This window comes from Dama dama, chromosome 7, assembly GCF_033118175.1.
Source record: "Dama dama isolate Ldn47 chromosome 7, ASM3311817v1, whole genome shotgun sequence".
NCBI lineage: Eukaryota > Metazoa > Chordata > Mammalia > Artiodactyla > Cervidae > Dama > Dama dama.
The window spans coordinates 17508789-17579273 of NC_083687.1; the positions used below are offsets into that span (position 1 = coordinate 17508789).

The 70485-nt window shown below is 46.8% G+C and overlaps 2 protein-coding genes and 3 long non-coding RNA genes across 14 annotated transcripts in view; 1 reads left to right on the plus strand and 4 right to left on the minus strand.

Annotated features, from left to right (window-relative positions):
• Nucleotides 1-365: 365 nt before the first annotated feature.
• Nucleotides 366-11900, minus strand: TREML2 (triggering receptor expressed on myeloid cells like 2). 6 transcript variants are annotated; one of them, XM_061146669.1, is made up of 6 exons: nucleotides 11886-11900; nucleotides 9210-9375; nucleotides 6781-7101; nucleotides 3683-4103; nucleotides 2525-2625; nucleotides 366-2232 (listed from the first exon to the last, which is right to left on the minus strand). In XM_061146669.1, the coding sequence occupies exons 2-6, from the start codon at nucleotides 9262-9264 to the stop codon at nucleotides 1784-1786; spliced, it is 1347 nt and encodes a 448-aa protein (XP_061002652.1). In that variant the 5' UTR covers nucleotides 9265-9375; nucleotides 11886-11900; the 3' UTR covers nucleotides 366-1783. The 6 variants fall into 6 exon arrangements, with proteins under 6 accessions (XP_061002652.1, XP_061002651.1, XP_061002654.1 ...); XM_061146668.1 differs by lacking the exon at nucleotides 11886-11900 and adding an exon at nucleotides 11827-11880; XM_061146671.1 differs by lacking the exon at nucleotides 11886-11900 and adding an exon at nucleotides 8043-8083 and having other exon boundaries at nucleotides 9210-9580.
• A 3619-nt stretch (nucleotides 11901-15519) lies between these two features.
• On the minus strand, nucleotides 15520-22786 carry LOC133059487 (uncharacterized). 2 transcript variants are annotated; one of them, XR_009693573.1, is made up of 2 exons: nucleotides 22538-22786; nucleotides 15520-16208 (listed from the first exon to the last, which is right to left on the minus strand). It is a non-coding gene; the product is annotated as an uncharacterized LOC133059487 (long non-coding RNA). The 2 variants fall into 2 exon arrangements; XR_009693572.1 differs by having other exon boundaries at nucleotides 22420-22786.
• Nucleotides 22787-24685: 1899 nt separating this feature from the next.
• Nucleotides 24686-39074, minus strand: TREM1 (triggering receptor expressed on myeloid cells 1). Of its 4 annotated transcripts, none has more exons than XM_061146675.1 (5): nucleotides 38927-39074; nucleotides 33985-34326; nucleotides 32550-32739; nucleotides 25612-25697; nucleotides 25145-25258 (listed from the first exon to the last, which is right to left on the minus strand). In XM_061146675.1, exons 1-4 carry the CDS (start codon nucleotides 38973-38975, stop codon nucleotides 25622-25624), a joined length of 657 nt encoding a protein of 218 aa, XP_061002658.1. In that variant the 5' UTR covers nucleotides 38976-39074; the 3' UTR covers nucleotides 25145-25258; nucleotides 25612-25621. The 4 variants fall into 4 exon arrangements, with proteins under 4 accessions (XP_061002660.1, XP_061002656.1, XP_061002658.1 ...); XM_061146674.1 differs by having other exon boundaries at nucleotides 25612-25709; XM_061146677.1 differs by lacking the exon at nucleotides 25612-25697 and having other exon boundaries at nucleotides 24686-25258; nucleotides 33985-34223.
• A 12110-nt stretch (nucleotides 39075-51184) lies between these two features.
• Nucleotides 51185-54470, minus strand: LOC133059041 (uncharacterized). Its single transcript, XR_009693476.1, has 4 exons — nucleotides 54365-54470; nucleotides 51983-52070; nucleotides 51818-51870; nucleotides 51185-51517 (listed from the first exon to the last, which is right to left on the minus strand). It is a non-coding gene; the product is annotated as an uncharacterized LOC133059041 (long non-coding RNA).
• Nucleotides 54471-65610: 11140 nt separating this feature from the next.
• Nucleotides 65611-70485, plus strand: part of LOC133059042 (uncharacterized) — a 6779-nt gene continuing 1904 nt past the window's right edge. The window contains exon 1 of the long non-coding RNA XR_009693477.1: nucleotides 65611-65701. This is a non-coding gene — a long non-coding RNA (uncharacterized LOC133059042). The remainder of the gene's footprint in view (nucleotides 65702-70485) is intronic.

Here is a 70485-nt window from a genome sequence, read left to right on the forward strand (position 1 = left end):
GCTGGGGAGCTGGGGACATGGTCTGCACCTCCCCACCGCTGTGTGTCTGTCCTTAGCGCGAGTTCACGTGGCAGCTGGCTCCAGGGGTGGGCAGGTCCACCTGGTTCCAGGCGCCCCTCATCCTGGGCAAACAGGGATGGTTGGTCCCCCTAACAACTCCCCTGTACAACATCAGGGCACAGAGGCCTCTGCCTGCTCCCAGCCTCACCTCCTGGGGCCAGACCATGTGGCCGTCTTCCCTCCCTAACCCCTTACAGTCAAGGACAAAACAGAGACATAGGGTCCAACGGTCTTAAAGGTAGAATGTGGCGAGAATCAGACCTGGAAAAGAACTGGAGGACCAAGCAGTCTTTTAGTCAGTTGGGTAAGGTTCGTGTGTTATTCCGTTTTATCCTGAATACAGTTTTGAGAGCTAGGAATTAATGTCCCCTTTCACAAGAGAGGAAACGCGAGGCCCCATAGGGTTAGTGACCCGCACAGGGCCCCACGTGACAGGTGGCACCCCTGGGTCCATGTCCCAAGCCCCTGAAGTACTCTCCTGGACATCCCGCTCTCAGCCGGGGCAGGGCAAGAGGTGTGTGCTTTTCAGGCGGAAAATTAACCCCCTCTTGGTTATACACCGGGTGTTGGCCACACCCTCCTGGTAAGGAGGCTGGTTATCAGTGCGTGCGTGTGTGTCCTGGCACCTGGCCTGTCAGTTCCTCAGTCTGAGTCTCCTCTCTAGTGTCTTCTCCTGGACACAGGGGAGAGAGGCTGCCTCCCTGCTGTCCCCCCGGGATTGTGCCCTGCCCCTTCCTCTCTCCCCGTCTCCACCCTGGAGTGGCGATCCTGGGCTGGCTGCCCACCGAGGCCCCTCTGCGTCACTCCCCTGACTTTGATGTTTGCTGTCCTACCGATGAGGGCAGTGACCCAGGGCTGAGAGCAGAGAGGCCACATCTATCCCCAGACTCTCATTGCAGTGGCCCCAGACTGGTGGACACCCCTCCCCAGGGGAGGATTCCAGCCCCTATTCTTCAGCCTTTGCTGCCAAAGAGGCCAAATCTGAGCCGAGAGCTGGAGAGCAGTGGCGGGGGCAGGGCAGGAGAGACCCCTCTGGCCATTGCGCCCTGACCCAGGCTCCTTGGCTCCATCCCCCCTCCCCGCCCCGGGGAGTTCCTCCAGGCTGTGGGCAGCTCTGAGTTGTCTTTGCTGTGTTACCATTGCATCCTCTTTTCCCCACTTTCTCTGAGCTATGACTTCCCTTCCAGTGGACCCCAGGACTCCCCCCCATCCCCTCCAGGAGTACAGACCCAGAGCTGGGGTGTGGGAACTGGGGGGAAGAGCCTTGGGCAGCCTCTGCATACAGGTCTAGGGACAGGCTGGCCCTGCAGGCGAGGGCTGTCAGCTGCCTGGTCACAGCCATCCCAGGAGGGCCCGGCCAGCAGGCCGCAGTGGGGGTGTGGGCTCCGCTGGTGCCCGGGACCTGAGGGACAAGCAGCTGTGGTCAGCTCAGGGCACACGCGGAGGCCCTGTAGAGGATGCGCGGCCCAGGGGGTGGGAAGCTTAGATAGCTCTGCGGTCCCCAAGGCTTCTACTGACCCCCACCTCTTAGTCACTGTTTCTCCTCCAGGGTGGGACCCTTGTGACATGAGCTGCTTCTGGGACTCTTTCTTCCCCCAAGAGCATAGGGACGCTTGTGGGGAGCAGAGGGACACTGAGAGGGCCCCGGGTCGGGAGAGGGTGGCCCCAGCTGTCCACCCCTCCCCACTCTGCTCTGTAGTAAGAGGTTCCGAGGCTGATGAGATCAGAGGTTCTCTGTCTGCAAACAGCACCCTCGGGGCTTGTCTGCCATCCAGCTGGGGCCCCGGGGGTCTGTGGCTCTCAGGAGAACCGTCTCGGTGGTGCCCCATACCCGCAGAGACCTCCTGCCTGGCACCACGTGCTCAGACTCCCACCCCCGCCAGGATCCCAGCAGCCCAGGGGAGCCGAGTAGGCGCGGCACAGCCTCCAGTTCCAGGAAGGCCTGAGTCCAGGTGGCACAGTCCTCACCCCCAGCCCGGCTCCAACCCAGACAGGGCCCCGTCTTCGCTTCTCCTCTGAGGACTCTCCTGGGAGTCTCCCGGGGCCCCTCTGGAAGAAACTCCTCCCCACTCCACGGTGAAGTGGCTTCAGACCAAGCGGGCCTCCACGGAGGTTCCGGTCTTGCTGGCAAGTCCTTGCAGGATCTGGCAGGGTCACGGCACATGCTGTAGCCTGCGAGGATGGGTAGAGATGCAGAGGGCAGTCCTGCTCAGCACCCGAAGCTCCCGGGCCAGCCCCTCTGCCTCTGCTCTCCGTTTCCAAGTGGCCAGGCCCCAGAAGGTTCCACTGAGCGGTCACTGCCTGCCCACCCTCCCCCCTCTCCTGGGTGCTGAATGGTCCTCCTGACCGCACGTGGGCGAGGACCGACCGCCTGGAGACCAGGGGCAGTCGGGCGCTTTGGAAAGGGTGTCAGACTCCCCAGCGCTCTGTCCTTGGGGGGCTGCGAGGGTTGGGTTCTACTCACTTCCCACATGTCTCTTCTTCCAGAAGCCATAGACCACGATCACGAGCATGGGGAGCAGCGCCAGCACCCCCACGAGCACCACAGGGTAAAAGTCCAGGTATCTGGGGAGACGGGACAGGGCCAGGAGGAGATGAGCACTGGGCACCCCCTCCCAGCCCACGTCTCGCCACACCCCATGCAAGAGGAGTGGGACCCACTAGTCCCGACAGGGAGCGACGGCCTCTCTTCCTTGGGGGCCAAGCTGCGGGAGAAGGAAGTGAGGTGCTCACAGGTCAGGGGGATGAAGCCCCCAGCCCCCAGCAAAGGCATGAGTCTCTCCAGTATTTGGGGGAATACTCTCTGCTGAGGACAGGGGCTCTAAGAGGCACCCATTTTTGACAGAAGAGGCCAAGGTTCTTACTCTCCCCAGCATGACCGAGGATGGCACTTCACACCTTGGTCCTCCAGAATGCACGCTGTGGACACCCTGCCTGTATCCCCCTTTGCTATGTCACTTCCATCCACATGGGTCATCAGCACCTCCGTTAAAAAAACCTGGCAGCTTTCTCTTGTCACTGGCGCCCTCCATGCCACGCATGGCAGGCAGCCCCCCATCGACAGCCAACAGTGGGATATAAAGGCCCCGGCCTCCTCGCCCTCCACATGGCTGCCTGGCACTGGACCCTGGACTCTCCCCAATGGGGCTGAGCCCTTGCTGCCCACGGTGATGACCAGCCTGTGCAAGTGCTCCATCTGCTGCCTTCCCTCCCCTGCCTCACTTCCCCTCGCTCTGTCCCGTGTTCCCAGTACAACATGAATCCTGATCTCCGAGTCCACTCCTGGGGGAACCCAAATTAAAGCGTCCCCACTTCCTACTCTCCGAGATGCTCCCCTTGTGCGGCCCTGACCCTCTGCTCTTCATCCTCAGACTCTGTGCTGACCCAGTCCCACCCTCATTTCCTCCCGCCATCCTTTCTGTCTCTTGTCCACCCCTGCTTCCCATCGCCCATTCAGCAACACGCCAGACTGGATTCCGGGTAGGGTGGGGGGCGAGACAGGGGCTGCTCTGCTGTGACGTTTGCACCGTGCGTTCTGCTCAGGCACCGAGGACTGTTCCCATGTCTGGGAAAACAGTATTCATGTAAGCCCCACCCACCCCGCCGCTCCCCGGCCAGGTACCTGCTGGGGATTAAGTGGTCGAGGAGCGTTCTTCTGGTGGGGTACATTCCCATGGTGGGGGCTCCCGCCGTGCAGAGGCGCGCGGCCTTCGTGGAGGCGGAGGCTGGGCCCGCAGCGGAGGCTCGGGTGTTGCTGGGAGACGCAGTCGCTGTCTGGGACCCGGTGGCCTTCCCAGGCCCCATGGTGGACAGGCCGGTGCTGGAGAAACTGGAGCCCACCACAGAGGTCTGTCTGGTGTTCCCTGAGGTGGGGGAAGGCAATGGTCTGGCCAAGGTGAGGAGTCCAGCTGTGAACACTGTCGCCTGGCTGATGAAAGGGCCACCGGGGCCTGAGGTGGGCGCTGGGCCTGTGGCGATGACCGTTGCACTCTGGAGGATGTTGGGCAGCTTTGTGAGAGGAGTGTCTCCCTTGGTTATGGAGGCTGAGGGACCAGAGAGGGAGGAAGGTGAGGCTGAGTCGGGGTCTTGGTTCTGGAAGCAGCTGATGGCAGCCCACATGCTTGTCTAGGGACTGGGGTGATGGGGGGAGCCGTCCTCATTTCACCCCTTGGACCTAGAATCCAGCTTTGCTGAGGGATCAGGTGTGTGTGTGTTCAGGGGGTGAGGTCAAGGAGGAGGAAGTAGGCACAGCAAAGAAGGAAGAGTCTTTCACAAGTTTTTCAGTGTCCCCTGTCCGGCCACGGGGACGAGAGGATACTTCCCTCCCTACCCCCATCTCTCTTGTCACTTTCTGGACCTTCCTCATTCCTGTAAGTCAGAGATTTCTCTGCTCTGACGTTGAGTGTGACCTTTCCCAGTTGCTCCACGATTGGCGACTGGGATCCGGAGATGAGGACAAGGAAGCATCAAAGACTCCGATTCCTAGGAACACCATGAGCAGGGAGGTCAAATGCCTTCCTTGGGGGCTTAGTAAGAGACACCCGAACTGGTTCTGCCACCGTCATGCATCAGGGCAGGCCTTCAGCATCCCCTTTTCTAGAAGAAGGCTGGAGTTTGGTTGGCGGAGGGGGAGCAGGCAGGAGCTGTGAGGGCTCAGTCTAGGGAGCAGTGTTGAGCCAATCTCATCAGGAAACAGGAGAACGGAGAGAGAGGGATGCTGTGGTGGCGAGAGGGCTGCGGCTGCATCCCGCTGAGAGCATGCATGGACGCTCTCCTGAGGGCCTCACTGAGGGAGGTGCCCATGTTTCTGGGTGAAGGAACCAGAACAAGCAGAATTGGTGAGGTGGGGATAGGAGAAAGGGCCAACCTGGAGCCAGATCTCCCAAATTGTCCTAGTGAGCAATGTGAAGACCCCCAAAGGACCCTTCAAAGAACACACACAGTTCCCCTGGGAGAGCCAGCACTTGGCCACAGAGGATCTAAGAGTAGGGCAGAAAAGAAGTGATGTCCATAGAGCGAGAGACGTCCTGCAGGGTCAGTGAGGTCACATAACCGTTTCCCTCTCCTTCATCCCTACCTCAGTACACCAGGGGGTCGGGAGGTGCAGGACCAGGAGAAGATGATGGAGAGGAACCCTCCTCCCCTACCTCCTGTGATGAAGAAGGGGGGTTGGACAGCAGCTGTCCCCCTTTCCCACTTCAGGTGCCTGGGGCCAGAAAGCTCAGTTTTCAAGAGGTGGTGGAAGGGCATATGTCATTAGAAGTTTTGCAGATTTTTCATTTGCTAGTAAGGTCTGCAAAGTTGGAATCTCCCCAAATTGCAGTTAAGAAATGGAAAGTGAGATCCAGCATAGTACAACAGGAAGATACACTAAGGGGAAAATCATTTCATGTTTAGTTTCAGTTTAGTTGCTCAGTCATGTCTGACTGTTTGCAACCCCGTGAACTGTAGCACGCCAGGCTTCCCTGTCCATCACCAACTCCCGGAGTTTACTCAAACTCATGTCCATTGAGTCGGTGATGCCATCCAGCCATCTCATCCTCTGTTGTCCCCTTCTCCTCCCGCCCTCAATTTCATGTTTGTGTCCCTACAAATGAAGGCTTCAGTAAACTGGTTTTGACTACTTCCCTGGGGCTAAAGCAGAACTGGAGAAGGGAGGAGTGAGATTTGCTCCATGTCTTAGAGATGGCAGTTGCCCAAGTTCAGACCCAATGGGAGATGGGGATGCAGTTGGGTTAGAGGAACCGGGAAGGGTGGAGAGTAATTTTCACAGTCACTGGCAGCTTTTTGCAGGCTCTCTGTCTGGCTCCTTACCCTTTCCTATCTTGTAAATGTAGAAACAGCATAGGGCTTCTTTCTTGGCCCTTCTCTCTTTTTCTATACTAAAGAGAGATCTTTGATCATCTTAAAGTCAAGGCACAATATCACCCCTCTAAAACTCTCCAGTAGCTTCTTCTTGTACCTAGAATAAAACTCTGACCCCCATTTCATGGGCATCAGGACGGCTGTTTGCTTCTCGAACCTCATCTTCTGTTTCTCTGCCCAATACTCAATATACACCAGCTTCTTCTCACCTCAGGGCCTTTGCATGTACAGTTCTCCCCACCTGGAAGTCCTTTGAACCACTCACTTTCAACAGGACTGGAAAACTCTCATCCCACACCTGTTCTGCATGACATCATCTGCTCAGGGAAGTCTTCTTTGACTCCCCACTAACTCAGTCACTCCCCCCACCACAGAACTTTCTAGTTCATCCCATTGTTTCATTTGCTTAAGAACATTCACTGTTATCTGCAACTGTTTGTCTGACAATGTGTTATTGCCTATCTCCTCCCATAGGATAGGAATGTGTCTGGTTTTGCTCACCACTGTGTCCTCAGAGCCTAGAATCGTGCCTGGCAGAGAATCAGGGCACAGCAAATAAATACTGAACAAATGATTGAATAAAACAAAGTACGAAGAGTCCTGAGTTCGAGTCTCATCTTATCCACTTGCTAGCTCTGTGATTCTGAACAAGGTCAGAGCTGCAAAGGACTTTTTCCATCTCATTTTCTTCATCTGTAAAATGCCCATGAAGGCGTCTGTGAGATAACTGTGAAAACCCCACTGTCCATCATGCCCACCAATGGATTATTATCATCCTTGTCATATTTGATGTCAGTGGACTGCAGGGCGGGAAGACACCCCCCAGCATCCCAGCGCCCCAGCAGGCCAGCTCACCTGGAGACACTTCCAGCAGGAAGCCCATCAGAGGGTAGAGGATGCCGGAGCTGTTGCGCATGCACCAGTACCGGCCCGAGTCCTGGCGCCTGAGGGCCACCATGGTGACGTTGACCACCTTGGCCTGGGTATCGTCCTGCAGCAAGTAGCGTGGCCCCTGCACCCCCACACGGGTGAACCCAGGCTCGCACTGCCTCCTCCTGATTTTGCACCAAACCTTACCCTCCACGTGGTTTTTGCGGCTCTTGTAGGAGCACTGCACAGACAGAGTCTCCCCTTCAAAGTGCTGCAATTTTGAGTACACGCGCTCCATGGGGGCACCTGGGGAGACACGACTGGTTGAGCAAGGAGGAAGGAAGCATCTTGAAACTCGAAACTTGTGGTGAAGAGGCAGGTGGCTATTGCTCTGCTCTCATGGAACTCAAAGGAGAAATACAGCCCAACTCTGATGGAGGGGGACATAGGCCCCCTCCCCCAGGGAGCTCTCGGTCTGTTGGAGGAGACACTAGCCCTGCCCTCTAGGAGTTCCCAGACTGATGGGGAAGACAGTTGTCCAGTGCCCTTGGAGAAATCCTAAAATGATGAGGAAGATACAGGGCTAGCTAGATACATACAGAGGAACTCCCAGTATAATGGTGGGGAACTCCCAGTATAATGGTGGAGACACAGGCATAGCCCACAGGGAGCCCCTAGTTTATCAAAGGAAGCTTAGCCTTTACATTTAGGGAACTTCAGCAGACACAGCCCTTTTCTTTGTGGCATCTTCTAGTCCGATGGGAGAGTGATAAGCCCCGTGTTCAGGGTCTTGTCCTGCCCTCAATGAGACACAGACGCAAATGCAAGTCATCATTCTGAAATTCCAGAGCCCAGTGAACTTAGGTAGGTGAGAAAATTCAGGCTTGGAAAATATTAACAGTAGTTATTTGTTTCACAAACAGTTTCATTCTAGTCATCTTTTAAATAACAAGTTGTCTGAATTCACTCTAATTGATGTTTAATTGTAAAATATTCTAGTTACCTAAAACCCATAGATTCAGCATGTCCAAATATGTGTATCAACTCCCGGTTGTGTTTAAACCAAAGATCTCTACAGTTCTTCACTGTTCATAAGTTGCCCTCTATCCCTAGGAAGCAGATGTGGTCCGGGAGCTTCATAACCCTTAGTCTGATGAGGAGAGGATAGAACTAGGGCTGAGGGTGGTAAGCCAGGGGACAGGAAGAAGGAGAAGGCTGCAGTGGGGGCCCTCCACCCCTCTACCCACCTTCCGCTCAGCAGTTACTCCTCTATCTCCCTCAGAGTCTTCTGCAAACACATACACAGAGTACAGAACATACATTTTGGAGAATGTATACAGAACATACCTACATAAACATAGGTTAAAACTCGATTCTATCACTGACTGTGTGAGCAGACCGTGTAAGGCCTCTGTTTCTTATCCGTCTCTGCTTGGCTGTGAGAACTGACCCTGGACAGCGCCCTAAACGTGGTACGTGCGCAGTGCATGCCTCCTTTTCCCCAATGCAGGTTGCTCCAGGCTTTCCCAACGGAACCCAGAGCTGCGATGGCCAAGAAAGAGCCCAGCATCCAAGACGTCCACCTTAGTTTCCAACCCAGCTGCCGCTAGAGTTGAGGCTTGGAGTAAGGTAATGCCCCCTCTTGTATCACTTTGTCCCATGCAAATTAAACAGAATAATCCCACTCAATTATTTGGCAGGTGACAGGTTTGGGGGACCCCAGGAGACACTCTTCTGCCCTGGCAGATGGGGGCCTTTCTAGGAGAGGTGTACGGATGGGACGACCTTGAAAAGGGTCTCCAGGGCACTATGTTCATATGTGCCCACCTTTCAGCCCTTTCACAGGCGGTGCCCAGAACTGAACGGGAAGTGGTAACTTGGTTGCCATGGCAGCAAGGGAGGCAGAATTGGGTGAGGTCCCCTTAAGGAGCATTTAGTAGCTGTTGGGTGAGAGAGAGGGCTTCAGGGATTGCTTCCCTCCCCACCAAGGACAGCAGATAGGGACGGGGGTTGTGACCCCAGTGTTCCAAGAAAAAGCAAGTTCAGCAGCCACACCCGTAAGGTAATGCTTCTCATAAAGAACCAACAGGGCCTTCCTGACAGAGGCCCAAGGGAGGAGGGCTTGTTGTGTGAGGAAAGGGAGTGGCCCTGGTCAGAAGTCCTGAGGAAGCTGGGCAGATAAAGGGGCCCATGCAGAGAGGGTCCAGAGCTTTATCTTAGTTGGTGAGGCCTAGGTTAGCTTTCCTCAGGGCCACATATGCGGCTGGAAACTTCTCACTGTAAGGGGTGACTAGGTCTGCCAGACCTCCTCCTCCTCCTCCTCCAACCCCACAAGATCACTGGGCAAGAAAAGCAGGAAGGGGGTCCAGGGACAGACCGTTTCCTCCCCCCTAGCCGCCCACCCACCCTCTCACCTGAGACAGGGCCCTGGACCCACAGCAGCAGCAGCAGCAGGAAGGCGGGAGGCATGGCTCCATGCAGTGGGGATGGGCACAGCCAGTGGGGGGCAGGGATCCAAGGTTAGGGGCCCAGGCCTATCCTGGCCGGGCCATTTGGGTCTGCCAGGGAAGACCTGGGGTTCTAAATGTGAAGTTGCCCATTTAGGGAAGTGAGGAAGTTGTGGGACCCACTGTGATCAGCAGACCGCGGGAGCCCACAGAGCCTACAAGAGGGCGGCGCCGGGGCAGTTTCCGCCCCTCTTCCTCGAAACTTCAGGCAGGTGTGGCTGCTCCACCCAGTCTGGGGCCTCCCCGCCCAGGAAGGACTCTCAGGGTCAGAAGAGTCCTGACCCTCTTCAGGTTCCCTCCCAGAATCTGGTGCAATAAGAGTGCTGTCCTCTGAAGCCCGTTATTCACCTAGAGGGGTAGTGTGAGGTTTCTAGAACCTCAGGTACAGACTTCTCTGGAATCCTCTGGCTCAGAGACCATGAATATAGGCTCCGGGGCTGCAGCAGGGCATCTCAGACCTGTTTTTCACACACCCACATTCACACGGAGCTTCCTGTAAACTCCCATTCATTTTTTCATTCATTCATTCCTAAATGCATGCGTTCATTCTGGCACTGCCTTTCTCTCTCCCAGGCTCCTGGCTAGTCTGAGCAGTCACTCATGTTCACACTTGCAGATAACCCTTTACATGCCCAGATGCAACCTTATTTTTTGTCACTATTAGAGTGTGGCAACCCACTCCAGTATTCTTGCTTGGAGACTCTCCATGGACAGAGAGGCCTGGCAGGCTACAGTCCGTGGGGTTGCAAAGAGTCGGACACGACTGAGTGACTAAGCACACAGCACAGAGTGTGTGAAAAAAGAAGCAGCAAATTGTAAGACTTGGAGAATAAAGTTTGGGTTCAGGGAGGAGCACCTGTGCTCTCACATGTGGGCACACATACACACACACTCTCATACACACTCACACATACACATGCACTCACACACTCATACACACACACTCACACTCACACATACACATGCACTCACACACTCTCATACACACACACACTCATACACATGCACTCACACACTCTCATACACACACACTCACACTCTCATACACACACATTCACACTCACTCTCATACACACACTCTCATACACACACACACACTCATACACACTCACATACACATGCACTCACACACTCATACACACACACTCACACATACACATGCACTCACACACTCTCATACACACACTCACACATACACATGCACTCACACATACACATGCACTCACACACTCTCATACACACACACACTCATACACATGCACTCACACACTCTCATACACACACACTCACACTCTCATACACACACATTCACACTCACTCTCATACACACACTCTCATACACATACACTCTCATACACACTCACACACTCACATACACATGCACTCACACACTCATACACACACACTCACACATACACACACTCTCATACACACTCACACACTCACACATACACATGCACTCACACATACACACGCACTCACACACTCTCATACACACACACTCACACACTTATACACACACTCACACTCATACACACACATTCACACACTCATACACACATTCACACTCACTCTCATACACACACACACTCATACACACACACTCACACACTCTCATACACACACATTCACACTCACACTCTCATACACACACACACACACTCATACACACACACTCACACTAACCCATTCTCATATACACACACACTCAAACACACTCACAGACTCACATACACGAGCACACTCTCATACATACACACATATATGAACACACTCTCATACATACACATTCACATACACTAACACATTCTCATACATACACACACTCAAACACACTCACAGACTCACATACACTAACACACTCTCATATATACACACTCACAGACTCACATACACTAACACACTCTCATATATACACACTCACAGACTCACATACACTAACACACTCTCATATATACACACTCACAGACTCACATACACTAACACACTCTCATATATACACACTCACAGACTCACATACACTAACACACTCTCATATATACACACACTCATACACACTCACAGACTCACATACACAAGCACACTCTCATACATACACACACATATATGAACACACTCTCATACACACACATTCACATACACTAACACATTCTCATACACACACTCAAACACACTCACAGACTCACACTAACATACTCCCATACATACACACTCACTCACACTTACACACATCATGGTGCCTATTGGGTATGTGATATAACTGCAGTATCCCTTTGGGGAAGGGGAAAGCTCACATACGCTAACATACTCTCATACATACCTATACACACACTCAAACACTCATACATTCACATACACTCACACACACACATACACTAGCACACTCTCATACATACACACACACTGTCATACTCACATATACACTCACTCTTACACTACGTGCACACACATTAACACTCTCACACTCACATACACACTCACATAGACACACGCACAGAAGCTGCCTCTCCTTTTCCATACTCACATGTCTCCTTATCTTTATCCCTCTCTCTGCCTCTCCTACCATCATCTCTAATCACCCACCAGCTCCATCCGGACTCCTGCTCCCCGCTGCAGCCTTCCTAAAGCAGCCCGCGTTTCCCTTCCGCCACCCCCACCTCCACTCCAGAAACCACACCCCCAGTCCCCTGCTCTGGCCCCCGGCCAGCACCCAGGCATGCTCCCTCAGCTTCCTCTCAGCCCACATTATCTCTGCTATACAGCTGTCTGGCTCCAGCTAAAATGACCCAGCATCTGGCCCAAGACTCCACCCTTCACTTAGTCCTCAGGGCTGAGAATGAGAAGGGACTTCTGACACCCAGGACCTGCATCATAGGCTCCTGGGCGTGTGGGGACCCAGGTGGACCCCCCTGACTATGCGTCCTCCCCCTCCTCACCTATGCCAACTTTCTCCTTAGATGGGACTCAGAGTAAAACATCCTCAAGTCTGCATGGCCACAGCCTTAAAATGAGCTTGAAGCCCCAAATCCCAAAGCAAGGAAGTTGTATTTTTGCTGATCCCAAATTTTAGTCTCAACATCCACTCATTCATTTATTGCTTCTTTCAGTCTTATGTGCTACATGTGGCACTAGGCACTTGGGATAGGAAGAGATATGGTTGTCACTTTAGACCTCTCAATATGTTTTTCTCAATCACCCTTTTTTATTTTCTCCCCCAGTTTAGCACTGCTCCCCAGAGACTGTCTGGGGACAGTCTCTCCAGTCAGAGACTGTCTCTCCTCCCAACACAAAAGGTATCTTCCTTTCTTTCCTCCATCCAAACAGTAAATGGCTTCAGGACTCAGGGCATCTCATTTATCTCTTGTGGGGACCACATGTGCTTAGACTCTATGCTTCTATTAACCCCCTACTGTGTCCCTAGCACTGAGTGAGGCCGTGTGAAAAATGCATTCACTGTGATAGCTGCGTTGACAAGAAAATAAAAACCCACATGCTCTCATTCCACTCAACAGAGGAAGCATAAATTGGATTCAATGTTTCTGAGGAAAATTTGGAAAGATTTATTAAAATATCTAAAAATTTGTACACATTACTTAGACTTTTATATACAAAATAATTTAACACAACAGGATATTTTTGTGTCTTTCTATTTTGGATTAAAAAATTAAGGTCTAATTTACATAAATAAAATTCACCCTTTTCAGTAGAAAGTTCTGGGAGTCTGATAAACCCATGGGGACTTGTAACCACCACCATAATCAAGATATAGAAGTGTTTCGTTACCCGCAAAAGGTTCCTAGTGTCTTTTTGTAGTCTTCCTCTCACCCCACCCTCAGTTCCTAACAAACTGATCTGGTGTTTTTCCCTCTATAGTTCTGCCCTTTCTGGAATGTTATAAAAATGGAATGGTTCAGTATCTAGCATGTTTTTTTATTGACGTATATTGACTTAACAATGTTGTATTAATTTCTGCTATACAGTGAAGTGATTCGATTATACATATATACATTCTTTTTTATATTCTTTTCCATTATGGTTTATCACAGGATACGGAATATAGTTTCCTGCGCTATACACTAAGGCCTTGTTGTTCATCCACTCAGTATATATTAGTTTGCATCATGCTCCATTTTGTCCAACTCTCCGTGACCCCATGGACTGTAGCCCACTAGGCTCCTCTGTCCATGGAATTTTCCAGGCAAGAATACTGGAGTGGGTTGCCATTTCCTACTCTAAGGGATCTTCCCAACTCAGAGAGCAAATCCGTGTCCTCTGTGTCTCCTGCATTGGCAGATGGATTCTTTATCACTGCGCCACCTGGGAAGCCAACAGTTTGCATCAGCTAATCCCAAACTCCAAATCACTTCCCTCTCGCAGCCCCTCTCCCTTGGCAATCACAAGTCTATTCTCTATGTCTGTGGGTCTGTTTCTATTTTGTTGATAAGTTAATTTCTGTCATATTGTAGATTCCACATACGAATGATATCGCATGGTATTCATCTTTCTCCTTCTGATTTACTTCACTTAGCATAATAATATCTAGTTCCTTTCATGTTCCTGCAAATGGCATTATTTCATTCTTTGTAAATTGCGTAGTGTTCTATTTATATATGTACCTCATCTTCCTTATCCATTTATCTTTTAATTGACATTTAGGTTGTTTCCATGTCTTGGCTATTGTGAATAAGGATGCTCATGAACATAGGGGTGCGTGTATCTTTTTGAATTATAGCTGTGTCCACATATATGCCTAGGAGTGGGATTGCTGGATCATATGACAACTCTATATTTAGTTTTCTGAGGAACTTCCATACCATTTTCCATTGTGGCTGCACCAACTTACATTCCCACCAACAGAGTTGGAGGGTGTCTTTTTCTCCAGTGTGTAGCATATTAGGCATTTGAGATGTTGTGTGTTGAGTATATCAATACTTTGTTTCTTTTTATTGCAAAGCAGGATCCTACTGTATGGATGTATCCTAACTGTTTATGCATATCTCTCCCAGTTCAGGGATAATAAGATTTGGTTTCCAGTTTGGGATTATTCCAAATAAAACTACTACAAATATTTACACACAGGGTTTTGTGAAATGGGCTTACGTTTCACTTGGGTAAATACCTAGAGCAGGATTTCTGGGTTCTATTGTAAGATTGTATTTAATTTTTTAAAAACAGACTAATTGTTTTCCAATGTGGCTACACCATTCTGCATTTCTACCAGTGATGTTCCAGTTGCTCCCCTATCCTTCATAGCATTTTGATATTGTCAAGTGTTGTTCTTCCCGCCCGCTCCCCCCATTCTAATAGTATGTAGTAGTATTTGTTGTGGTTTTATTTTGCATTTCTCTAATAACTAATGATATTGAGTATCTTTTGTTATACCTATTTGCCATCAATATATCTGCTTTGAGATAGGGTCTGTTCAAATCTTAATTTTTTATTTGTTTGTTTTCTTCTTATTGAATTTGAGGACTCTTTATATAGTCTAATAGGTCTTGAATCAAATATGTGTTTTGCAAATATTTTTCCCAATCTGTGTTTTTTATTTTCTTAATAGTATCTTTCAAGAGCAAGGGTTGTAAATTTTTATGGAGTCTCCAATATATCACTTTTTATTTATCATACCTTGGTGTTATATCTAAGAAATCTTTGCTTAACCCAAGGTCACAAAGATTTTTTAACAGTCTTCTTGAGATTTAGTTCACACATTATAAAATTGACACACTTAGAGTGTACACTCCAGTGGTTTGGGGGATATTCACTGAGTTGTGCAACCATCACCACAATCCAGTTTCAGAACATTTCATCACCCATGTCCATGAGCAGTCACACCCTGAATAAGTTTCCTATTACTCCTATTACTGCAAATGTGATGACTTAAAACAGTAGAAATGTATTCTCTCGCAGTCCTGGAGGCCAGGAGTCTGAAGTCAATATCACTGAACCAAGATCAAGGTATTAGTAGGGCTGCAGCGTCTTCAGCGACTATAGGAAAGAAGCTGGTCCTTGCCTCCTCCAGCTTCTGGTAGTGCCAACATTCTGCAGCTAGTGACTGTATCACTCAAGTCTTCAAAGTCAGTATCTTTAATAAAAAGGAATTAAATTGTCATTTGTAGAGACGTGGATGAATCTAGAGGCTGTCATACAGAGGCAAAGTAAATCAGAAAGAGAAAAACAAATATCATATATTAACACATATATGTGAAATCTGAGGAAATTGGTATAGACGATTTTATTTACAAAGCAGAAATAAAGACATAGACACAGAGAACAAATGTATGGATACCAAAGGGGAAAAGGTAAGATGAATTGGGAGATTAGGATTGACATGCATGCTAAATCGCTTCAGTCATGTCTGACTCTTTGCAACCTCATGAACTATAGTCGGTCAGGCTCCTCTGTTCATGAGATTCTCCAGGCAAGAATGCTTTGAGTGAGTTACCATGCCCTCCTCCAGGGGATCTTCCTGACCCAGAGATCTAACTCATGTCTCTTACGTCTCCTGCATTGGCAGGCAGGTTCTTTTCCACTAGCACCACCTGGGAAACCCTTGGAATTGACATATATACTCTATTGACACTATGTATAAAATAGATAAGTAATGAGAACTTACTGCATAGCACAAGGAACTCTTACTTAGTGCTCTGTGGTGACCTAAATGGAAAGGAAATCCAAAAGAGAAAGGATATATGCATACATGTAGCTGATTCACTTTGCTGTATGGTAAAACTAACACAGCATTGTAAAGCAACTATACTCCAATAAAAATTTAAAAATAAAAGGATCTTCAGATTTCTTTTTTCAAAAAAGCACAAAAACAAAGTCAGCATCTTCAAATCTCTGCTTCATCTTCACATCATCTTCTCGGAATATTTTCTGTGTGTGTTCAAATCTCCCTTCACCTCCCTGTTAGAAGGATATACATGATTGCATTTAGTACTAGCCACCTAGTCCATAATAGTCTCCCCATCTCAAAATCCTTAACTACATCTGAAAGAACTCCTCCTTTTTTTAATCATATAAGTATCATTCACAGGTTCCAGGGATTAGCACGTGGAGATCTTTTGGGAGACCATTTTCCCACTTATTATTCTCCCTGTTCCTTCCTATCTCAGCACTGCAGCACCAAGCCACCGCTAATCTACTTTCTTTCTGTATCAATTTCTCTATTCTGGAAATTTCAGGAAAACAAAATTATATAATACGTGGTGCTTTGTGACTGGCTCCTTTAGCATAGTGTTTTTGAGATTCATCCATGTTGTAGCAGTACTTTCTGCAACAAGTTATATCGCTATGTCATTCCTTTAAATAGCTGAACAGTATTCCACTGTAGGGATATACATGTTGTTTATTCACTCACCAGTCAATGGACATTTTATCTGTTGAAACTGACTACATGGTCCTAAAATTTATATGGAGATGCAAAGGTTATAGAATAGCCAAAACAATCTGAAAAATGAAGTTGAGGTACTTACATTACCTGATAGATATATTTGCTGTGAAGCTACAGTCAATAAGACAGTGTGAAGTTAGTGTAAAGACAAATAGATCAATAGAATAAACTAGAGGATCCAGAAATAGGCCCATATATACAGTACATCAATTTTTGCTCACGGGGACAAAGTGGGGAGGGTCTATATCTACTTTGTCCATGACTCTGTGTCCTCACCACTGATCTCATGAGAGCATTCATCTGTGCCGTGTTAACTGGACTCCTCGGCTCAGTTAGAAGCCTGGGCCTGCGTTAAGACCCCCCACATCTCTAGCCCCCTGTGTCTACTCCCCTTGTGGGCCCACTCCATGCTGGTCCTGCCTCAGGCTGTCCTGGAGCTTGCCCACTTCTCCAGCCCCTGCAATGCCTCCAAGGGCCGCTCCCCAACTCACCTCACTTACCAGAGGGCCACAAGGGGCCCCTCTCGCAAGACGCTGGTGCAGAGAACTCCAGGCTGCAGCCACCACCTCGGCCTGCCCTGAGCACATAGCATCTGGCCGCACACCCTGGCCTTGACTCTGTGCTATGTTCCATCACCACCCTGCAGTGGGCATGCTTCCATCCTCTCTAGAGAGCCTGCAAGTCCGCCGAGGGCCACGCCAGCCTCTCACTTACTTCTGTGAGCCCGGCTTTGCTCAACCCTGCATCGCTGTTCTCACAAGCGCCTTGTTAGCCTGAGGAGGGGACGGCAGAGCAGGTCTCAAGCCTCCTGCCTTTTTCCTTGCAGAGGCTGCGCAGCAGAGCAGGCCAGGGACCTGCCCACATTTCACAGACTTCACAGAGAGATGCCCAAGTTGGGCATTTGAATCCTGCCCTTCAACCCCGCACCCCCTCACCTCAACACTTCACTCACCGCTGAGCAGCCCCCATGCACCCTAGCCTCCAGTGTAGCCTCATTATCCATCCAGATGGGCTGCACTTGCACTTGTTTTGAGCTAGCACAAGATGGCTTTGGAGTAGACTTGAGGGGAATAGGGCAAAAGGATTGGGGCACCAAAATAGCACAAACCCTTTCTTTGAGGAAGGAAAATTAAAATTCAGAAGTGTGATTCTCTAAGGGGAAAAAAATCTGCTTTAGTGAAATGGAAACTCTTAATCAAACTGCCCAGTTATGAAAATACAGTGTGCGGTGTGCTATAATGGAGAAGGCAATGGCACCCCACTCCAGTGCTCTCGCCTGGAAAATCCCAGGGACAGAGGAGCTTGGTGGGCTGCTATCTATAGGGTCGCAGAGTCGGACACGACTGGAGCCACTTCGCAGCAGCAGCAGTGTGCTATAAAAAGTTGTAATCTGTATTAATAAGACACTAAATTTATAACAAGGAACTGAAAGCTTTGTCAGCCAGTTTTGTTGAAGCAGAAATTGAGAATACAGTGCTGTCCAAGAAAATTCCCCACCGTGATGTGTTCCATGCCTTCCCATCAAACACAGTAGCCACTCCCACGTGTGACTGTTCTGCTCTGACATGTGACACGTGTGACTGAGGAACCGATTCTTATTTTTCACTTAATTTTAATTCATTTAAATGCACATGTAGTTAATGGCTAGAGTATTAGCACAGCTCTAGATGGTGGAGATGGACATTCACAAGATCCTGCCCCACTCCTCCTAAGGGACTGATTTCTTCATTGTGTCCTGTTTGTGTCAAAATTGTAAAGCTAACAAAAGTTAATGTGTGAGAATATCTTCAAACATTGTGTAAAAGACAATATTCAGGATATTACGGTGCTTCTGACTGGGAAGGACATCTTGAATAAGATCCCAGGACCTAAGTCGTAAGGGAGAAATGGATGGGTTTAATTACATTCTTGAAATGCTGGCTTCTTGAAAATCACCGACACAAGCTGTTGATAAGAGAAAGATGAGTTTATTGCTCACAGAGGTCAAGAAGAACTCAGCCTCAGCAGAGCTGTGTGAGCATCTTACATAAGACAAGATCAGAATGCAGTGGGAAGTTCGGTTCAAGGCAAGTCTTTCAAAGAAGGGGTGGGATTAAGACTGGGGAAAGATCACAGTACAGTAGCCCAGGATTGGTAGAAAGAGCAGCCCCTATCCCAGAAGACCTGCCCTTGGTTCCTAAAGTAATCATTTCTGATTTTATGATGTTCTGAAAACTCTCAATTTACAGAATGCTAAAACAGACCAGCTTTTACTTATGTGGCTGCCAAGGAAGCTGAATTTTCCAGATGTCACTGTGTAATGAATGATCATGTCAGTATCCCAGGAACAGAAGAGACTGATGGGAAATAGTCATTTTTAAAACACACTGAAGTTTCCAAGAAAAGTAGCGCAAATTTTGGAATTTATTTTCTGGGTCTGTATCTTATTATGGCTTCAGGGTGATATATAGCAAATAATAATATCCAAAATATTGTTTTGGGGAAATAGGAAGTTGATATTATAACATGACTTTATGATAGATAAGAGAATGTATTTGCCATAACATAACAAAGAGGGGGTGTTTGTTTTCTACTCAGTTTATCTTTCATTGACAGCAAGAAAAAAAAATCTTTAAAATTTGAACTATTTGCATCTCAGTTTTGGCTGAGATTGCTTGGGCAGATGCTGTGGAATTAACTTCTGTTCCCACCTCCCTCTCTTGGGCTTCATGTAATGAAAGGTCTGCAAAATCACTTCTCAGGATTTCTGGCAGCCATGGCTCCAGAGATAATTTGGGCTCCACCAATCCAAGGCATCTGTATGAAACTTAAATTTGGAACTGAGTTGAGTAGGAAGAAAGGCATCCATTTTGCTGGTATAGAGTGTGGATGACATGGGGTGAGTCTGGGACCAGAAACAATCCTGTAGCTTCCTGATTTAGAAAGTTTACTGATGCCTCAGAGTCCTAACTATGGGACGAGCAGTGGCCCCTTAATCACCCCACCATGTATGTGGCTTTGACAGTCATTCCAAGAAACTCAAGAGTAGAAATTAAAAGATGCTTGCTCCTTGGAAGAAAAGCTAGCTTTGAAAAACCTAGATGATGCATTAAAAAGCAGAGTCATAACTTCGCTGACAAAGGTCTGCATAGTCAAAGCTCTGGCTTTTCCAGTAGTCATGTATGGATGTGAGAATTGGACCATATAGAAGGCTGAGTGCTGAAGAATTGATGCTTTCAAACTGGTGCTAGACAAGACTCTTGAGAGTTCCTTGGACAGCAAGGAGATCAAACCAGTCAATCCTAAAGGAAATCAACCCTGAATATTCGTTGGAAGGACTGATGCCGAAGCTGAAGCTCCAATACTTTGGCCACCTGATGCGAAAAGCCAACTCACTGGAAAAGGCCCTGATGCTGGGAAAGATTGAGGGTAAGAGGAGAAGGGGGTGACAGAGGATAAGATGGTTGGATGGCCTCACTGACTCAATGAACATGAGTTTGAGCAAACTCTGGGAGATAGTGAAGAGCAGGGAAGCCTGGTGTGCTGCAGTTCATGGGGTAACAAAGAGTCAGACATGACTTAGCAACAACAACTTAATATTCTATTTTTAAAGGATGCATTTCTATTGTACTTAAAATAGATACATTGGATTTTGTTATCTGCAACTGAACCTTGACTAATATAAGTTCAAAGGAAAGATCCCACATTGCAAAGTGAGCTGGGAGACCAGTATACCACATGCAGAAAGGTATCTAAACCTTACCCACATCAAGGATATAAAGTTGTAGGGGTTTTGAAGATTAGGAGAGGATGTGGGGAGACAGTTTTGGAGTCCTATGACCCTAAGGGCAGAAGGGAGTGGATGCCTGCCCCTTATCTCAAGTCTAAGGAGAGGGGCTTCAAGGTCACAACTTGGAGAGCTTGTTGAGTGTCCCCTGGAGTTTGGAGGACGCAGCAGACTGGTGTTTGACTCAAACCTGAGAACTACAACAGGCAGAGACTGCTGATGGCTCCCTGTCTCCATGGCAGAGTGAAGGAAAGATGACTGTATAGGGATCCACCAGAGCTCCAGTTTGCTGGAATGAGTGAAGTGGATATGTCCCGTGGACCAGATGTGAGCTTCACACATGTGAAACTTTCAGCAAAGGTTTAATAGGTCTGGTCTTAAATAGCTGCCTGGAGCTGGGGAGACCTCAGTGGAGGAAGGAAGTTAGAGGTCCATAGGTATAAGGGAGGAAAAATCATTTTCCTTCTACCCTTCTGAGTTCTTGGCTGAGACCCCTGTAATAAAATAAGATTAAGCACTTCCCTGTGATCCACTGGTTAAGAATCTGCCTTCCCATGCCGGGGACGTGGGTTTCATCTCTGGTCCAGGAAGACCCGACATGCCATGGGTCAACTAAGCCCACATGCTACAACAAAGACCCAACAGAGCTAAAATAAAATAATAGTAAAAATAAATAAATCAAATAAAAATAACTAGCTTTAGTTTTTTTTTTTAAAAAAAAAGAAGATTAATAAGAGAAAAACAAACAAGCTTTTAAACATGCATACCTCATGTAAAGGTGGGAGATGCCCAGGGTAAAATGAGGAACTCCACAAGGTGTTTTAGAACTCTGGCTTAAATACCATCTTCAGTTACAAACAAAAGAAAGACATGGGGAGTCTACGTGGACAGATCCAGCTGGTACTAACCTCTTTCTCTTCTCAACCCTCAATACCAGTGATCACCCTATGCCTGGTTACATCACCACCATCCACCATAACTTTTAGCTAGCACCTACCGTCCATAAACCCTGAGCCAAGAATTTACATCAGTCTGCTTGTATTTGTGTACTAATATTTATAGTTGTGCTGGGCCTTTGTTCCTGTGCTCGGGCTGCTCTTTATTTGTGGCAAGTGAGGGCTACTCCCTAGTTGCAGCTCATGGACTTCTTATTGCAGTGGCTTCTCTTATTGAAGAGCAGTGGAATCTGGGGCACACAGGCCTCAGTAGTTGTGGTATACAGGCTTAGTTGCCCTGAGGTAGGTGGAGTCCCCAGACCAGAGATCAAATCCATGTCTCCTGCACAGATAGGCAGATTCTTAACCACTGGACCACCAGGGAAGTCCATCTGTCTGCTTTTAAACTCTCGGAACAACCTTCTGAAGAAGGTACCATTTACAAATGAATACTTCTGAATAGGGACTCAAATGAGGAAAAAGGGGCTCAGAGAGGATAGAGGACTTCCTAAGGTCACAGATTTAGAAAGTGGCAGAGATAGGATTTGAAGCCTGCTCTGTCTGATTCTAGAGCCCTTACCTTCTTTCCATCCCATCTCTGTGTCTTGCTAGGGCAACTTCCACCATAATTTTGCCTCCATGTTGCTTCTTGGCCCTTTTCTTGTTATTTGCCCTTTCCTCTATTAATGTTCCTCTATCTTAGTACCTGATTCCTTTAGAGGGGGACTGCCCTCCACATATCAGCAGATCAAGGAGAGATCATTTGGTTGACTTCACATAGTTTTCTCAGCCTCAAGGTGCAGGAGAAGAACCTCCAGCCTCTATTTCATCATCCAGTCCCTGCTGGGACAGGGTCAAACAGGACAGTATGCATTCATGACCTTCCTTTCCTGCTTCTCCATCTTTAATACACACGTGCCCTGATCCCACTTCAGTCCCTCCTTAAGAAATGAGAGAAAACCCCTCTTCTTAAGTAGGCATCTCCCCTTAGCCATCTACATCCTTCTCCCTGCCTCTCCTTACCTGAGACCCGGAGCAGCAGCAGCAGTTGCCATGGTCACTCCCAGAGCCCTCCCCCTCCACTTCATCCCGCTCCCTGGATCCACTGTGCATTGGTCGCTTCAGCATCTTTTCCACTTACTGGAGGCTGTTGCCTCACTTGGGTGTTTTCCATCTTCCCTGAGGAGGCTTGGTTGTCAGTTTACAGTTGAGAAACCCTGAGAAAAATGTAACAAGACATGGCAGCTCAGGAAAATGCAGAAGAAAGAGAAGAGAGAGGTCACTGCCCTTGTGACATCTTCCTTCCTGCTTTCATCATGTCACTATGCAATTGGGCAACACTCAGCAGCTCCCCATTCTCCACAAGAGCAAGTCTAGACCCATCCATCTGATGTCCCACCTCTCTGCCACCAAGACTGCCTCCAGCCACCAGAACATTCTCATCACTGGCCACTGACCACTATATCCCACAACCCCTCCTACCAATCTCCCTGCCTGCCTGACACTGTGTATCCAGCTTTGACTTGCCTTTTGAGGCCTGAGTCAAGCTTTCCCAATGACCCACCTTCTTCCATCTTATTCCACCCCATGGTTCCCAAGGATGGGCATGTGGCTGAGTCACTCAGGAAGCTTTGTGAACATACACCCGTCTGAGCTCCACCCCCAGACACACTGATTTGATAAGTCTAGGGAGGGCCTAGGAACCTGCATTTTAACAAGCATACCAGGTGATTCTGAAGCAAGTGATCCAAATAGAGGATGAATCAGAGTTCATCCATATCCAAATGTCCTATACGAGTCAGTTAGCCCCCAAAGTGTTCCTCAGGTGCTCTGCCTGGGTCTAAGGTATGTGCTTCTCTGAGTTCCAGTCCAGACGTGAGTATAGAAACCACAATTTTAATGGTATCAGGAGTGACTCCAAGGATTGAAGACCTGCTGTGTGCCAGGTGTTTTACTCAGGTTGTCTCATTTAATTCTACCAGCTTTGGAATTGTGTAATGGATATTCATCATCTTTTGGCCCTCCAGCACCCAATACCCTTTCCATTTGGGGGATATGCCCCAAAGTGTGGGTCTCACAGGGCACGGAACTCTACTTCCCCTTCTACTGAGCATGGAGAAAGATATTTCTCCTGCCCTTTCTCCCTGGCATCTATGGTACAGACATGTGACTTGACCTAAGTGGCCAAATGCATGATTTTCAGAGGGGTCAGCCCCCAGGTTGGTGAGGAAGTCCTCACAGGATGGCAGGGGGGCTCAGGGGAGGGAGGACTGTACCTTAGCTCTCAGGGTACCTGTTTCACAAAAATAGGGGAAGATGGTAAGAATATGGATCGTGGGTGGTAGTGTATGTTTGCTCGTGGGGAATTTAGGACGACTTTGGCCTTGGCCATTCCTGAATGGGAATGGAAGGACCCATCATCTCTTCACCACTAGTGGGGCCCCTTCCCCTTTAGAGTCAGAAGAGGTAGAAAATCAGAAAGTACTGATTGAAATCTGTTGGTAGGCCTGAACACGTATTTCATGGATGAGCTTGGGAGTGAAGGGGGAGCTGTAGGGGCAGAGAGGCAGAGGAAGGCAGGGGCCGGTACCAGCAGGGCACGTGGGGGACAACCTCCAGGAGCCTAACTGGTGAGAGCTGGTCACCACCATCCCTGCCCCTCGTGTGATATAAGGAAGAGGCACTCAGATAGAGTAGGCTCCCTGTTGTTCCGTTCTGTGTGGCTTTGAGGCGCTAGGTCTTCAGTAAAGGAGCTCTAGTTTTTGTCCCTGCCAGTAAGTGGTGATGCACTTCTCATGTTCCAGGAATGGGTCTCTGCCTTTGTGGGGTTGTTCTGAGGATCCAGTGGCCAGATGCACCCCTGCTGATGCCCACAATAAATGCACACAGTAGACAAATGATATTGCTTTACCGGTCCTAAGCCATGGATCCTATCTCATCCTCCCAGTATTGTCCCAGGATATGCCCTTCTGGTTAGCTTAATTCCCCTTTCCCAAATATGGAGTTCTTACCATGACATCTCATCTTCTCTTTGCTCCATGGTTTTCAACAATCTTCTAGGAGTGTTGGAAAAGGCCATAAATGAAGGGGAGAAATCGAAACATCTGATTCTAGAGGAGAGGGCAGCCCTGGCAGCTGAGAGAACAAGATGCCTCTGTACTGGGAACTCTGTCCAGTTCAAGCCAAAATGTTGTGGTCCAGGGTGAGGACCAGGGCAGAGTTAGCAGCTGTAGCCTCTGTGCCTCATGATCCCCACAGACCTTGACAGTGAAAAGCATCAAGCAGTGTCTTCATTTTTAATATTTATTTATTTAGTTATTTGTTTATTTGGCTGTGCCAGGTCTTAGTTGCAGCACATGGGATTTTCCACCTTCGTTGCAGCATGTGGGATCTAGTTCCCTGACAGGGAAGGAACCCAGGGGGCCCCCTGCATTGGGAACTCGGACTTAGCCACTGGGCCACCAGGAAAGTCCCAGACAGTGTCTTTATTTAATGCAAACCCTGAGCCGCCAGTGGAATGAGCAGGTTTGGGGCCGTATCTTCTCTTGTGAGGGGACAAAGCACGCCCAAGGTTATCAGTTAAAAGAGGGGAGTTAGCAGGGCCAAGAAGGTGGGATCCTGAGCCTTAGACGTCACCTGAGTTACAGATCAGCTCATGTCACTGACCCCCGCCTCTTCCCCTTACACCCCTCTTCAGGCACAACTGCCAGGTGGACAAGGATGGAGATCGGAGATCATTCTTGTGGATTCCTGTGGCTAAGATGCAAATGACCTCTGCGTGAAAGCAAACAGACCGATGAAAACCAGGGTCTTACTCAGGAGTCCACACGCCACAGGAATGACGATGCTGATCCCAGGGGCCCTGGGGGAGACAGAAGAGTGAGCACTGCTATGGGCGTGGATGCTCCCACACACGTGCGTATTTGTCATGGTCTTTCACACCCCTTGGCTCATCTGCTCACAATCCCTCCTTTCCCCATACTAACTGGCCCTGTCCTGTCCATTTAGTTTGTCCCATCACCTAAAACTACTGATTAGAAATATACTTAGTACTGAGAGCACAGAGTCCACGTCCAGAAGAGGCACCAGGGAGAAAGGACAGGCAGACAAGGCTCCTTCCTGCCTTGATGCAATAGAGAGAGCAAGGGCTCCCAGAGCAAGGTAACCTGGCTTCCACTCTCAGTATCAGGACCTATACTGGGAGAGTCACCTCACCTCTCTGGCCTCATTTATAAACCGAGAAGATTCCAGTCCTCTTCAAAATCCCATCATGAATTTTCATAGGCTTCAGCAAGGTGATTCTAAAAAAAGCCCTGGGTAAACATCAGTAGGTACCATAAGAAAGGGATGCAAATGAATGAAGAAAGTTGGCTTGTATAGACTCAGCAGATGTGGAAATGGGTTGTGTGTGTGTTCAGGTGCCTCAGTCGTGTCTGACTCTTTGCGACCCTATGGACTGTAGCCCTCCAGTCTCCGCTGTCCATGGGATTCCCCAGGCAAGAATACTGAAGTGGTTTGCCATGCCTTCCTCCAGGGGATCTTCTCGACCCAGAGATCAAACCCATGTCTCTATGTCTCCTGCACTAGCAGGTTCTTTACCACGAGTGCCACCTGGGAAGCCCGTGGAAATAGGTTATAGCACAACTAATCCATAGAGATGAAACACTGGTCAAAAAGAGAAACAGCAGGGAAACTAATAGAAGTCCAGATATAGATCTAAAGATAGCTAAGAATTCATATCTAAGGAAATTGGCAGCCCAATAGGTAGGCAAGAATTGTCTAGTAAATAGTCTTGTGATATCTGGGTGGCAAAATATTAGAAAAAGTCGTTGCTTCTATCATTCATGCCATATAGCAAAATAACACCCCCTGGATGGATTAAGATTAAAATAAAATGGAAAAAATAGAGAAAGCACCAGGAAATAGAATAAACACAATTAAGGAATAAAACAAAGCAATAATTTAAAAATCAACACGTGTGCCTATGCAAAACTTAAACCTGAATGTACAAACTAGCAAGGGAGAGATGACAGAACAGCCATAGAAAGCAGCACAGGTCCTTTTGTGCTAAAACCTACCCCCAGCCTGCAGCGCCGTCTTGCATCTGCAGGAACTGGATGTCTGAGGCAGCCAAGTTCAGCCCTGGCTGCCCTGGCTGGGAGCTGGGGCGGGGGCTGGAAGGCAGGGCCTCTCTAGACCCTCGAGCTTGCAGCTGCGCCCCCTGCAGTGCAAGCCTGTGCCCAGTTCCAGCCCTCCCGCCCAGGGAGTTGCCAGCTCTGGGCTCCACAAACTGTAACCCGTCCAAGTGTCTCGTGCCAGTCCCCCGCCTTATCCCCTCCAAGCCCGGGAACGTTTTCTTGCACAGAGCTCCTAGAATATGTCCACTCTCAAGGGCCAGCATGGCATCCCTTTCTGAGGCTGTATGCAGGCAGCCAGACACCCCCACTCCATCCCACCCCACCCCAAGCACTCTGGCCACAGTCCTGGGGAATTGCTGTGCCCCTCACCCAGTGCTGGTAGTACACGCCCTCTAGCTCCCCAGCCCCCTCTCCGTACAGACAACTCCTGTGCTGCCCAGAAACACCTTTAGTCCCCGTGGGACTCGCTTTGGTCATGGCACGCTTCGCTGGGTTTCCTTCCCTCCCAGTCCCACTCCCCGGGAATGGTTTTTCCTGGGATCACTTCCTAAAACATTTGCACAAGATTTTCTCCACAGCCTGCCTCTGTGGAATCCTCCTAAGACAGAGTGACAGTGGCTTTCTCTGAGGTGCCAAACTCTTCGGCCCCAGATAGGCACCTCTGTTCTTCCATCTCCTGGACAAACTGCTCCCTCCTCTAAATTCCCTCTTTTTCAAACTTCTCAGTGGCTTCTGACTTCCCAACTGTACTCTGATGCATAGAATGGTTCATGTTAATTAAAACACATAAAGTCAACAGGTGAAGGAAGTATAGCTTCTAGTAGGAATATGGGCGAATGTTTGCACTCTCAGTTTATACGTTGGAAAATTAGTGAAAAAAAAAGAATAGCATTTATTGTAAAGATTTATCTTATTTTAAAGATTTTAATGATCACCTACTATGTACCAGACACTTCGGCACAACGGAAGGGGAAGAGGGCACTCTGCCTCTACCCTGTGGAGCTCAGAGTCCACAGTAATAGATGAAAGCAAGTCCCAGCTCATGTCCGATACCATGCAGGGCTCTATGGGGCTCCTGGGCACAAGGTTTTTGTGTCCCCCATTTCTTTGATTTTAGGAAACAACATTCATTCAGCCTCCATGGCTTTCCCTGAGCCCCAGGGGTCAGATTCAAGCAGTTGTTAATTAGGGAAGGGAGGGGAAGCTAAAGGCAAAGGAGGAAAGAAAGATATACCCATCTGAATGCAGAGTTCCAAAGAATAGAGATAAGAAAGCCTTCCTCAGTGATCAATGCAAAGAAACAGAGGAAAGCAATAGAATGGGAAAGACTAGAGATCTCTTCAAGAAAATTCGAGATACCAAGGGGACATTTCATGCAAAGATGGGCTCAATAAAGGACAGAAATGGAATGGACCTAACAGAAGCAGAAGATATTAAAAAGAGGTGGCAAGAATACACAGAAGACATATACAAAAAAGACCTTCCTAACCCAGATAACCACAATGGTGTGATGACTCACCTAGAGCCAGACATCTTGGAGTGTTGAATTCAAGTGGGCATGAGGAAGCATCACTATGAACAAAGCTAGTGGAACTGACGGAATTCCAGCTGAGCTATTTCAAATCTTAAAAGATCATTATCTGTGAAAGTGCTGCACTCAATATGCCAACAAATTGGGAAAACTCAACAGTGACCACAGGACTGAAAAAGGTCAGTTTTCATTCCAATCCCAAAGAAAGGCAATGTCAAAGAATGTTCAAACTACCACACAATTGCACTCATCTCACACGCTAGCAAAATAATGCTCAAAGTTTTCCAAGTGAGGCTTCAACAGTATATGAACCAAGAACTTCCAGATGTTCAAGCTGGATTTAGAAAAAGCAGAAGAACCAGAGATCAAATTGCCAACATCTGTTGGATCATAGAAAAAGCAAGAGAGTTCCAGGAAAACATCTATTTCTGCTTTATTGACTACGCTAAAGCCTTTGACTGTGTGGATCACAACAAACTGTGGAAAATTCTTCAAGAGATGGGAATACACTTTACCTGCCTCCTGAGAAATCTATATGTAGGTCAAGAAGGAGCCGGTAGAACCAGACATGAACTGTCCGGTTCCAAATTGAGAAATTGAGAAACTGTTCCAAAGTGAGAAAGGACTACTTCAAGGCTGTCTATTGTCACTGTGCTTATTTAACTTCTATGCAGAGTACATCATGCGAAATGCCAGGCTGGATGAAGCACAAGCTGGAATCAAGATTGCCCGGAGAAATATCAATAACCTCAGATATGGAGATGACATCACCCTTGTGGTAGAATGCGAAGAGGAACTGAAGAGCCTCTTGATGAAAGTGAAAGAGGAGAGTGAAAAAACTGGCTTAAAACTCAACATTCAAAAAATGGAGATCATGGCATCCATTCCCATCACTTCATGGCAAATAGATGGGGAAACAATGGAAACAGTGACAGACTTAATTTTCTTGGGCTCCAAAATCTTTGCAGGTGTTGACTGCAGCCATGAAATTAAAAGACGCTTCTTGGAAGAAAAGCTGTGACCAACCTAGACAGTATATTAAAAAGCAGAGACGTTACATTGCTAACAAAGGTCTGTCTAGTCAAAGCTATGGTTTTTCCAGCAGCCATGTATGGATGTGAGAGTTGAACCATAAAGAAAGCTGAGCACCAAAGAATTGATGCTTTTGAACTGTGGTGTTGGAGAAGACTCTTGAGAGTCCCTTGGACTGCAAGGAGATAAAACTAGTTCATCCTAAAGGAAATCAGTCCTGAATATTCATTGGAAGGACTGATGTTGAAGCTGAAACTCCAATACTTTGGCCACCTGATGGGATGAACTGACTCATTGGAAAAGACCCTGATGCTGGGAAAGATTGAAAGTGGGAGGAGAAGGGAACATCAGAGGATGAGATGGTTGAATGGCATCACCGACTTGATGAACATGAGTTTGAGCAAGCTCTAGGAGTGGGTGATGGACAGGAAAGCCTGGCATGCGGCAGTCATGGGGCTGCAAGGACTCAGACACGACTGAGCAACTGACCTGAACTAGGGATTCAAGATCAGGGAGAAAAAGTCAAGAGCAGCCTCTGGGCAAGGTCCTGTTTTCCCATCAATTGTTGCTGTCGTTCAGTCACTCAGTTGTGTCTGACTTTTTGCAACCCCCTTTTTGCAACTTCCCTGTCTTTCACTATCTCCCAGAGTTTGCTCAGACTCATGTCCATTGAGTCAATGATGCCACCCAAACATCTCATTCTCTGTCATCCCCTTCATCCTGTCCTCAATCTTTCCCAGAATCATGGTCTTTTCCAATGCGTCAGCTTTTTGCATCAGGTGGCCAAAGTACTGGAGCTTCAGCTTCAGCATCAGTCCTTCCAACGAATACTCAGGGTTAATTTCTTATAGAATGGACTGGTTTGATCTCCTTGCAGTCCAAGTGACTCTCAAGAGTCTTCTCCAACACCACAGTTCAAAATCATCAATTCTTTGGTGCTCAGCTTTCTTTATGGTTCAACTCTCACATCCATATATGACTGCTGGAAAAACCATAGCTTTGACTAAACAGACCTTTGTCAGCAAAGTGATGTCTCTGCTTTTTAATATGCTGTCTAGGTTAGTCATAGCTTTTCTTCCAAGGAGCCAGCATCTTTTAATTTTGTGACTGCAGTTACTATTTGCAGTGATTTTGGATCCCAAGAAAATAAAATCTGCCATCGTTTCCACTTTTTCCCCATCTATTTGTCATTTCAAGTGATGGGACTGGAAGCCATGATCTTAGTTTTTCGAGTGTTGAGTTTTTTTTTTTTTTTCTTGTTTGTTTTTGTTCGAGTGTTGAATTTTAAGCCAGCTTTTTCACTCTCCTCTTTACCCCTATCAAGAGGCTCTTTACTTTCTCTTTCTGCCATTAGAGCGGTATAATCTGTATATCTGAGGTTGCTGATATTTCTCCTGGCAGTCTTGATTCCAGTTTGTGATTCCTCACTAGTGGATACAGACAATATCTTTGAGCTGTTTTGCAGATATTGAAACCCCCTCCAGGTGGTAGAAGTTAACAAAGATTAATAATGGTCTGCCACCCACAAGCATGTAGACCCTAGACCAGTTGGACCTGAAGGGTGAGGATGCCGACTCCTACTTATGTCATCACCAGCCCATCAGAAGAATGTTCATGAGCTGATCACACCCTCTCTGAACAATTACTACGAAGCTTGTCACTATCTTCCCCAAGTTGCAACACATAGTTTTGAGAACATTAGCCCACAGTGGCCCCCTTTGTCTAGCAAAGCAACAAAGCTACTCCTTTCTACTTCACCCAAAACTGTCTCTGAGATTTGATTTGGCACCAGCATACACAGAATCTGAGCTTTCAGCATCACATCTATTTTGACAGATATATTTTTTTAAGTACCAGAGCCCTGTAGTGACTCTGCTTCTCTTCCACATTTTGGATCTCACGGCAAATTGTTTCCAACTTTTGGAAAACAAATTGGCAGTATGTATAGAGGAAAATGGCTTTCCAGGTAGCTCTGTGATAAAGAATCCACATGCCAGTGCAGGAGATGCAGGTTCAATCTCTGGGTAAGGAAGACTCCCTGGAGGAGGAAATGGTAACCCCCCATAGTATTCTTGCCTGGAGAATTCCATGGACAAAGGAGTCTTGTAGGCTATAGTCCATGTGGTCACAAAGAGTTGGACACGATTGAGCATGCCAGAACGTATACAGAACAGTATAAATGTTCGGCTTCTTTTAAGAGAATTTCTTTTGAGTGAACAATTTAAAAGAAGAAAAGGACATCTACAAATATGTGTTCATCTCAGAGTTATCAATACTACAAAAAATGAAAATAATCTCAATGTCTAAAAACAGGCAAAAGATTATGTGAGCTATGGCTTTCTACCGATAGAAAAGTACACTGAAATTCTGACTACAAAGACTAGGGAGCAACACTGAAGAATAGTTTTAGCCAAGAAAAATAGTGAAAATGTGTATAATTAGAATTAATGCCACATTAAAATATATCCAAGCATGAATAAAAACTAGAAGAAAAGATGGACAAAAAAAGACACATTAGATTGATAGGAATATGGAAGATTATTTCTTTCTCTGCTAAGTCAACATTTAGTGATAAACACACTCTAAGATAAATCAACATTTAATAATAAACTGTATAAAAAGGTGTGCATGCAAAGGTCATGGTTCTTAGCTTTGCCTGCACATTTTAAGAGTCCTGAAGATCTTATAAAAATTTGAGACCAGCCCCACCTCCAGAAATTCTAACTCTTTTGGTCTGCAGATGTCATGTGCATCAGTATTGAAAACCAGTCAGGGATTTCCCCAGTAGTCCAGTGATCAAGACTCTGCCTTGCAGTGGATGGGACGCTGGTTCTATCTGAGATCCCACATGCTGCAGGGTGCATTCAAAAAAATTTTTTAATAAGTAAATAAAACAAGCCAAATAAAAGCTTACGCTCTGGGATATCCTAACACACATCACTTGCTCAGAGCTGTTGGGCTAGATTATGGCTTCCAGCTCTGATTTTTTTTCTACCCTCCCCTGCCACCCCCTCCAACCCCAACCATAGAAACAAGGAAACTGAAGCCAGAGAAGGCTTCTGAGTGGCCTGAAGTTACACTTTCAGTTGATCTGGCTGGCATTAGAATCCAGGGTCTCTTTTCCCACTACACCATTAGGGGTTTGATGAGCCCTTGGAATTCAGCACAGATGCCATTTCCCTCTCCTTAGCCCTCTGACATGCAAGAAGCAAACATAGAGGGAAACTGTGGGGAGAATGGCAGCCTCGTCATTGCCTCCAACAGCCTCCCCCTCACACCAGCACCACCACACTCCTTCCACCCCTGGGAAGGTCCACTGGACCGAAATGACTCAAACCCACCCTGCCCTCTACCTTCCCCCATCCCTCACTCCCCACATCCTCTCAGCACATGGACTGGGAATCAAAGGACTTGGTGTCCAATCCAAGGGCCCAGAGACCTGGAAACCATACCTGGTGACATGTGTCACATTTGTGGGAGTGACTATGAAACCAGAAGAGGAGAGGCTATTAGTTGATGTGAGGATGAGTTGGGTCACAGTCCTGGGCCTGGGACGGAGCTTGGTGGTGATAAGAGGAAGGGTGGGATTCTGAACAGACATCTGGCAAGGATAGTCATCTGAGGCAGTGGGTCCCAAAGAACCTGCAAGAAAGCACATTGGATGATTGGACAGATAATGGATGGACGGAAGGGTGCGTGGTAGTGTGAATGAAACTGAGGAGGGAAATGAACATGCCCACTCATGAACCAAGGTTTCCTTTTGCTTTTAATTTTAATAAAGAAATAGTGTGCCAGTGCTTGGGTCAGAGATAGGGAAAAGGAAAGAAGGAAGGAAAGAAGGAGGGAGGGAGATAAGGAAGAAGGAAGGTATTTCCAGGCTATTCATGTTATTGGAAATGCACTTGCCTGCTATTCTTCATCAATCCATATGTGCCCTTCTTCAAGAATAATTCCCTGATTATCTTGTACCATTCTCTCTGCCTTGCACTCACCCGTACCTGTGGCATATTGCTTTGCAACTTATCTTTCATTAATATATTGCAGATATGTCTTGTCTTCCTTAGATATGGTCTCCACAGGGGCTGGGAACTTGAATCTGCCCCCGTTCTAATCTGCTTTCCTTAACTCATCCAGTCAACATCTGTGGAGGCCCTACTATATGCCAGGCACTTCATCAGTTGCTAGAGCTATAGAGTCAAATAAGGCACAGATTATTTCCTCAAGGTTCTCAAAGATGAATAGGGGAGAACAGCTAAGGAAACTGGCCACTGCTTCACCCAGTGAGATGGAGCTGTCTATGAAGAGGGCGCAGAGTGAGCCCTGGTGCTTCGCTACTCAAAACGGAAGCCATGGACCAGCAGCGTCAGCACTGTCTGTGAAGAGGCTGGAAATGCAGAATCTAGGTCCCATCCTAGACATACTGTGGCTAAAATAATACTCCCAGGTGGTTTGTGCCCACTTAAGGTCTGAGGAGTTCTGCTTTGGAAGCACACAAGAGGGCCCTCAGATGCATCCTTAGGAAGGTAGGGTGACTCACAGAGGCTTCCCAAGGGAATGACTTCTCCATGAAGACCTGAAGCATGAGACTAAATTGTCCCAAGTCCATCACTCACCTTTCACCATATCCCACTTCCTACACTAGCACAGCATGTTAGGTTCTGCTCCCAAAGAGGAATCCATACAAAGAATGAGATGCAATCCCTTCTTACTGTTGGACCAGTTGTCTCTCAAGGACCTCAAATGAGAAACAAGGAGCTTCTAGAACAAGGAGCGAGGTCATAGGCTTCTAGAAATCCTGAGCCACAGCCCTAGTGGTGCTACCACCGCTGTCCCACCTGACCCGATTTGGCTGTCCCACCCTCTACCACCCACCCACACATCACTCACTCTTGGTCACCACCAGGCGGACAGGGTGGAACAGGATGATGGGGTTGCCGGGTCTCAAGATCACACATTGGTACAGTCCTGAGTCCTCCACTTGAAGGTTGATCATTCGGACTTGCAGTATGCCTTCACTGGGGATGTCTTCTAGGAAGTACTTCCCCACCTGGACTTGACTGGACCCCTCTGTGATTGCCAGTGTCTGGATCTCCCCGTTATCTTTCCGCCTCTGCCAAGCCTTCTGGCTTTGGGAATATATGTTAGTATTGGTAGGACAGCTCACGGTCAAGGTCTGCCCCTCTGCTAGAGTACATTTCTCCTCAAATACTTTAGCGACAGCTTGGATTTCTGTAAGCAGAGAATTTGAGTTAAGTTCTGTGAGGAATAGCTTCCTTCTCTTTGGGAAAAAAGAGAAAAAGAGAGAGAGGAGCCACATTTCTTTCTTGTTCAATCACCGAATTTTTAGACAAGATCCTCAAGGTCTCCAGAGAAGATGCAGCTTTCCCTGCAAGTTAGCATTAGACCCCATATCTTATCACTGCAAGTAGTTTTTTTTTTTTTTTTTGGGGGGGGGTCGTTTGGTTTGTTTGTTTGATTGATTTTGACCACAAAAGTTAGACTGTGTATGATTTGTGCAAATCAACTTTCATAAATGACTGTTTTTGAGAGGAAGAAATTGTCTGAATAGAGACAGAGCGTGGGACACATGGCTAGGACCATGAGTCACAGGGGCATGAAGGGAGGGAACAATTATAGAGAAGGATGTACAGGGTGAAGAGTGAGACTGCTGAATCCTAACCACTAGACCACCAGGGACAGGGTCCAAAGTGGATGTGAGGAGATGTTACTATCAGAAAGTGACTCCACTGAACAGCTAGAGGAACTTCATCTAAGTCAGAGGAGAGAGACCAGATCAAGAGACTATTGGAAAAATGGCGAGAAAGCTATCTCAAGGACGTGGTGGACATTGATGTCTGGCTCTGTGGTCCTCATCTCTCCCTTCCTTGGGGAGTAGAGCACCTCTTTCTCAGGGTCCTCATCCTTTGTATCCTATGTACCTTTACTGATGGGGCTGCCCATATTCTCCAGGATGGACACACAGACACAGACTAAGCCAAAGAATCTCACCACCCTGGCCATGCTGATTGGCCTAGAAGTGGGCGCATGATTAAGGTTGGCCAGTCAGAATCCTCTCTGAGACTGCTGCTCTTTCTTACTGTGTTGATTGGTCTATAGGATGTTGCTTGCTTCCAAAAGAGTTCTAAATATTACAGAATGTCAAGGAGTCACAGCAGTGGTCCTCCGCTGGGGACAATTTTCCCTCTGGGGACATTGGGCAATGCCTGCAGATATTTTTGGTTGTTATAATTGGGAGCTATGCTATGCTGTGCTTAGTCACTCAGTCATGTCCAACTCGTTGAGACCCCATGGACTGTAGCCCACCATGTTCCTCTGTCCATGGGATTCTCCAGGCAAGAATACTAGAGTGGGTTGCCATTCCCTTCTCCAGGGGATCTTCCCAACCCAGGGATCAAACTCAAGTCTCCCACATTGCAGGTGCATTCTTTACCGACTGAGCTACTAGGGAGCCCCCATCATTGGGAGCAGGGAGGTGCCAAAAGCATCTAATGCGTACAGGCCAGAGATGTTGTTAAACATCCTCCAGTGTACAGCCAGACCCCGTAAGAAAAAATTAATCTACCCATAGTGTCAATAGTGCCAAGGCTGAGAACCCTTGGATTACAGGGACAAAAGTTTCAATCACACTCTTGAATGTTGAGCCTAGAATTGGCATGAATTTCTGGTCTGGTCCAAGGGATCCTTGCTGATGGGAGGGCCAAGTAGAGTTGAAGAAGATCCAGGTCTGTGTTTTCAACTGGACACAGCAGGGCTCCCTTTACTGAGGGACTACAGTTTATCCATCCAGGCCTGAGATACCTTCCTTCATGGGAAACCAAATAATGGGCTGGATAGTGGTGGGTCAATCCACCTACCATTACCAAGGTCAGGCTACCACTACCTACAATTATCGCTGCTTTTATTCATCTAAATGTTAGTGTCCCCCTAAAATTCATATTTTGAAATCTTAAACTTCAAGGTGGAGATAGTTAGGTCATAAGGGCTCTGCCCTCAGGAATAGGATTAGTGCCTTTATTAATGAGGCTCCAGGGGGCTCCCTTGCCCTTTCCCCCTCATGAGGACACAGTGGGAAATTGGTAGTCAGTCTGCAACTCAGAAGAAGACCTTCCCCAGAACCCAACCATACTGAATTTCCAGCCTCCAGAACTGGGAGAAGTAAATTTCTGTTGCTTATAAGCCACCCAGTCTGTGGTATTTTGTTATAACTGCCCGGATGGATTAAGACGGTAGGAGTTACAGGAGATGGATTGCTCACACACCTGCCAGGCTCTTGTGAAAGGAGACAGGAAGAAACCAATGCAGAAGTGAAGTCTGTACATCACTTTCTGCACCATTTCAAGAAAGGAATTCTTTATATTATTAATGTAAAAAAAGAATAACAAATACCTTTTACCACTAAGTGTTTAAGACACTCTCTTATTTAATCTTTATAACTTATCAGTTGATACTGCTATTATTCCCAGTTTCAAGACAAGAAAATTTGGGCACAGAAAGTTTATTTAATAACCCAGAAGTTGTTATGTGATTTGGGCTTCCCAGGTGGCCTAGTGGTAAAGAATCTGCCTGCTGATGCAAGAGTCGCAGGTTTGATCCCTAGGTTGGAAAGATCCAGTGGAGTGGGAATGGCAGCCCACTCCAGTATTCTTACCTGGAAAATCCCATGGACAAAGGAGCCTGGCAGGCTACAGTGCATGGGGTCGAAAAGAGTTGGACTCGACTGAGCACACACACACATTGTGTGATTTTGCCCAAGGTCCCAAAGGAGAAATGTGTGAAGTCAGGATTCAAACCCTCATAGTCAGACTCTAAAAAGTGTCTGACTCTTGGCCACCCTAGTCTCGAAACTAGGAATAATAGTAGTATCAACTTATAAGTTATAAAGATTAAATCAGAGTGTCTTAAAAGCTTAGCAGTAAGTGTGACCCCATGGGGTATAGCCTGCCAGGCTCCTCCATCTATGGGATTTTTCCAGGCAAGAATATTGGTATTTCCTTATCCAGAGGATCTTCTTGACCCATGGATTGAACCTGGGTCTCCCGCACTGCAGGCAGACTCTTTACCATCTGAGCCACCAGGGAAGACTCTAGAATCAACTCTAAACCTCTGAGCTAGATTGCCCAGGGTAGATGTCTGGTTGGGATTAGAGCCAGTGCCAAACCAAGTGAGAATAGCTGACTAACAACTCTATTCCCCAGGATATAGGGTCTAGAAGGAGCTTTTATGTTACATCCTAATCTACCCTGATAGGACCCAGTGGGAAAAAACAATTGGTTTCCTCTCAGTCTTCCTTCCATCTTCTCCCAGTTCTCCTTTGGAAAAACCTGAATAAGACACAAGGGAGGGCTTCCCTGGCGGTGCATTGGGGTTGGGAATCGGTCTGCCAATGCAGGGACACAGGTTCCCTCCCTGCTTCAGGGAGATACCACATGCCAAGGGGCAACCACGCCTATGCACCTCAACTACTGAACCTGTGCCCCAGAACCCGTGAGCTGCAACAAGAGAAGCCACCGCAATGGGAAGCCCATGCACCTCAACCGGAGAGCAGCCCCCACTCACCCCAACTAGAGAAAGCCCACGCACCGCAACGAAGACCCGGTGCGGGCAAATAATGAATAAAACTAAAAATAAATAAATAAACACAATCTCCACTGCAAAATGAAAACATGTTTTTTTTGTTTTTTTTTTTTTAAAAAAAGAAGAAGAAGAAGAAAAGGCACACGGAAATGCACTGGTCCATGGAACCACACTCCTATGTACCCATCCAGATCATCACCCCAGCGCCAAGGAATCCTTGAGTAACCCTGGTGTGCAGGCTCTATCAGGTGATTGTCCAGGACTCTGCTCAAGGCAGTGGGTCCCCGGGAAACATCCTCTCCCTGGAATCTTTTCTGTCTTTCCAAAGCAAACCTTTCTTTTAACTCGTTGTTGATATGCTTCCCTTCTCTGCTTACTTTCTCAATGTATTCATGAGGACTGGGAGCAGGAACAACGAAGGCTCCAAGTGCTTCCACTTTTAGTGAAGGTGTGAGCTGGGCAGGAAGAAAAGAGTAGGGCCCCGGCAACCCTGTGGAGCCTGAGCAGCGGAGCCTCAGGGCCCTGGGATCACGGCCTCTGTGAAAAATGGGCATTTTTCTTCTGAGCACTTCTGTGTCCTCAGCAACAGCAGGTTTCCTGGCCCATGCTTGGCCACTGGGAGATATTTATTGAGTGGACTATGTCTTTGGGGTTTAGGCTTCCCTGGCGGCTCAGTTGGTAAAAAGTCTGCCTGCGATGCGAGAGACCCAGGTTCGATCCCTGGGTGGGGAAGATCCCCTGGAGATGGAAATGGCAACCCACTCCAGTATTCTTGCCTGGAGAATTCCATGGATAGACATGGGGTCACAAAGAGTTGGACTCGACTGAGTGACTAACACTTCTTTCAACACCAAAAGCACCATGATGGAATATAAAGGTGAAAAAAATTCCTACTCAAAGCCAAAATTCCCTTAGATCATGTCAAGGTGAGATTTTTCTCTATCATTAGTTTCCCAGTCAGGGTTTTGCATGTCCCTGACAACATCAAAAGGCACAGGCATCTTGTTGTTTCCCTAACCCACCCCCTTTAGTTCTGTCCTCAGGCCCTGTGTGTTCTGATTCTTTTAAGTTTGGGTGGAGAAACCCAGTGTGGCTTATCTATGGGATGGTTCTGTCTTGGGTGGCCACATCCCCCGGAGCTTCAGAGGAAAAGGGAGACCTAAGTGGAGGGCTTGGCCCCAACCCCAGGTCCTGGGCAAAGAGCTCACCTGCTCATGCCTCCTCCCCATCTTACCTGGGATGAAGAGCATCCAGAGCAGCCTCCAGAGCCTGGCCTTTCTCATCCTTCATGTGCACTGACTCCAACTGCTCTGTGGCTCCTGGCACAGATACAGGGGGACACTCTGCCCCAGAGGCTCCAGAAAGTTGCACAACAGGATGTTTTGCCATTGCTGGGAGGTGCTGAGTCTGATGCTGTGTTTCATCACTGGTTATCTTGGCTCCAGACGTCAAGGACAACGTAGGAATCCAAAGACTGGGCTCATTCATAGACCAGAAAAGACGCAGGATGATGTAGTACAAGACAGTGAGAAGAGAAGAAAGAAATCGAGAAGGTTCCTTACTAGAAGCAACGAAAGGCAGATTTGACAGTGTGAAAAGTCAGTAACAGAAAAGACTCACTTCAGAAATAATCCCAAATGTAAAATGAATAGGACACTTTAAAGAGCTCAGAAATGTACTGGAGGGCAAGGCATAGAAATCCAATTTACAAATCATCTACAAATAAGAAATGTCCTTGAAGATTAACGTGGGACAGTGGATCATAAATGAGGTTAAAAGTGTATATTAAATAAAAACACTTTCCAAGGTACAAGCACCCCAGTGTTCAGAGCAGCACTAATTACAATGCCCCAAATATGGAAATAACCTAAATGTTCACAAACAGATGAATGGATAAAGATGTAGTATACATGCAAATATATAGGAATATTATTCAGCCATAATAAAGAATGAAATAATGCTATTTGCAGCAACTGGAATGGACCTAGAGATTATCACACTAACTGAAGTAGTCAGACAAAGACAAATACCATATGATCTCACTTATAGGTGGAATCTAAAATACGATACAAACGAACTTATTTACAAAACAAAAAATAGACTTGCAGACATAGAAAACAAACTTATGGTCACCAAAGGGGAAAAGAGGGGAGGGAGGGATAAATTAGGAGTTTGGGGTTAGTAGATACAAGCTACTACATATAAAACAGATTAAAAAAAAAAAAAAAACCAAAAGGTCTTACTGTATGGTATAGGGAACTACATTCAGTATTTTGTAATAAACTGTAACAGAAAAGAATCTGAATATATATATATATATATACATATCTGAAAAATTATATATACTCTGGATCATGGATCACTTCACTGTATACAAGAAACTAACACAACATTGTAAATCAACTACCTTTCATAAAAATTAGAAACAAAAAAAGCTACTCTCCAGATCTAAAAAGGTATCTGAAATTGGAAGTTGAGAGAATTTTTAACATTGGCAAGGAAAAATTCATGAAGTAAAATCAAGACTGGACGGTTTCCAGGTGAGAGATTTTAAATTTAAATAAAAGCTCCTGCTGCTAAACAAACAGAAAAAGAAAACTTGAGTCCTTCAAAAGGATTGAACTGAGTGGGACTCGAATTTCTTCCACCAAGTAACAAATACTGAGAGACAGTGGGATGATGTGTAAAGAAAATCTGCCTCTAGAATTTTATACAAAAGCTGATTGCTATTCAAGTGTGAAAGCAGCAAAAAAGTACTATCATGTCTGCAAATTTAAAAAGCCAAAAAAAAACAACAACAAAACCAAACTCTAAGGTAGCTTCAACATTTTAAATTAAAACTGTTGAATGCAGCAACTTCTAAGACATCGACAATAATGAGGAAATTTAAATCCTACTATTACACCCTGCAGAGATCATTGTAGTTAAGATTTTGCTAAAAAATTTTTCTATTCTTGGTTCTATAAATGATATCAGAAGTCAGGCTTGCAACTGCACTTGGATTGAAATCTGCCAGAAGCACTATTTGTTTTATTTGTCTGGCTCACAAGGAGACAGAGATGTTTTGAAATTTTCTGACTCAGTGAGGCGTCTATTTGATTTTTACAAGGATGAGTCAGATTTGCACAGTTAATTTAACAGATCCCTCTTCTTACAAGATGTGTCTTCCAGACCTAAATGAATACTACAACACAAGCCAATTTTTTGTGTCTTTGCCTACTTTCAGGGTTCAGGGTCAGTGTTCAGGGTCAAATTCCTGGAAGATTAAGAGAAACCTTTTTTTTTTTTTTAATTAGTTTTTGGCTTCATGTCCTTTGAGGCTCTGCTATTAGCTGTATATTCTTACAAGATCATTAAGTCTTCTGGGTTGACCGATACTTTTATCATATAGAATGGCTCTCTTTGTCTATAGCTCTTTTCTTTGCTCTGATGTCTAATCAGATATTGATATAGCCAGGCTCCTCTGTCCGAGGAATTCTCTAGGCAAGAATACTGGAGTAGGTAGCCACTCCCTTCTCCAGGGGATCTTCCCAACCCAGGGATCAAACCCAGGTCTCCTCCAGTGCAGGCAGATTCTTTACCTGAGCCACCAGAGAAGCCCTGTTAATGTAGCCGCTTTAGCTTTTTAAAAAATTCCTGTTTCTATATCTTGTTCCATTCTTTTTCCTTCAACTTACCTAGTCATTGTCTTTGAAGTGAGATTCTTATAAGCAGTATCTACCTGGATTGTAGTGTTTTATCCACTCTGTCACTCTCTGTCTTTCCTAAGGGTGTTACGAAGATTTACAGCTAAGGTAAATATGGGTTAGCACTTTACTATCTTATTGCTGGGTTTGTATCTGTCCTCTGGTTCTCATTCCTCTGTTTCTCTTTTGGGAACTTTTCATTAAATAGGCCGCGAAGGATTTCTAACTAAACTTGAGTATCACAGGAAAGTGATGGCTCCTTCATGCTGTCCTAACTAGAGGCGGCACCTGAGTGCATTTAAATGAGAGAAGTCTTTCTCTACCTGTCTGATCGTTTTGTGAACTTGAAGTAAACAGAACATAAAGTATTCTCTCATTTTTTTAGCCCTCTGTTTTCTGAAGAGTTCAGTGACTCATCCATTATTTTTTCTTTCTTACTTTTTTCGGGAGGCCATGGGGGGAACTGCATCGTACGGCGTGCAAGATCTTATTTCCCTGACCAGGGATGAAACCTGGGCCCCCGGCAGTGTGGAGTCCTAACTTTCCTACAGCCAGGATTTTAAATTCTCAAATTACTTCTCCCAGAAAGCTACTATCTCTTACGGCTTCTCATTAAATAGTCTTGGGACTTGTGACCTAGGATTTCTTTTCATTTTATTAAGGTTCAGTTCCAAGTTTCTCGCACATCCTCCTTCAGAGGCCCCAGCACCAGGAGGATTTATTTTTAAGGTACCATGAGTCTTTTGGTTTTATTCTTCAAACATTATTTTCAGTACTATTATGAAAGCCTGTGTAAATATTATTCTGGTTGGGTTCTTTTTCTACTTAGTAAGTAAGTATCTGGCCCATGTCAATAGGTTCCAATCTTCACAATGGGATAAGGTAACAGTTTCTTTCTTAATATGGATTGATTAATCACATATCTGTTCTAACCTAGCTAGAATATATGTGTGACATCTTTTAACAGTGAGAATGTGTATATCTTCTTTTTGGCTCAAAGGAGGGCCCTGTGAGTCTAGGACCCAGATCTCTGAATTCTGGTGCTAATGTTTCTGAAGAGACCCAATGAGATTTGTTGAGTCCTGCCCTCAAGGCCTTCCCTGGTGGCTCAGATGGTAAAGAATCTGCCTGCAATGCAGGAGATGCTGGAGACTCAGGTTCAGTCTCTGGGTTGGGAAGGTCCCCTGAAGGAGGGCACACAACCTACTCCAATATTCTTGCCTGGAGAATCCCTTGGACCAAGGAGCCTGGCAGGCTATAGTCCATACAGTCACAAAGAGTCGGACATGACTGTAGCGACTTAGCACTCACACACACCCCAAGGCCACAGGTGTGAGACCTTGTACCAAGGTCACAGAAGTGGAGCCCAGAAGCAAGGTCACCTCTGAAGCTGACTGAGCCCCTTTGTAACCACTGCCAAAAGCCCCTCTAATCATCACCAACAGGCTTCCTGACCCCAAATTAGGCAAAAACGTCCACCCGGCTAGTTACCCTAGAGCACCCTATGGGCATGCGTGTTCAGTCACGTCCGACTTTGCCCTAAGGAGCCACCTAATGCCATCCTTCCAGCAGGAATTTTCTTTGTCTTGAGGCTATAAAAACCATCTACTAACCAATGAAAATGGTCGGCTCTCCCCTGTCTGTCAGGAGGTTGGCCCGCTGCGCTTGCAGTGCCCACATTATCTCTGCTCTTTGTTCTTAATAAACTCACTCCCCTCTGAAATGCTCTGTGTTTGGCAATTCGTTTCCAACTTCAGACTGCCTCAACAAGACTGTTACCAGGAGCAGGAAAAACTGCACCCTGGAACCAAGTGCAGCCACTGGAACCTTGGCCCCTGCCCCAGTTGAAACACTGTTTGGGCAACACTCACAGGAACAGACGCAAACAGGAAGACTCAGCCCTGCCCCTTCCTCCAGCGCCCGGTCCCCCTCTAGTACCCCTGTTGACAGAGCACAAAGGAGAAATCTGGCTGCAGCATCTCAACTCAGACCAGGGTAGAGAAGTGCTCATCAGAAAGCCAGTGGCCTGAGTAAACCCGACAAAGTCATCCTGATAATGGGGGGTGGGGTGGGGGTACGTTTAATCAGCCTAGCTGGTTAAAACACTTCTATCCACTCTTCAAACATCCATGCAGTTAAATATGAACCTTTTTTTTAATCAGGGAAAAAAACCCAACCTATATATAGCACTTAGTATCCATAAAGAAAAAGACATTCGGTTCTTGCATTTTTGAATATAACTATATTTGTCTATCAATTTGTCTTGATAAACAGGCTGCTATTTTTGGGAGGGGTGGGGAGACCCAGGTTGGATCTCTGGGTCTGAAAGATCCCCTGGAGAAGGGAATGGCAACCCACTGTATTCTTTCCTGGAGAATCCCATGGACAGAGGAGCCTGGAGGGCTACAGTCTGTGGGGTCACAAAAAGTCAGACACGACTGAACGACTAACACCACCAACACCACATGTTACAGCATGTGGGATCTGAGTTCTCGACCGAGGATCGAACTCACACCCCCAGCAATGGAACCTGCACCCTCTGCAGTAGCCCAGAGTTGTAACCACTGGACCACCAGGAAATCCCCTGCTGTTTCATTTCTGATGCTCACTAATCACAATTTGGCTACAAGAGTCTTTTCAGCTGGGTCCCATGTTTTTTCACTACCCTCACAAGATTACTAAATGCTTCCTCACTCAACGGCAACAAGATGCCTTGCTGAACACACTCTTTTTGCATTGACTATCCAAGGCAACCAGAATCCTAGCAATAAGATTGAAATATAAATTTATAAGTGAACCTTCCAAATTACTGGTATTAACTTTGACACAAATGCAAATTGGCCTCCTGGTTAATGGCAAAACAAAACAAAAAATTGAATATACGTTCTTCAAATGGACTTTTAGAGGTACATAATTCAATTTTAACCTATCATTTTCTATTGAATCTTAACATGAAAGCATATTATTTAGATTTTCTTCTTTTAATAACTTTTCCTTTCTTGTCAAAATCAGTTTCTTAACCTTCAGTTCAGTTCAGTCACTCAGTCGTGTCCAACACTTTGCGACCTCATGGACTACAACATGCCAGGCCTCCCTGTCCATCACCAACTCCCAGAACTTGCTCAAACTCATGTCCATCGAGTCCGTGATGCCATCCAACCATCTCATCCTCTGATGTTCCCTTCTCCTCCTGCCTTCAATCCCCAGTATCAGGGTTTTTTTCCAATGAATCAGTTCATCCCATCAGGTGGCCAAAGTATTGGAGTTTCAGCTTCAGTGTCAGTCTTTCCAATCAATATTCAGGACTGATTTCTTTTAGGATTGGCTAGTTTGATCTCCTTGCAGTCCAAGGGACTCTCAAAAGTCTTCTCCAACACCACAGTTCAATAGCATCAATTCTTCAACGCTTAGCTTTCTTTACAGTCCAACTCTCACAGCCATACATGACTGCTGGAAAAACCATAGCTTTGACTAGATGGACCTTTGTTGGCAAAGTAATGTCTCTGCTTTTTAATATGCTATCTAGGGTGGTCATAGCTCTTCTTCAAGGAGCAAGCTTCTTTTAATTTCATGGCTGCAGTCACCATCTGCAGTGATTTTGGAGCCCCCCAAAAATATTAACGTCTCTCACTGTTTTCGTTGTTTCCCCATCTATTTGCCATGAAGTGATGGGACTGGATGCCATGATCTTCGTTTTTTGAATGTTGAGTTTTAAGCCAACTTTTTCATTCTCCTCTTTCACTTTCATTAAGAGGCTCTTTGGTTCTTCTTCACTTTCTGCCATAAGGGAGGTGTCATCTGCGTATCTGAGGTTATTGATATTTCTCCCGGCAATCTTGATTCCAGCTTGTGCTTCATCCAGCCCAGCATTTTGCATGATGTACTCTGCATATAAATTAAATAATCAGGGTGACAATATACAGCCTTGACATACTCCTTTCTCAATTTGCAACCAGTCTGTTGTTTCACGTCCAGTTCTAACTGTTGCTCCGTGATCTGCATACAGATTTCTCAGGAAGCAGGTCAGGTGCCTGGTATTCATCATCTTAAACCATGTCATACACTGTCTTGCCATTCTATATTTGATCTATACTGGTGTTGAGCACATGGTAACTTTAGGACTGTTTACAAATGCTCTCCTTTCGCCCCGACCCCACCCCACACACGGCGGGACTGTAACCAAAAACTCAGCTTCTCTGTGCACTGGTGTCAAATTGAATCATAGAGACAGACTTTTGGATGAAGTAGAAAAGGATTGCTTTATTACTTTGCCAGGTAAAGGGGGACACAGCAGGCTCCTGCCTCACAACAGTATGCATCCTCCCTTGGAGAGAAGAGTGAGATGCTTTATAGTAACAGTTCAAAGAGGGCATGATCAGCTCATGGACTTTATTCCGATGGGTGGGAGGTGATGTAAGTAGAAGTCAGCATCATCAATCTTCCTGTTCCAACCGATCTGGGGTCTCTGTGCTTGTTGGCAGCATACCATCAATAATCATTCCTTTCTCCCACCTGGAGGGGGTTTCGGTATCTGCAAAACAACTCAAAACCATTGTGTGTATCCGTTGATGGGGAAACCAGGATTTTGCCCCAAGGCTACTCTATTGTTTCTCCATTCTGTCTCTTCCTGGTCTGACATCACCTCCCTTTCCTAATCAGCGAGTGCTCATAGCTCCCTGTTAGAACTCAGCGAAGGTTGAAGGTTGCGAAGGCTGAGTGAAGGCTGTTTCCTGTAAACAAAGAAGTGAAGGACACAGAAAGGCTGTGCCAGAAGCACCACAGGGCCCTGTTCAGTATTTAACAGCTCTGCCTTACACCCTTTGAAGTAAGGTGTGGCCGTGCAGTTTGCTTTGGCCAATAAACTATGAGCAGAAATACATACCAGGTGGGCTGAGGCTTTAAGAGTCAGCACGGAATTCACATTTCTCCTTTCTCTAACGTGGCTGTAGAAGCTTCTATCAGCCAAGTCTCTAAAGCTTCAGGGAGCAGAGCTTTGATGGTCCATTTGCATCAGATGTGGGAGTACAAACTATCACAACATTGTTAATTGCCTATACTCCAATATGGAATAGAAAGTTAAAAAAAGGGAAAAAATGAGAGTACAGGGAGAAGTTTTTGTGGGCTAATCCACTGAGATGGGGGAGGAGGAGGAGAGAGATGGTTACACAACTTAGCCCATTCAGACTAGTGTGATAATTAAACCTAAATCTTATTCGAACATTTGATAAGACAATGTTGACAGTAGATTTATTTCCTTCCTTTTGCAATTTGGGGTGTTTTGGGGGGTTGTTTGTTTCCTTCTTTGACCACAAGGCACAGCTTGTAGGATGTTTCCCCACCAGGGACAGTTCAGAGTCCTAACCACTAGGCCACCAGGGAACTCCTTTATTGGGGGTTTTAGGAAGAAGCAGCATGTTCTATGTTTTGACAAGTATACATAGGTATGAAACTCATGGGAATGGTATAGGGACTATATTTAGTCTTCCTAATTCTTAGTCCAAATATCTGGGCATTTATTTTACATGGTATTTGTCCAGAGTGTGTTTGTCCAGAGATAAGAAAGTCTTCTTCAGTGATCAATGCAAAGAAATAGAGGAAAACAACAGAATGGGAAAGACTAGAGGTCTCTTCAAGAAAATTTGAGATACCAAGGGAACATTTTATGTAAAGTTGGGCACAATTAAGGACAGAAACAGTATGGACCTAACACAAGCAGAAGATATTAAGAAGAGGTGGCAAGAATACACAGAAGACATATACAAAAAAGATCTTCATGACCCAGATAACCACGATGGTGTGGTCACTCACCTAGAACCAGACATCCTAGAACGCAAAGTCAAATGGGCCTTAGGAAGCATCACTACAATCAAAGCTAGGGGAGGTGATGGAATTCAAGTTGAGCTATTTCAAATCCTAAAAGATGATGCTGTGAAAGTGCTGCAATCAGTAGGCCAGCAAATTTGGAAAACTCAGCAGTGGCCACAGGACTGAAAAAGGTCAGTTTTCATCCCAATCCCAAAGAAAGGCAATGCCAAAGAATGTTCAAACTATCGCACAATTGCACTCATCTCACATGCTAGCAAAGTAATGCTCAAAATTCTCCAAGCCAGTCTTCTACTGGACGTGAACCGAGAACTTTCAGATGTTCAAGCTGGCTTTAGAAAAGGCAGAGGAACCAGAGATCAAATTGCCAACATCTGCTGGATCATTGAAAAAGCAAGAGAGTTCCAGAAAAGCATCTACTTCTGCTTTATTGACTACACCAAAGCCTTTGACTGTGTGGATCACAGCAAACTGTGGAGAATTCTTAAAGATGGGAATACCAGACCACCTGACCTGCTTCCTGAGAAATCTACATGCAGATCAAAAGCAACATTTAGAACTGGACATGAAACAACAGACTGGTTCCAAATTGGGAAAGGAGGATATCAAGGCTATATATCGTCACCCTGCTTATTTAATTTGTATGCAGTGTACATGATGCAAAATGCCAGGCTGGATGAAGCACAAGCTGGAATCAAGATTGCTGGAAGAAATATCAATACGCAGATGACACCAGCCTTATGACATCCCTCTTGATGAAAGTGAAAGAGGAGAGTGAAAAAGTTGGCTTAAAACTCAACATTCAGAAAACTAAGATCATGGCATCTGGTACCATCACTTCATGGCAAATAGATGGGGAAACAATGAAAACAGTGAGAGACTTCATTTATTTTGGGCTCCAAAATCATTGCAGATAGTGACTGCAACCATGAAAGTAAAAGACACTTGCTCCTTGGAAGAAAAGCTATGACCAACCTAGACAGCATACTAAAAAGCAGCGACATCACTTTGCTGACAAAGGTCCATCTAGTCAAAGCTATGGTTTTTCCAGCAGTCATGTATGGCTGTGAGAGTTGGACTGTGAAGAAAGCTGAGCACCGAAGAATTGATGCTTTTGAACTGTGGTGTTGGAGAAGACTCTTGAGAGTCCCTTGGACTGCAAGGAGATCAAACCAGTCAATCCTAAAGGATATCAGTCCTGAGTATTGATTGGAAAGACTGATGCTGAAGCTGAAACTCCAATACTTTGGCCACTTGATGGGAAGAACTGACTCATTGGGAAAGACCCTGATGCTGGGAAAGATTGAAGGCGGGAAGAGAAGGGGATGACAGAGGATGAGATGGTTGGATGGCATCTGCACTCAATGGACATGAGTCTGAGTAAGCTGCGGGAGTTGGTGATGAACAGGCGTGCTGCAGTCTATGGGGTCACAAAGAGTTGGACATGACTGAGTGACTGAACTGAACTGACGGTCCAGAGTGGGTGAGTGCTAAGTTGCTTCAGTCATGTCCAACTCTTTGTGACCCTAAGGATTATAGCCCACGAGGCTCCTCTGTCCAGGGGATTCTCCTGGCAAGAATACTGGAGTGGGTTGCCATGCTCTCCTCCAGGAGATCTTCCCAACCCAGGACTCAAACCAGCGTCTCTATGTCTCCTGCATTGGCAGGAGGATTCTTTACCACTGGCATCACCTAGGAAGCCTCGTCCAGAATATCCTCCTGATGTTAATTGTATGACCTTAGCAGATGTCAGTAAACTGCAAAGAATCACTTCCATTCTAACCTCAGGAAGAAATTAGGGAGAGTACCTAATAATTTTAGGGAGAACTTCATATGATAAATGAAAGAGATAACATAAACAAGTACAAGTTTTTGAAGCCTTACCTAAAATCCCGTAAGTTCTTTATTTCATTGTTCAAAATCATATAGGTGTGAGTCTGTGTACATGTGCATTACTTATATGCATATACGAATGATCTATATTAGATCTTTAATTTAGATTCAGTCCATGATGTACAGTAGTATTTCCTTTGATCATAGTTTGCTTACATTTTGTACTCCAGTTTCTCAAAAATATTTAGATAGAAACATTCATTGTCCCAGTGATTTTGGCTTGGCAGCAGTGAGTGGTAGCATGAAGCAAGATCTTAATTCACTGCAAAATTAAACCTGGGTATCCTGGATGAGAACCAAGAATCCCAGCAAGCATTAGAGGCTAGAAGCTATTTTGCCCTGGATCTTTGCCCCCAGTGAAAAATGCATTTATCACAGAGACAAAAACTGTAAATGCAGGAATACAAAGTTTATTACTGGAGGCATAGTACGACAACAAGTGGGAGGGCACAGAGGGAGACAGTTTTAGTTCAGACAGAAGCAAAACAGGGATTCACACCCGAAGAGGAAGGGTGCGGGCATCCTTCTCAGTGAGGAGGAGCGCAGTGAAGAGGCAGTTAAGTCATTTAAATAGGTCAGTTCTTCTGGGTCTTTGTTTACCTTTAGCCAATTATCTGGTCTCCTTGCCCACACATGACCTCCCCTGAGGCCCTCCCCTGGGCGCACACACACACAGTCCTCAGCCAAGATGGATCTTGAAGGGAAGGCTTCTGGGAGGTGCAAGACTCATTCATTAAGGCCTGGCATTACCCCCTGACTTATGACCCACAAGGGGCCTTTTTGTGCACGTGTAGTGTCTCCTTTGTCCCAAAAAGGTGAGAGCGGAGATCCCTTAATCCTTTACTCAAACAGAATTTTGCCCCTTTGTCCTTGCCATGACTTCTACCTTGACTATTGCCATGACTCTTACAAGAGACAAAGACTGGTCACTTACCCTGTTTCTGTTGTTACTTCCATTTCGGAGGGCAAACAGGAGGCGCATTGTAAATTCCTCAGCTGAAGCTGAAGCCCTTGTATCTCTTGTCTCAGGAAATGTGAACAGTTGTAAGTATCCAGCCTGAAGCCCACTGCTTCCTGCCCCATGAAATGCAAACAGGAGGCCAACTGTAAAAGTCTGACCTGGAGTCCATCTATCTCCTGCCTCATCAGTATTGTATTAGTCCAGAGTTTATTAATAACCTCGTAAAATGATTATAATATTATTAATGATTCAATTTTGTGAAGAATTATTATCAAAATGTTATGCTTTTAATACTTTTTCAAAATGTCCTAGTGGAATGATAGCACAGGTTCTCATGATTTTCAATTTTACATGGATTGCAAAAGCCAATTTACATAGACACCAGCTATTTGTACAATAACCAGTCTGTTAATGGCAGATCTGTCATAAAATAAGTGTATTAGAAACCCTTAATCATGTAAGTTTTAATAGGGGGAAATGCCATTCATTCCACAGTAACTGCACTATTTTCAAATAGAAAGAACACAAACTGATTTAAAAAAGAAAAAGTTTAAAAAAATCAATTTAAAAATTTCCAAACTCAGATTTTTTTTTTTGGGGATCACAAAACAAAACAGTAAACCGTCATCTCTGTCATGTATAAAGGCAAAGTCACCACTAGAGGGAGGAATTTACCCAGTTTATCTTTGGATGTGCTTCTGTAACTTCTCACCTATTAACTGGAGGTAACTTTCTAAGCGGCAGTAGTTTTTAGACTCTGTGTCCTCAGCCCTCAATACTCAAACAGTGTTATCCTAGTAATGTGTTTTACACTAAAATAATTTTAACCTAGAATTTTTAAAAATAGTTGCTGAAGTTTGCAAGGAGGTCTACCCATGAAAACACAAGGTTACCTTGTAGCCTGGCTGAATCCTTGTTTACATGTGGGGTTTATGATCTAGGGAAGTCCCAGAAACAAGTGGGTCCTCTATAAATGAGTTGTACTTATTCATGTACATGAATAAATTTATTCTGCATTTATTCATTCGGAATTGGCAGGCTGAATACCAAAGAAAATTCCAATAAGAGTAGCTTAAGTAAAATAGCAATTTATTATCTTTTACCAAAAAGTTCAGAGATAGACACCTAGGGCTGGGCTGGTCATCATCAGGGAATTTGGTTCCTTCTCTCTGCCCCACCATCCTATTCACAGCCTCCAAAGTCTATCATCTTGTGGCCAAAATGACTGCTGGAGCTCCAGCCCTCACATTTGTGCTCTTGGCAGCCAGAAAGTATTTTCTGTACACTTCCTTAGCTTCAGTGGGTCTCCACCCCTTCCCTGGGGATGACAAGACTTGTTGCCTCTACCCCAGTTGTTTGATACTTTTGTTCCATAGAGAGTAGGGATCTATTTTCCCACTCCCGTGCTCTAGGTCCTCCCCACTGAGGAAGATTTTCTGTCTTCCATCCTTCCGATGAGCACCTAAAAGAGAAGTTACAAGTTGGTGTGAACACTCCTCTTGTGTCTTGGGATCCCAGGAGTTCTGTACTGTTATGCTAGCCTGCACTTGATCTTTGATAATTTGGTAAAACAGCTGAACTGTTCTGACCCACTTGTTTGGTATTCTGCATCTTTTCCTCCCCTCCTGAGGACAGGTGAGCCAGTGATAATGTCTTGAGTCTATGTGGAGTGGCCTCTCTTCCCTTGGGTTTTAGTTTATTCAGTTGTCTTACAACCTCAACTCCTTGGAGATTCAGGAAAAGTTGTGACTCTGTAGTTTACCTGGCTCTTCCTTCTTGTCTGGATGGGAGCAGGTCTCTACATCCTGGGCATAACTGAAGAGGCAATATGTGAAGAGACTGAGAATTTCCAGAGTTATAAAAAGTCATTAAGTCACAGACACAAGCTATCACGAACCAAGCAACATAAACAAAAAGAAACCCTCACCTTGGCATATTGTCGAGAAATTGCAGAACATAAAACTGAGAGGAAGCAGTCTTCACTTATGAAGGATTTTAAATAGTAGACTTTTCACCTGCAACATTGCAAGCCGGGAGGCAGTAGAATAAACATCATCAAAACGCTTAGGAGGAATAACTGCTAAACTCAAACTGTTCACCTAACAAAACTCTCCATAGACAACTGTATTCGTTGGGTTGAGTTCTAAAGAACAGAAAAACTCCAAATGACGGTGCTTAACACAGCTTAGGGGTTTATTTCCATCTCGTGTAAAACCAAGCTCTGCTGTCTACAGGCTGGGTGGGGACTGGGCTGCATGATGTTCTCAGGCCCCCGATTTCCTCCCTCTGTATCCTGCCATTGCCAGATGTGGTTCTTACACTCCTGATCCAAGGCAAGAAAAAAGTGCCTTCTCTCTAAAGAAAATGACAGTCATGGAAGATGGAAGCAATCTTTTTATAAAATAGAAACTGGGACTTATGTCAGCATGTAACATATTTTATCAAACACTGTTGGTCTGACACACTTCTGGGAGCTGTGGTTCAAAGTCTAGAGGAATGATCTAACCTTGAACTTACATCCTGGTGGTGGTGGGAGCAGAAACCAGGGACCTTCACCCTCCTTCCCTTTAGACTGTAGTGCATCTGAGAGGTTCACAAAGCAGTCGTTGCCTGCTGATCTCCCCAGGCTTGGAGACACTATTCCAGCTGCTATCAGCGCCTTCCATCCTTCTAAACTCACACAAAGCCTTCCTCCCTAGATGTTCCTAATTTGTCTGCTCCAGAGTTCACCCGAAGACAAGTCCTCATCACAGACCAAAAGCAGCTCCCACTGCTCTCAAGGGCTGACTGCTGGGGGCTCCCCCAACCTTCCACCACCAGACCTGTTCTGAAACAAGGTCAAGGAGGCTCTTAGATGTTGTTATGACTGGTGTTCTCAGGAAGATCTCTGAACTGTGGGCAGGGACCCCAAAAACACAAGAGAGGGTGACCAGAGTACTGAGAAGGCAGTGCGGGGGCTGGTCACGGGAAAATAGACGTCTTCTCATTGTCTCTGCTCCTGGACCCGTGGACTGAAAGGCTAAGCAGGCTCGAACAGGAGGGAGACGGGACGGAGGAAAGGTGCAGCCTTGGTGCAGCGGGGGATGCAGGCGAGGGGCTCAGAGGGTCAGGGAGTGGACTCACTCCAGTTCAGAACTTTCTCCCCCTCCTTTCTCCCCAGAAATAAAAGAGAACGTCAGTGGAACTGCTTTCCATCCAGTCTGGACCGCAGGGTCCACAAGCATCTTCAGCCAGCCCGGACACCCAGGATGCACACTCACTCCCTTCCCGGGCACGTCCGCTGAGGAAACGGAGCAGGACCCTGTAGTCCTTGCCCCTTGGGGCCTCTGTCTGCCTTTTGTCTGTGGAAAGACGTTAGCCAAAGGATAAGTTTGAACGAGTGAGAAAAGGCAGAAACAAAGGAAAACAGTCAAAGGAAACCAAATAATAATGATGTCGTCCTTAAGCATAATCAAGGAGCTCCAGTTCCTCTACAAGGGCTACAGATAGTATTCTGAGCCATATCCTGTGAACTGTCTGATGCATACGGAAACACCCACCGTGGGGAGAAGTTAACTACGTGATGGCCAGACTGCAGCCATGACATAAGCGGCCACAATTCCAAGAACCAGCCTCAAGTAATGAAAACCAAGCCGACAATGAATTGCACTTAAAACAATCAAGATGACACTGGTCAGACCACAGACGACCAATGTCAAGGTGGCTATCAGAGCTGACTGCTGTTTCTTCATGTAGCTCCCTCCTTCTGATTGTCAGGTTGGGGGAGTCAGCCTTTGGACAGGCATTCACCCTCCCTCCCCGCAGTTGCCGGCATCCAAGATAAAGCAAACTTTCCTTTTCCATGAACCTTGCCTCTTTATTAGCTTTTTGAGCTGGCGAGCAGCCAGACCCCACTTTTGGTTATGCTGGGAAGCGCCACACCCGCACGTCCAGACCAGTGAAGCATACAGTTCCCAAAAGAAAGGCTTGGACCTCATATGCATGAAGAGCAATGCTTAGCACCTGGGGTGCAGTCCTCACCCATGGGGGGTGTGGAGTGATTCTCAGACCTCCTCCTCAGGCCGACCCCTCCCTCCCCGGCTCTCCCTCTACTATCACTGGCCCCACACATCTGCCAATCATCCCAGCTGCCCTCTCCCTCACCTCCTACATCCCCTTTCCGCCATCAACAGTCAGTTCCATCTCAACCTAAAGCTTTTGCACCTCCCACCGCCTCCCAGGTCCCGCCTCCCTCTCCTCTCTTGCCAGTTCTCATCAGATCAGCTGGCATCTCCAGCAGCTGATCCTTCTTCATGTTCTTTCTGCTCACCGTTCTCAGGCCATTCTTCCTGAAGCACGTCTGTTTGCATTGCTTAGTTTTAGGAAACCATTTGTGGTTCAAAGAGATCAGTAAGAAAAAGGCCAGTGACCTAAAGAAAATGCCCCAAAACAGGAACAGAAAGGTCACAGTGCATCCGTGTTCAAAAAGCCGGTCACCCTTCCTTATCACTGAAAAGGTACAAAACAAAACAACAAAATGTAACCTGGACCCAACAGATTGACAAAAACCAAAAAGCCGATGACACTGATTTAGCATTAGCTGTGGGCACCCTCACTCACTGTGATCATTGGGACTACAGGTTTACCCTCAGAGGCCCAAGTGTAACCTCTGAAGAAGGCAATTTTGACAATATCAGTAGAAATGCATTTTCCCATCAACCCAGCAATTCCACTGCTAGAAATTTACCTGTTATAGACCTGAGGGCTTCCCAGGTGGTGCTAGTGGTAAAGAATCTGTCTGCCAATGCAGGAGATGCAGGTTTGATCCCTGGATCAGGAAGATCCCTGGAGTAGGAAACGGTAACCTGCTCCAGTGTTCTTGCCTGGAGAGTCCCATGGACAGAAGAGCCTGGTGGGCTACAGTCCATGGGTTCGTAACGAGTCAGACAAGACTGACTGAGCATACACGTGCCACAAAATTACCACTGGACAGAGCAATGTAGCGTATGATGGGAATCCTGACTTTGGAAATGGGAATGCATCCCCTTCAAACCCAGGAGCAAGATAGGCATACACTCGTTCATCTCTTCTAGCAGTCATCCTACTGAAAAGCCAAAACAATGACTTCAGATTAGGGGGGAAAAAAAGGAAGCCATAAGCATCAGAAGCAGGTGATAAAACTAACATTGTTTGCAGTGATATGATTATCCATGTTAGAAATTCCAAATGTATATGACTAGAGGTAATAGGAGAAATTATCAAGTCACTAAATAGAAGACCAAAATGTAAAACTCAATTATATTTCTATGCCTTAGCTAGTAACAGTTACAAACATAAGTTTTGTTTATCTTTAAGACAGAATTACAGCAGTTAGCTTATCTTCAGCCTGACTGGTTTCTGATTAAACGTATTTGTAAACCACAGCTTCCTCATTTGTCACTTTGTTTTTTACTTTTTACCTCAGTGAACTCAGTAAATTTTCAATCTATATTTTCAAAGAAAGGTGCCTAGTTTCTTTCATGAAAACTCTGGGTTGTCTTTACACAATGAGGACAATTTAATGAGGCTTGAAATTACTGGATCATAATATTTCCCTCTATTCTCAAGAAAGAATAATTTGTTGTCTTCTGGTATTCATGCTGCAGCAGAAAACTCTGAAACCAAGATTTTTTTTTTTTTTTATTAAGTCCTTTAGAAGTAACCCTTTCTTCCCTCCAACACTGATGCTTGTAAGAATTTTTTCTTAGTTATTGTAGATAAACTTTTTTTTTTCCTTTGCCTACAGCTGTATGGTTGACATTACAACTGCTCGGTGGTATTCAGTTTATTTTTATTTCCAGACATTGGGAGAATCATCATTTTCAGCTCCCTTGAAATTGGGCAAGACAATATTGGTTTTGTTGAAAGAACTGCAAATGGAGTGTCACTTCTGGGTGGGAGCATTTAATTGCTTCTCTTTCCGACACTTTCTTCTGCTAGAGAAGCACTTGTTGATTTGGACAGGCCATCAGACTGAAGCAGTCTGGAACTCGGAGGCAATCTCCAAGGACAATGCCTTGAAAGCTCACCCGGGACCCTCAGCATGCTGCAGAGAAGTCAACATTTGTTGTGCAAAGCCACTGAAGGGTAGAGGATGTTTATGACGAGCATAAACGAGCTGATCCTGACAGACAGAACATAGCTCTCTTTTCATTAATTCTGTTTGGGATGCAGGAAGCCCATTTAATCAGCACTCTCTGTTTCCCTTCACTTCAACAAAATTTTCTTCTACATCTCAAGAAAATTCTTTTCTTATTCTTCTGTCCTTCAGGAAAAACACCAAGTTGTTTCCCTATTCCTGATGGTTTGGTAAATCATTTATTTTTTTGACATGTACACACTGCTTTATTTATTTATCTGTGGCTGTGCCGACCCTTTGCTGCTCCATGCGAGCTTTCTCTAGTTGTGGAGAGCGGGGGCTACTCTCTAGGGGTGATGCACCAGCTTCTCGCTTGCAGCGGCTTCTCTTGCTGTGGATCATGGGCTCTAGATGCGAGAGCTTCAGTATGCAGCACCTGGGCTCCGGAGATGGGGCCCACCGGCTTGTTGATCCAAGGCACGTGGAATCTTTCCGGGCCAGGGTGGAGACTGTGTCCCCTGCCTTGGCAGGTGAATTCTTTCCCGTCTAAGCCACCAGGGAAGCCCTGTAAGTCAGCATTTTAAAATTAAATTCCTTTTTCTCTCTACATTCTGGAAGATATTTTAAAGTATTATCCCATTTCAATAATGACTTACCACAGCAGCAACTAGGATTCAAGAGTATTAGACCGGCATATACCCTTCCCCCACCCCAGATAGGAATGTTAGAGGATTCATTGGGGTGGGGAGGGGAACGACAGACTGAAAAGAAAATACGATCATAGTACGTTCTTTCCATGGCTAGGCTACAAAAAATATTTACAGGATCAGAAAATGTAAAATCTGAATATTCATCTTTTATGGGCAGTTGTGATTGACTATATTGTGGGTTTACAGGTAGAGGAAGTGGGAATGGGAGGGAAAGTTATGCATTAAATGATTCAATTCTCATCTTCATTAATAGATGAACAGATAATATGTAAAACTGGAAAATCAACAAATAACACTATAAACTTTATTTTTCTCTCTCTTCTATATTTTCTCTCCCCAGAATATAGAAGTAAACATCTGAATAAATAGATAAGAGATTTTAAGTGATTCCTTCAGGGGAATGGAAACTGAGGCTTAGAATGATGGAGAAGTGGAGTGTTTCTGGCTTTTTGAATCTTGTACAATTTTGTGTGTTTTTGAGATGTGAGCTGTGAAAGTCACTCAGTCATGTTCAACTCTTTGCGACCCCATGGACTATACAGTCCATGGAATTCTCCAGGCCAGAATACTGGAGTGGGTAGCCTATCCCTTCTCCAGGGGATCTTCCGACCCAGGAATCGAACTGGGGTCTCCTACATTGCACACGGGTTCTTGACCAACTGAGCTATCAGAAAAGCCCTGTGTCTTTTTAAACAGCAATCATCACACACGTCAAGTTACTTAGAAAAAGTTTCACAAACTGCTTCACTAACTAGCTGCTTCTTTTGTTTTCCTTTTTCTGCCTCCGAACAAAAATGTTCACAACAGCTTTACTCATAGCAGCCAAAACTCAGAAACAACCCAAACGATGGAATTAATGAATGATTTTCTCTGCCTTTTAATTCACTCCAGAAAGAGGCTATCAATTTTGTCTCCCCAACAATTCACCAGAATTCCCTTTGCCCTACACCTCTCTAGCACAGAAGGTGATTATCAATTATTTTCATCTTCTTTGAATGAATGGACCAAGCGTGAGAGCATTCATTTCGTGTTTCTTTATCAGCCATTTTGAACACATGTTCATACATGTGTTCATATTGTTTGTTCTTTATCCTCTAATGAATTACTTGTTCATATCCTAAGCCTTTTTTAAAAATGGAAGCGTTTGCCTGATTCTTATTTATTAAAAAAAAAAAAAAAGATGTTTATGTACAAAAGCTATTAACCCTTTATCTGGCATATAGGATGGGAAAACTTTCCTTCATTGCCATAGACTTTTAAAATGCATGTGCTTCTGTTTATAATAGCCAGGACATGGAAGCAACCTAGATGCCCATCAGCAGATGAATGGATAAGGAAGCTGTGGTACATATACACCATGGAATATTACTCAGCCGTTAAAAAGAATTCATTTGAACCAGTCCTAATGAGATGGATGAAACTGGAGCCCCTTATACAGAGTGAAGTAAGCCAGAAAGATAAAGAACATTACAGCATACTGACACATATATATGGAATTTAGAAAGATGGTAACGATAACCCTATATGCAAAACAGAAAAAGAGACACAGAAATACAGAACAGACTTTTGAACTCTGTGGGAGAAGGTGAGGGTGGGATGTTTTGAAAGAACAGCATGTATACTATCTATGGTGAAACAGATCACCAGCCCAGGTGGGATGCATGAGACAAGTGCTCGGGCCTGGTGCACTGGGAAGACCCAGAGGAATCGGGTGGAGAGGGAGGTGGGAGGGGGGATCGAGATGGGGAATACGTGTAAATCCATGGCTGATTCATATCAATGTATGACAAAACCCACTGAAATGTTGTGAAGTAATTAGCCTCCAACTAATAAAAAAAAAAAAAAAGAAATCTAAAAAAAATAAAATAAAATGCATGTGCTTTTTGGAAATATCAAATATTACATTTTTATATGGTATGAAATAAGGTATTTCCTTTAACTAGAAAAAAGGGGAGTCAAAGCTGACTGCACTGGGCAATGGGGGCCCGATCTGCTGGGTGATGGAGAAACACGAATCCCCAGAGAGGGGGAGAGGTAGCGGGTAGGGGAGAATGCCTGTCAGTCGTGTTCGGTTCCACTGAGGTGAGCTGGGTGGGAGGGGGCAGCCGAGATGCTCAAGGAGAGTCCCACAGGTGGGAGACCCACTCTTTGGAGACTTGGAATTGTATTAATAGAAGGCAATCTGGGGGTCCTCAGCTCTGGAGAGAGAGGCACCCACATAGCATTGCGCTCAGGTGTTGGGAAGACTCTTCCAGAGACACGGGAGTGCCTTTTCCTGCGAGGCCCCAGATCTCAGGGTCATAAAGGAGCAGGAGGAAGTGGGGGACCCTAGGTACAGGGAGGAGTTCCCACAGGCCCTGGTGGGGGCCGGGCGGCAATCCTGCTCTCCCCCAGTATTGGTACAGCCCTGAGAAGTAAGGAGGAGTCCAGCGGAGGCAGTGGGAATTCAGGAATGGAAAGTTCTGTTCCATGCCTTCTCCTCAATCAGACCCTCTTCCCGGCCCAGGTCCCTTTTCATTTCTTGAAATCTCTCCTTCCCACCCAAGTCTGTCATCCTCATCAGATTTGTGGTCGTCCCAGATAAAATGTGGAGGCTTCTGAGCCATTTCCTGAGGCCTGGAGCTGGTGACTAACCTGGAGCCACTGCTTTACCCAGGTTTTGTTCTTATACTCGTCTTCCTGGCAGAAGCACTGATATTTCACAACTCTCTGGCCCTGCAAAGCCCGCACCACCCAGGAGCCTAGAAAAGAAGCCCTCGGCTCAGGCTTACTCAGATTGCATGGGTTTTTGTATCACAGGTTTATTCACATCATAGGTGAGAGGAGTGAATATTTTTTTGTCTTTTGAGTTCAGATTGTGAGGGAAATCTACATTTTCCATTTATACAGGATATATAGGAGCTAGGAAGACACAGAAAGGAGATGGAATTTCAATTTTATGAAAACAAGACAGTAAAAGGGGGACCTTAGGAGAAAGAGGTAAAAAACACACTTGCAACTTAGATTCTGAAGCCTTGTCACCAGAGTACCTATCTCTGGAATTCCCAAACTTGTCCGCACCTTAGAATCTCCTGGAAGGTATGAGGAGATGTCAGTGCACACGCCAGGCGCAGACCAGTGAAAAGATCCCCGTTGGGGTGGGACCAGGCATCAGCGTTGGAAGATCCTCTGGCGATCCCCAGATGCAGGTAAGCCCGGGAATCACTGGTCTAAAAAGTGAAGCAGTCGCCACTCTCCTTTTTCACACTGAGGAAATCGAGGCACGGGGAGTCTCGGTGATGCTCTTAAGGTTTCCCCGTGAATTAGTGGCATCACGGAGGCCCAGAGGACTCGGGGCTCAGAGCTCCGTCTTCTGCCGCAGTCCCCGGGGGCTAAACAGGGAGCGCAGCCAGGCTGGTCCGCGGAGGAGCGCGGAGGGCCGGGAGCCCGGAGCTCGCTCGGGTGATGGACGGGCTGCCCCGCCCCCTGCTGGCCAAAGTGCGCCATAGGCCCTCCAGGCTGCGCGTGTGTGAACCGCGCCGCAGCTCCCCTCCGACTCCTCCCAAGGTCGCGTTCTGCCCACACCTTACTCTCCGCGGCCCTCCGTCCTCCGGACTTGCGCTTTGCCGTGTGACAACGGGCCCTCCCTTCGCCGCAGACAGTGGAGTCACCGTTTCCCTGCGCTGCCGTTTCTCCACGTCGTTGGGTGAGGATCTTCCGTGCAGAGCTGGGGGTCCCGGAGCCCCCATGTTGCGGTCTCTGCTGAGCATCTGGACCTTTGCGGGGAGCTCAGTGGGACCTCGGGGGACAGAACCTGCCGAGAGAGCACTCACGCCCCAGGTCAGTCTCTGTCCCCAGGCCTGAGCCCCATCTCCCAGGAGGAGCTGGGGGCAGACGGCTCTGTGGGAACTGGGCTCAGACAATGGCATAGTCTGTGGCCCTGTTATAGAAAACAGCGCAGGATGGCCCCCATTACTCTGCTGACCTTCTAGGGGGTACCTGTCTTCTTCCCCCCCCCCCCCAACCCCAAGATTCAGGACATGAGAAGAATCTGGGAGAAGCTGAGACCACAGTAGTCCCGGGAGGGGTGAGGAAAGGCAGCTCCACCTGCCTGCTCCTCCTTTTCAATGCGGCTGCAGGGACAGAGGGGACTCAGTTTCCCTGTCTGTAAAATGGGAATATTATACCTTCTCTCCCATCAGGTCTATGAGACCCACAGCTCTGGCTAGACTTCCAGTGGCCTTCCCCGAGATTTTTTTTTTCCGGAGTCTTCCTGCCTGGGGTGCTCTGCTCTGGTCCACCACAGAAGAGTATGCTTATTATTTCCCAATACTTCCTACCACTCCCTCCCACCCCCAAACACATACACATAGGGTCAGACTGAATCAGGACTCTTTCTACTCCTCCACGCTCCTTCTAAAGCTCAGCATGAACTCGGTGACCTCCAGGGAGCAGGTAGAGGAGGCCCAGCTGGAACTGGAGGTGGAAGCCCCAGAGGAAGGGAGTCCAGTGGAGTGACTCTGCCCGTCAGCCAGGTGGAAAGAGTAAGATCTGGGCAGAGACAGCAAGGATTCCAGAAACTCTGAAGACTGGAAAAAGGGATCTAGAAACTGAAAAAGATTTCCCTAAGGAAATCTTTGAAAGTCATTTATAACGTTGAGTTGCCTGTTGTATTTATCACTCAGTCATGTCCAACTCTTTGCGGCCCTATGGACTATAGCCCACCAGGCTCCTCTGTCCCTGAAATTCTCCAGGCAAGAATCCTGGAGTGTGTTGCCCTTCCCTTCTCCAGGGGATTTTCCTGACCCAGTGATCAAACCTGGCTCTCCTCATCGCAGGCAGACTCTTTACCATCTGAACCACCAGAGAAGCCCTTAGAATGTTGAAGTTCAACGCAAATTGGGACAGACCTGAAGTTCTAACACAGTTGACTCAAATTACATATTTATCAAAGTGCTACAATATTCTACAATAGAGAAAAATACAAGTACTTGGAAGGGTTTTTCCTTATTTATAGAATTCTATTTTTTTTTGTTCCATCTTGACCATTGAAAGGGTTTAAAACATATGTGGCGGGGTAGGGGGGAATTTCTCAGCAGCTCAGGGGTTAAGACTTGGTCTGTGTCACTTCTGTGGCCCAGGTTCAATCCTTAGCCTGGGAACTAAGATTCGACAAGTCATGCCAGGGGGCCAAAATTAATTAATTAAACATTTGCATGGGGAATCTCAAGCAATCATTTAAGAACTGAACTTGCCTCTAACTTTGACTCCAACAAGCACGTGAATTCCTTGTCTGTGAAACGACCGAGACAAGTCAGACACAGGCAGGATAAGGGACGGTCACTCTGGCATGATTAGCTTAACACCAGCTCAGGCTTTCTCTCCTCTTTCTTCCCTCTTTCTCTCTCAGGCTGCCATCTGCAGAGGGCCCTGTCCCCTCTAGTCCCAGATCTCAGAGCTTGTGCCTGCCCCCACCGGGCCCCCGCTGTCACTTCCTCTCACTCAGGATGTCTGAACAACACAGGACGCACCTGAGGAGCCTGGACAAGCCCAGGCTCAAGTCAGAGGCTCTCCAACGTGCTTGGAAAGAGTCCCTGAGGCCTGGGGCAGGGCCTGCTGACGCTTCAGCTCCACTGTGGGCATCCCTTCTGCAGATATCTCTGCCTCTTCCAGGTAGAATCCAGCAGTCCACCATAGGGGAAGAATTTTCCTCTACCCTTCTAGGTTTTTTTTGGCTGGTCCAATAACTAAATTGACAGAAGCCGGATCAACAGGAGAAAATAAATTTAATTTCATACGTATGGGAACTCCAAAGATACGAGACTCAAAGAAGTAACCAAAGTAGGCAGCTTTTATACCTTTCAGACAAAAAAAACACAACAATTATCTGTGAAGGTTCGACAAAACGACAGAACGAAGGGGTTTGGGCTTGGGATCGCAAATCAAAGAGGAAGTAACAAAGGTTGTTTCTACCGCTTTCTCGGCCTTGCACTCCCCGTCTCTGGTGATAAGCGTGCTTCCTACCCTCCTGGTGCAGGGAGAGAAGCATCACCTGGGAGATTAATTTCCTGCTTTCAGGGGGACAAGGGTGGGTCAGAGTGTTCTCACGCCAGCTGTTTTCCAAGCAACTTTCATTCAAAATAATATGCCAAAGTGGCATATTTCGGGACAGCAGTGCTAAACCCCATCACCTCTGACCACACCCTCACCAGCCCCCCTGCCTGTCACCAAGAGTTCCTGTCCCTATGACCCTTCCTGGTGCCAAGTGCTCTGAAGCCGCTCTCCCCAGGCCATCGCCTGAGTACTGTGTTCTCACTGGTTCTCCTGTGCTTTCATTCAGTATATTCCTTCCTCTCGACCTTCAGACGAGCCCCTCACCTCGGCAGGGTGTGCAGACCTAGGGCTGTCACCACCCGCCCCTCCTACACTGGCCTCGGGAACATAGATGCTGGTTTCTCTGGATGCCCATTTTCCCCAACCCACCTCCTTGACCATTTAAAATACAACACAATATAATATTTAAAATATTATCTTCATTACACAGCAACACATGAAATTGTGTACGTAAAGATTCTTTCTTAAAAACAAGCACCACAGTAGTAAACAGATAAAGTTCCCTTCTCCACTCCTTCCCTCAACACTAACTAGGCTCCTTCCCTCAGAAGGTAGCTCTGTTGTTTAATAGATGCATAGATTTTTAGGCAGTTCCTGGGTTTCAATAACTATAGGCTTACATGAGCAAACAAATGTACAGTCTGAGTTGATCCTTCTTTGCAGAGATGAGATGATACTATCCATGCCATTCTGCATGCATGTGTGCTCAGTTGCTTCAGCTGTGTCCAACTCTTTGCAACCCTATGGACTATATGTAGCCCACCAGGCTCCTCTGTCCATGGGATTCTCCAGGCAAGAGTACTGGAGTGGGTTGCCGTGCTCTCCTTCAGGGGATTCTCCCGACCGAGACCCAACCAGCATCGCCTGCATTGCAGGCAGATTCTTTACTGCTGAGCCGCCAGGGAAGCCCATACCATTCTCTGGTAACCATCCAACATGAGGCTTGGACCTGAAGCTATGTGCATATCTGAGATGAGCCCCATTCTTTTTTTTTTCCTTATTTTTTTTTTAATTTTTATTTTGTATTGGGGTATAGCTGATTAACAAACAGTGTTGTGATAGTCTCAGGTGAACAGCGAAGGGAGTCAGCCACACATATACATGTATCCATTCTCCTCCAAACACTGCTCCCATCCAAGCTGACACCTAGCATTGTGCAGAGTTCCTGTGCTATACAGTACGTCCTTGTTGGTTATCCATTTTAAATATAGCAGTGTGTACATGTCCATCCCAAACTCCCTAACTGTCCCTCCCCCCATCCTTCCCACTGGCAACCGTAAGGATGAGCCCATTCTTTTGGAACTGCTCCGTGGTACCGAACAGGAGAGATGCGCCGTTATCTTATTACTGTCCCACGGGGCTGCTGTGACTTTGTTAGATTAACACTTGTTAAGAGTGCCAGATAGTGAGCTAGGGTTCAACAAAAGACCACAAGGGAAATAGATATAGAGAAGTTATCACTCACAAGGGGCCTCAAGGGGCCACGTGGGGAGGTCAAGGCAGAGCACAGAGTCAGGACCTGGGGCCCAAGCCTTTATTAGGGCCCATTGGTGGAGTTCTTTGGGGTACCTGGGCTGAGACCAAATTGGTCACTTCATACCAAAATGAGTGGGGTTTTGGTGAAGGGAAGGCTCTGGGCTACAGAGAAGGCTCTTGACTGCAGGGCTATTGGGGAAGTCAGATCAGGAACTTATTTTTGTGATTCCATGGGCTGCTCTCTAGGAGGGGGTTAGTGTCAGTTTAAGATTCCTGCAACCCTCCTGGCCAAACAGCATGGATGTCTGGGCGGCAAGATCCCAGAGGAGCTTAGCTAAACCCTTGACAAGGGCTCACAATTACAAACAACGTGTGATGAACATCTTGTCCTTCTGAGCACGCTTGTGTGTGTGTCTCAGAGCTGAGGACCTACAAGTAGAATTGACAAGTCAAAGAATATACACATTAAACTTCAGAGAGCCTCCCTATTTGCCTTAAAAAATGCTCACCAACTTATATTCTGCTATGAACACAGATAACACCTGCTTCACCAGACCCTTGCCAGCACTGGTATGAAAATATTTTTAATGATTTGTCAAATTAATAAAGTAATATTGCCATTTGCTTTCTTTTATCAATTCTTGACTAGTAAAAAGGTACAGTGTCTTTGAGGATATTTATTCCAATTATTTGAATTTTCTCTTCTGTCCATGAATTATTGCCATTAATTCTAAATTCAAACATTCTGTGTGCTTGTGTTAAATCTTTACCTTGTATGTAGTAGGAAAGAATATATTGGATCAGTTTCTTTTACTTTAACCCGTGTATTCTATTGCTTTTGTTTCAAGTTAAGAATGTTGCCTACAGCCTGAAATATACAGGATACCCATTCTCAAGGCTCCAACCTTTTTTTATTTTTTTAATTGAAGGACAATTACTTTACAGAATTTTGTGGTTTTTTTCATTATACATCACCAAGAATCAGCCATAGGTATACCCATGTCCCCTCCCTCCGAAACCTCCCTTCCCACCCCACCCTTCTAGATTGTCATCGAACAAGGCTCCGACCTTTAAAGGTGTAACACTTCCCCATTCATATAAACATCTGCAGAACTGAGAATAGCATTTGTCTTATTGGAGGTTTACAGGAATATGGTGACCTGACCCATGGGGACAGCAGCAAGAACAAAGGATTCCAACACCCAAGAGTTCAGAGTAACCAGCCGCCAACCACCTTTTTTAGTGTAAAAGAAGCTTGAATTCTACTTGGGTAAGATGGTTCTCTGGGCTTCCCAGATGCAGCTAATGGTAAAGAACACACCTGGCAATGCAGGAGACATAAGAGACGTGGGTTCGATCCCTGCATCGGGAAGGTCCCCTAGAGGAGGGCATGGCAGCCCACTCCAGTATTCTTGCCTGGAGAATCCCATCGACAGAGCAGCCTGGGGAGCTACAGTCACAGAGCCACAAAGAGTCGGACAAAACTGAAGCAGCTTAGCCTGCAAGGTGGCTCTCTAGGACATTAGTCTGCCACCTTCCCAGACTCCCAGCTTTCCAAATAAAATCATTATTTCTTACCCCAATACTTGTCTATGAGGCGAGCAGACTGAGCTTGGACTCGGTAACAATGCTACAGATTTTCCTCAAGTGGAATGAAGGGTATATTCTCCCACTTGTATCTCAGGCTGTTGAGCTTTCTGCTCTGAACATCCTAATTTTTCTGATCTCAATTTTTAACCCTCAGAAATCGAATCTGTTGATGGTCAGTTTTCTTAATTTGGATTTACCTTCTTTTTCTATTTGTTTTCTGCCATTCTCAAAGATTGGGGGTGAGAAGAGAGAAACACCAGTGAGCCTAGTCCTTTCTTCCCTGCATGCGTGGATGCAGGGGAAACACACACCACCTGTCTGTTTGAGACTGAGGTTTTCTCTGTGTTTGCAGAGGCTCATTTGGGCTGGAGGTGGCAGACCTTGAGGAAGCTGGAATCAATTTCCTGTAGAATAGAAACTCTAGCAGGTGCAAGCAGTGTCAGGCTTGGCCCAGGAGGGATTCACCATCTCTAGAGCCCCTGGGAAGATAGAGGCTGAGAGTGAAGGACCAGTAAGGGAGAGACAACCGGATACAGTGTGAGGTAGAACAACCTGAATCGGGTGGAGAGAAAGGAGGGAGGAGGGGAAGGCAGAAGGGAGCCAGCACTAATGGAGGTGGTGGTCTGGGTGGTTTCTGAACCCAAAAGCAGAAGGAGGAGCCCTGAAGGAGAAAGATTCTAGCGCTGGGGAGAAAGAGGCTGGGACACGGGAGCAGATGCCCACGGAGTGGTCCAGCAAGGGTGGGTCTTGCTGAATCCACTTGCAACACAGTGGATTCAGGGCTGGGGGCTGTCTTCCCAAAGCGCAGAATAGTCTTTGCTCAGGAAGGATCACAGTCAACAAGGAGGGTCAAGAGTAGATGTGGGTGAGTGGGTGTCGCTCAGGGGCCTGGACTGCGTTGGGGGGCCATCAGAAACCTTCACTGCTGCTGCCCCCAAAGTGTTCTTCCAGCCCTGGGGAGTGAGAAGGAATTCCTCCAAGGGAAGTACAGACACTGCCTGGTCCTACTCCTTTCCCAGGCCTGCCCCGCCTCTCCAGGTGCCCGTCATTCTCTAAGAGACTGACTCCGGCTCAACAGATGTTGTACTGAGTGAGTGAATGCAAGAGGAATGAATGCGAGAGAAGTCTGTGTGAGTGTGGCAACATTTAGACCAGAGACCTGAGAGTTTGGAGGCAGAGGATCTTGGTGAGTTATGAGAAGCAAAGAAGCAGCCAGAGATGGGCAGAGCCTTGGGGTGTTCAAATCAGGATCAAATAGATTGGAAACCTCAAAGAGATTGGAATAGATTGGAAACCTCACCTCTGTGCCTGCCGCCTCGCCCCCTTACCACCTTTCCCAGCAGGGCCGTCACCATCTCTTTCTGCCCCTGCCCTCTGGGCCCAAGCCAAACCCACCCACCTACCCAACGGCCAGAGCACAGCTGACAACAGCAGGCCCTTGGCCACAACGAGGCCACACAGCAGGTTGACCAGGTGTCTGGGGGCAGCCAAGCCAGAGGAGATGGAGCTTTGGATCCATGGAGATGAGGGAGAAGAAGCAGGCAGGACCCAGGCTGGGGTGATCACTGCCTTGAGTACTCCCCAAATCCAGGCCCCGGGACTCATGGAACTGGAGCCTGATTCTGTACCTGACCCACCTGAATCACTGTCAAGGAGCCATGGGCTCACGGCGACAGCATGTGGAGCAATACCTACAGTTCCTCTGACTCGTGGGGAATGACCTGCTCTGAGCCCCAGTCTGGGGGCAGCTGACACCCCAAGAGAGTCAGAGGCTTCCAAGGGACCAGGAAGGGACCACAGTCCGTTGGTCATAGGGACAGGAATGACCCTGCCAAGAGGGCTGGTGGCAGAGAGACTGGGCTGTAGTGAGAGCAGAGAGCCACTGGGGCCAGAGGTACAAGCAGACAGTTGGGGTACCAGATCTGTCTATTGCAGAAGACCCCAGATCTGCCATAGACGCCTGGGGGGGGGGGGCACTACCCAGAGGTGCCCGCAGAGAACCTCCCGGAAGTAGCCATGTGACTGATGACAGACCTCACGTCCCTCACATGTGAAACCAGCACTCATGGAAGTCCTGTTGCTCCTGACACATATTAATAGCTATCTCCCAGCCCCATCATACATGAAGTTTAACCCCTCCTTCTCCCCTGCCAACCCAGCTCTGAGATGAGACCTGGGACCCTGTTCAGATCTCTGTGCCCACCCCCAGTCCCCCCCTTCCTGAATCAGAGGCCACAGAGTCACCTGTCCAGCCCTTCCCAGACCCCTCCCTTCCAGTAAGACCCCCAGACCTCCCTCTGCTCAGAGACACTGATGGGGATTGGCCTGGATGTCACCGGAAAAGCAAATGCGACTGAGGACAACACAGAGAAGACGATGACCGCTCAGGGTCCCCAGAGGGAGAGAGGGCCAGCCCCCAAAGTCCTAAGAGGAGGAGGGGGTGGGGCATGAGCCAGCCCCTCAGGGTCCTTCAGGCCAGAGCTGACTGGGGCCCCAGGGGAAGGAGACCCCCCCCTCCCCAGAGCCGCTGGGAAGAGAGAGGCAGGGGCTGGGGAGATGGCCTGACACTGAGCTGGCCGCAGTGGTGGGGAGAGCCAGGGGCTCTGGAGGGAGACAGCACAGGCACTCGTCCCCAAGGCCCCGCTCCTTCTGATCCTCAGACCCAGGGCCAATAACAGCCTGCAGGAGACCCTAGACCCTAAGGACTCACCCAGGCCCTCCTCGCTCACACAGGGTGGCCAGCTCCAGGCAGGGTGAGGTTGTGTCTGAGTCCCTGTGTGGATCCCCAGTGAGCCTCCGGGGCAGCTTCTACCTGTTGAGTCAGGACACCCAGAGGTGACGGTATCAGCCTGTGTCTGGGACTGGAGACCCAGCTGCCCTCGGTCAGTGTGGGAGGGAGCAGGGAGCTAGTGGGATCTAGGGAGACGGAGGCTGGGGAAGGGCCTGAGTGGCCTTATGTCCCTGGACACCCCAGGAAGGCCCCTTCCCTCATCAAAGAGCTCACCTGGGCAAATCTGCAGGCAGATTTTCTTGTACGGAAGAGTACCACCTTTGGAGTCCTTGGCTTCACCCTGGTGGGTTCCTGAGGCCTCCTGTTTCAGCCCAGCCATGGTGACATTAGTGAAGCCAGAGCCAGGGTCATCCCAGATTGTATAGCCAGAGTGTTTGACCCGTTTCCTGGGCTTGGAAGTGTGGACTAACTCAAGGCACTCAGATCCTTTTTCTTACACCAGATGGGCGGCCCTGGCCAGTGGTCACAGTGGCCAGACAAGGGGGAAATTGCGTGGAAAGGAGCGGCTACACACCGTGACACACGACGACAGCCAGGTCCGCCTTCCTCCCCTCGGGAGGGGGCCTCCCGGGTGGTGTGTCGTTAGGTTCCTAGAGGGGGCGCTATGCCCGTGCATGGAACTGTCTCCTGTCCCGTCCGTGGGCCCGACCTCGGCTGAGAGTCAGGTGCGGCCGGAAGTCAGGGGGCCTGGTCTGGTTCCATCCGTTCCTCACTGTCCGACTTTCAGCAGGTCACTGGTGTTTCTGGGCGGACGTGTGTGAGAAAGAAAAGCAACACTTCCATCGCAAACCTATTGCGGGAATTGAGAGAGAGGGCCAGGAAAACGCTTTGGAAAGCAGCAGTGTGTGAGGGTTGGCGCTGCTCCCTGGTTTCTCCTCGCTCTGAAGCTCCATCCTGCTTTCCCACCTGTGGATCCGTGGGCCCTCACGGGCCAAGTTCCTACCGTGTGCATCTTTTGTCTGTCCCTTTGCTCTTATTCTCGGTCTCAGCTCACTCCTGGAAGGAGGAGGAGGCAAAGCATCGGATTTAAAACCAAGTCCCCTTGATAGGTTCCAATTCCCAGGTCAGTCGTTGCCTCTGTAGAGGGTTCCCGGCACAGGTGTTAGGCTGCAGCGCCCCCAGTGGCCACAACTGGAATTACACATCCATAGAGCGCAAGCCGGTGGGTGGGTGTGCGCTGCGTCTGGTCAGTGGTATCTTGACTCTTTACGACCCAATGGACTGCAGCCTGCTGGCTCCTCTGGGCATGAGATTTTTCCAGGCAAGAATAATGGAGTGGGCTTCCATTTCCTTCTCTCGGGGATCTTCCCCACCCAGGGATCGAACCTGAGGCTCCTGCAGCTCCCGCATCAGCAGGTGGATTCTTTACCTCTGAGCCACCTGGGAAACACAGGCCAGGGTCCTAATCAATCTCTAACTCTCTGTCTCTCTTATCTCTTTCTCTTTCTTTCTAAATTTTATTTTTAAAGACATTTTATTTATTTGGCTGTGCTGGGCTTTAGTTGCAGCGTATGGGATGTAGTTCCCGGACCAGGCTCCCTGTGTTGGGAGCACAGAGTCAGCCACTGGACCACCACCAAGGAAGTTCCTAAATTGCTTCTTTTTAAAATTAAATCCTGGGGGATTCCCTGGTGGTGCAGTGGTTAGGACTCTGCACTTGCACAACCGAGGGT

Bases quoted from the DNA above. Each gene is read 5' to 3' on its own strand.
- TREML2 (XM_061146669.1), bottom strand. From the start codon at position 9,264: ATGCCTCCCGCCTTCCTGCTGCTGCTGCTGCTGTGGGTCCAGGGCCCT. The intron at 2,626-3,682 runs GTACCTGGCCGG...CCGTCTCCCCAG, and splicing joins GACCACTTAATCCCCAGCAG to ATACCTGGACTTTTACCCTG. The intron at 2,233-2,524 runs GTGAGTAGAACC...CCATCCTCGCAG, and splicing joins GAAGAAGAGACATGTGGGAA to GCTACAGCATGTGCCGTGAC.
- TREM1 (XM_061146673.1), bottom strand. From the start codon at position 38,975: ATGAGAAAGGCCAGGCTCTGGAGGCTGCTCTGGATGCTCTTCATCCCA. The intron at 34,327-38,926 runs GTAAGATGGGGA...CTCTGCTTACAG, and splicing joins CTGGATGCTCTTCATCCCAG to AAATCCAAGCTGTCGCTAAA. The intron at 25,259-32,549 runs GTATGGTTTCCA...TGTCTCCCCCAG, and splicing joins AATGTGACACATGTCACCAG to GGCCCCTGGGATCAGCATCG.